Consider the following 72,089-nt stretch of genomic DNA (forward strand, 5'->3'; position numbering starts at 1 on the left):
ACCGAATTCGAATTTTATTTTCGGTTTTCGAATCGAATTTCAAACCAATTCGAATTCAAATACGGTTTTTGAATTGATTTTCGAGTTTGGGTTTCAACTCGAAAACCAAACCGAAAACCGAATTCATTTTTTATTATTTATTCTTCCAAACTTAACTTAAGAATAAGTTCAAAATAATCAAACTAGAATATTTTGAATTAAGATTTATAATAAAAGAAAAAATGAAACAAAAACACTAGTGGTCTAGTGGTAGAATAATACTCTACCATGGTATAGACCTCGGGTTCAATTCTTGGTTGGTACATTTTATTTTGAGTTTAAAATAAAAGAAAATTGAATTCGGTTTGAATTCGAATTATTCGAAGTTCAAACCGAATATAAAATTCGAATTCGGTTCGGTTTAATTAGAATTTATTCGAATTTGGTTTGGTTTTCGAATTGACAAAAAAAAACAAAAAATTCGATGAAACCGAATTGAGGAACTCGAATAACCCGAAACCGAACCGATGAACACCCCTAATCTAGATTGCCTCAATCCAAGCTAGTTAGCCTCTTAAAAGATGCAAGAAGATAGAATACTTGAGAGAGAGAAAGAGTTTGGAGAATATCTTGTTTATTGCTTACAAGAGTGAGGTATTACAAATGCTGAGTGTTTTTTAACATTGTTGAGTGTCTTAGTTTATGGCCAAGACTTATTTATATACAAGTGGGAAGATCATTCTAAATCTTCCTTGTCCTAGAGATTTCTAGACTCTTCTATTACTTGTGGGCTTGACATGTGCACCACATACCAGTGAGCAGTGAGATTTTGGAGAGTTAAAAATGATATAATAAAATTAAAAAAATAAACCTTTTATCGGTGACAAAAAACGATTTATTGTTAGTTTCAGCGGAATATAATTGTTTATTTCTAAGATCAAAACAACTATCATACCATACTAAAATTTTAAAAAAAAGTGAGGCGAAACTATATTATCGTTAAAGTCGAAACAATATTATCGTTGAAGTTGTTATTCAAATAATTATATATAATTATATTTCTTCTTTATAGAGGAGATTCACTACAAATTAAGTATTAAAATTAATTAGTTAACAGTTTTTTAAATTAACTATTAATACTTTATTAAATTATATTTATTATTATTATAAAAAGATAAATCGGGAAAGATTTTTTTGACAACTTGAAAATAGTTTTTTGAACCGAATTTAAACTTGAAAACGTATATAAATTTATCAGTACAATATCTATATAAATAAATAGTTGGACAACTAACAAAAAAAAAATTGACATTCTCATTTAACCTTGCATTTTCAAATAAACAAGGTGTCTTAAATGGATATTTAAACATCATCATCCTTGTCCACCTCATAATGATTCAACCATTATTTGTCTATTCTTAAAATATTGTTCCCCAAGACACACGCTAATCAACTTAATTATTACTCAAAATTCCTATTATGTCATTAGCATTAATCCCAAATTATAAATAATAAGTAGAGGACAATTAAGGTTTTTTTTTGGCTACGTAAACACAATCTCAATACAAAACATTAGCTAATTAAACATGACATAATATTATTAATATTAATTTCATGCATTAGTCAATCTCTATGCGTAAGGGTTAGTCGTTAATGACTACTTAATCAACCTAATTTTTTGTTTGTTAGCTAGTTGTTATCAAACTATTCACGAATCTTATATTTTAATTATGCCAATGTGATGATCATGAATATTCATGAGTATTATATTATAGAAAGGGTCAATAATTGAGGTGATTTTTGGAGCTTTCACATACCCATCATAGTAAAGTTTGGTGGTAATTAATATATTTTAACTGTTACAATTATTGGTCAAAACAATACACTGTTGATCATTATTTTGAGGTCCAAAATAATGAGCCTATCTAAACCCATTGTTTCTTGTTCATTCCCTTATTTTTTTATGGTATAATTATTTTTATTTTGTAAGTTGTCTAGATAAAAAAAAATGAAAAGTAAGAAGATTGATGAAAATTTGTAAGGAGAAAACATTTAAGTAAATATATTATGATTATATATATAACCCTTACCATATAATAGTCAGCTCCTAATTTTTTTTAGTTTGTTTATCCTAAAAGAAATAGTCTCATCCATTTTCTCCTATACATCTGTAAGCATGCTTGATTTTATTTTTCAAATGATAAAATTTGTTGATTCATTTAATAACAAAATTTATAATCAATTATTAAAACTCAATAAAAAAAAAGAGTTCTACAAAAGTATAACATTATTTATGATAAGTTATTTAAAATTAAACAAATAATTATTATTATTATTATATATATATATATATATATATATATGAAGAGATTAATGTAATTATAACGAGATGTCTTATCTAATAAAAACATTCGTTAATGGTTTAAATTTTATTTAAAACGTTTTAAATTGAAGTATGTATCATATTTTTGGAGTTATACTAACATCTTACATAAATAAATAAATAAATAAATAAATAAAACCTTATTGAGTAGAAACTAAGAAATTTTGCGTGATCATCTTGTGATTTGTATTTTAGAATTTGTTCGTATCGTTGTGAATTTTATATGTGTAATTTATAAAATAGTAATATTTCTCTGTTAATTGACAATGTGTTAATTAATTTTAACCTTATATTTTGAAACACATTAACAAATTATATAACTTGGTCAAATCTTTCCATGAAATATTTTCTCAATTCTACATATTTACATTGAATTTTACTTTATTGAGTTGAAACTATATTATTATATTTTGATGTTTTATTTTTATTTTTACATTTTGTAGATGTTTTAAAAAAAATGTTGAAAGTAATTGTGTGAATTGGTTTAATAAATAATATTATTTGTTTTTATAACAGGGTAAACTTAACTTTAACTCACAAAATTAATTTAAGTAAAAAAATAAAGTTATATATATAACAAATCAAATTAGTTTTAATTGGATTCTCAACAAAAAATAATAAATTTATTGAAAGTGGAGGGTATCTTTTTTCTAAAGAGGAAACCTTGCATTGATTGAAACACAGTTTGTTATAAGATTTGTACTTAAATTTGGGACTAATTAATTTATATGTTATTCAAATTAACTTCAATTGCAGATTTCCTTAATTAAGTTATTATGTCTGAATCAACACATTAAATGTATAAAATCAAATGTATTATTCCTTAATTAAGTTATTATGTCTGAATCAAATATCAGTATAAAATCAAATGTATTATTTGATGACTATTTTATTAGAGAAACGATTGGGAAATAATGACGTTGTGCAGGCTTTTCTATTTCTTTCAACTTTTTTATTTTTTTTAACCAAGGTAATATTCCCTCTCCCGTTCTTTTCTAAAAATTCTCTTCACTTTCCCTTATCATTTTATTATCATATAGAATAATTCAGTAGATAAGATTAAAATCTAACTAATTAATAAATAAATTTTTTATTTTTTTAAATTATAACAAACTACGTAAATTTGGGAAATTTGACAAAATAACCCTGATAATAGGGTTATTTCCAAATTTAACATAGGATATATAAATTTTGCAAATGCAACTTTTTGCACATAGAAAAAGTCCATTTTGCCCCTAAATAAAAAAAATAAAAAATGATACTTTCACTTTATTTGGGACCCTTTCTTTTATCATTTTCCCTCCCTCTCCCAACCTCCTCGTCCCTTTCAGTTTTCCTCTTCTCTCTCATGATCGCAGCAACAAAACCAGGAACTGGGAGCCAAGGCAACGCCGTCTTCAACAGTTCAGGTTAGTTTTTCTGTGTTTCTGTCGTTTCATGCTTAAATGGAAGAATGGTTAGGTGTTTTCGTCTTCAACATTTAGGGTTTTAGCGTTTAAAGTTTAGGGTTTTAGCGTTTAAAGTTTAGGGTTTAGGTTAGGTGGTGACTGAATGGTTTTAGAGCGTGGTTTAATGGTTTTACGGTGGAATATAATCTGACGAAGGCGAAGATGCATCTGTCGCAGGAGGAAAATGCATCTGTCGCAGGCGAATAAGCATTATTCGTCTACGACATATGCATTTTCCGCCTGCTATAGATTCAATTCCCGCCCGCGACAGATGCATCTTCGTATGCGACAGATGCATCTTCGCCTGCGACAGATGCATTTTGCACAATTAACATTAACTTCTGTGAATTTTTATCAATTGCAGATCACATGTATGTGAGTGTTTTTCTCCTCTTTGATGGAGACGGGAAAACTGATGATGGTGGTATTAGTTCTTTTGTCTCAAGTTCATGTCGTGGTGTGAATGTACCCCGAAATGCTACATATGATGATTAGTTGACATTGTCTATGATGCTATTAGTGTGAACAAACTAAGATGTGACTTAGTGTTCAAAGTGAAGTATAATATGTTTATGATGAATTATCCCCCTACAACAATCATTCGAGATAATGATGTGGCATTTTCCAAGAACTTTCGTCTTCACTACCCAATCATCGTGCTCCATTATGTGTCTCTTTAGTAGAGAAGTCAATACCTCCAACTCAAGAAAGCAAAAGACCAAAAAATGACATATTTGAGCAGCAAGATATCTTCCCAAGGCAGCGAGATATACGTGATCAGCAAGATGTCTTCCGAAGGCAACAAGATGTGTCTGAGCAGCAAGATGTTTTTGAGCAGCGAGATGTTTTTGAGCAGCGAGATGTTTTTGATCAGTAAGATGTATCTAAGCAGCAAAATGTTTTCCCAAGTCAAAACCATGTAGAAGAAGTGCCCCGGGAACCAAGCATTTCCCATGCTAGGAAAACATTCAACCATACTAAGGGAACCAAGCACTACTTTTCATATGAACCACTCGAGATCGAAACACCTGCTCAATTAATTGAAAACAGATTGGAAGTGGGTACATTTTTTTATAACAAAAAAGAAACACAATTGAGGTTGCATAGACATGTGATGTCTAATTATTTTATCCTCAAAGTGGCGAAGTCAACAAAAAATCTTTGGTTTGTAAAATGTATGGCTGAGAACTGCAAGTGGAAATTGCGTGCTAAGAAAGGAAAATCCTCGTAGATGTTTGAGATCAGAAATTTTTTAAAAGAACACACATGCTCAATTTTGACGAGACAAGACAATGTAAGGCAAACACCATCTTGGGTAATTGGGGAGTGCATCAAATGTAAATAATGGACCATCACCATGACCACATGCCTAAGAAAATAATGGAAGGCATGCATACAAGCTATGGGTTAACTCTGACATATAATAAGACTTTGAGGTCTAGGGAAAAGACCTTACTGGCGGTACGAGGAACTGTGGAGGATTCCTATGGTAAATTGTCATCATACATATTCATGTTGCAGAAGAAGAACCCAGGTACCATAACTGACATCTAGACGGATGAGCAAGGCCACTTCAGGCATATGTTCATGTCCCTAGGGGTCTCAATTAGGGGTTTCATAAGTTGTTGTCGTCATGTATTGTGTGTCGATGCCAGCTTCCTTAAGAACAAGGTTGGAGGTCAACTACTGGTTGCGATAGCATTGGATGCGAATGAACAACTATATCTCGTTGCTTTTGTTGTCGTTGATTCGGAAAATAATAACTCTTGAACATATTTCATGCAACAACTAAGGTTGATAATTGGATCAGTCCCGGATCTCGTCTTCGTATCCGATAGACACCCAAGTATTGTCAACGTCTTGTCCGCGGTTTTTCTAGAAGCACATCATGTTGCATGCACATACCACATCAAAATGAATATTATGGACAAATTTAAAACTGATAACTGCCATGTTGAGTTTGATTTGGCTTTTCGCGCATACCACCGAGTCCACGTTTCATCATCATTTTGACAGGATCAGAACTAAAGACCCTCAGATTGCTGAATATTTGGAACAAATTGGAGTGGAGAGATGGAGTCGTGCTTTTTTCCCCGGTTCGCGATACAATCAAATGACAAGCAATTACGTGGAGAGTTTTAATAGTCAGAGCAGGGAAGCTAGGAAATATCCCATAACAACATTAGCTGACTATTTAAGATTTGCAATACAAGATTGATTTAATCATAGAAGAGAAAAATCAACCAACTACAATGAACATTTATCTCCATATTATGAAATGTTTTTACGTGAGTAAGGCGAAAATGCTAGATCCATGTGCATGACGGTGAATTTGATTTTCAAGTTGACTTCAAGGGCCGAACTTGTACTTGTAGGGTATTTGATGTATCCGGTCTTCCTTGTACGCATGACCTGGCGGCTGCCCTATTCCAAAAATTGGTTCCCTGTGAGTTTTGTGCAAGGTTAGAGAATTTAAACAATTGCATGTTCAATTTTTGTTATGTTCAGTTTATGTTGAATTTATGTTCAATTTATGTTGAATTTATGTTGAATTTATGTATAATTTTCCAGACTTTACTCAACTGAATCGTGGTGCATGGCATATGCGGAGACATGTTATTTAGTTTTTAATCATAATGAAGTTTGGGACATTCCCGAACATATCAAGAAACGAGTCTGCCTAAAACCCCTATGAAGATTAAGAAAGGACGATCAACAAAAAAACGTAGATCATCACAAGGTGAGCCTCGTAAGGAACAAGTCGGCTACTTTATTTTCATTCTCAACAACAACAACATCATCAACATCTTTGTTTTCATTCTCAACAACAACATCATCATTAGCTACTTTGTTTTCATTCTCAAAAACAACATCATCATCATCATCATTGTTTTCATTCTCAACAACAACATCAATATCTTCTTTCTTATCCAACCCATCAACAACATCAACAGAAGCAATATCTTTTTTCTTATCCAACCCATCAACAACATCAACATAAGCAATATCTTCTTTCTCATTCAACCCATCAACAACATCAACACCAACAATATCTTCTTTTTCATTCAACCCATCATCATTTAACTCATCATCATTCAATCCATCATGAACATCAACAGCATCTTTGTTCATCTCCAACCCATCATCATTCAACCCATCATCAACATCAACAGCAACAACATATTTTTTCTTCTCCAACCCATCATCAACAACAACAACAACTTTGTTCATTTCCAACCCTTCATCATTCAACCCATCCGAAGCAACATCTTTGTTGAACTCTAACTCCTTCTCCACTAAATTTGAATCAACATTCTTCTGTTGTTTTATTTCACCCAATAATTTGATTATGTGATTGAACATAAAACGTTGATCCTCTTTGATGACCTTCATTTCAGTTTTAAGCTCATTCACATCCCTTGTCAGCTCCTTTATATCATTTCTCAGCTCATCAAACTTGACATCATGATGGGCTTGAGTCACTCGATTGTCTTGGCTAGTTGAAGAATTGTCTTCGTTATTTTGAGGAGTCGTCGCTGAAGGGACATGGCTAGATTCATAAGTAGTAGACCGAGAGGTGTCTTGGATAGATTCATCACTAAATGACTTCTCGGTCCTCTTGGTTAGTGTGATTTTAAGTGGTCTTCTCCTCTTGGGCGTCGGTTTGGGAGTACTACCATCTTCATTCTTTCTCTTCCTACCATCCACTTCAAATAATTCATCATAAATGTAGCATCCCATTTTTTCAAAGTCTTCCCCACAGTAGTTCCTCTTCTCCTCCTCAGACTCATCAATCTTGTTAAACACATTGCACTTCAAGAGGGCAGTGGATACCTCTTGGACAGTGTTGATGTTACTTCTGGAGGCTATAAAGAGTAATATCCTTGGGCATATAAGTTGTTCCTCAGTCATATCCGCAAATTTGGAGACAAATGTCTTCATAACCAAATATGTCCAAATTTGGAAGGCTATTGCGAAACCACTAATAGTATAAGTGACATCACAGTTCCCCTTGCAGGTTTCCTTCTTGTCCAGATATAGCTCCCGGAGATGTTTCATGTCTTTGTCAATACCCTTTAAGGTTGAACTGAAGGACACATTTCCCCATGTAAATTGAAGGAACATCTCCATGTCCTCCACCATGCTGAAGATTTTTCAAATTTACCCTCCTCTTATTATGAGATCCAAAAAGACACTAATAAATAAGGTTTATGAGCCCAAGCTTCCATGCATCCTCCTTATCAGAGCATCGGAGGAAAATTGTTTAAACCTCATTCACTCTAACAATTGTTTTGCCCCAAAATTATTTATGGACTAGGGGTGGACATTCTTCAACGTGCCAGTTTTCGATCATAGGAAATCTTCCAAAATTTAGGCTTGTCACCAAGGCATATTCCTTCATGCCCTAGTATAGCTCCTGACCATTGACCAGGAAACTTATTCCCTTTGAATTGGAGCTGCCTTTCCTCATCAACATCTGATGGATTATTGTTCTTGAGAAAATTACAGTCGGGACTTTCAATAGATGCTGGAATTGAGTCTGCAATGCCCTATCCATAAGACCAAATTGATTAAACTTGTGCTTCATCTTTAACAAGCAAGTACAAGTGGACTTCCATGAAACACGACCAGGAAAGTTCTCAATAACGGATTTGGTTTTGCTTTTGCTTTTGGTTGGTGCCATCTGCAAAAAAATATTATGTCAGACTAATGAAAGCAAATATCACTTCTTTAAAGAAGCAAATAAGACATATGTCTCCTGCGACAGATGCATTGTCGTCTGCGACTGATGCATTTTCGTCTGCAACGCTTGCAACAGATGCATTTTAAACCCAAAACGATTTAGTCAGCCCATAAATCCATAAACTAACCTAAACTCTATATACTAAAATCCTAAATCATTCTTCCATTTCAGCATGCATGGAAGGTAAACAACATAAAACGGGAAAAACTCACCTTCAATGGTGCGGCGTTGCCTCGGGAGTTCGTTGCCTCGGAGAAAACTCACCCTCAACCTTCGTTCGTTTGGCTTGGATCATCGTCGGGGGCTTGGATCGTCGTTGGGGGCTTGGATCGTCGTCGGGGGATTGGATCATCGTCGGGGGAGAGGAGAAGAAGAAGAGAGGGGGTTTCGGAAATATGAAAAGAGGAGAGGGAGGGAAAACGGAAAGGGAAGGAAAGGGAGGGGAATGGGGGAAAGATTATTTTTTTTATTTAGGGACAAAATGAACTTTTTCCATAGACAAAAGGTTATATTTGCAAAATTTATATATCATATGCTAAATTTGAAAATAACTCTGTTATTCGTCAAATTCCTCCATAAATTTAAAGTGAGTTTCTTTAATTTAAAGTTTTTTTAAATCAAATTTAATATATTTATTTTTTCGTCAATTTTGGAACTTGACTATCTTACTCCTTTAATTTTCTTTTATAAACTTTTTTTTTTAAATAATAAAAGGAAGATTCGTATGAACTAGACAAATGTTTCCACGGTGAGAGATAAAGTTTGGCTTCCATTGGTCCAAGTAAGCATAAGCGTGAACCTCGATTTTCAAATAGATTAATCAGATCCACGTATCATATATAGACAAGACGAAACAATTAACTTGGATATTTTTTTCTTTCAAATAAAAAAACATAACGTGTATTGACTTTACCTTTTTTACCATTCACCGCCCATCAAAATTCAATCTTTTATGCCTACCATATTTATTATTTTTTTTAATTAATAAAAAATTGTTTTTCTTTTAAATTTGTAAATCTTAACAAAAATATTGACTTTAAATATTTACTATTAGATAATAAATACAAATAATATATATATTGGGATGATTCAAAAGTTCAAAACTCACTATAAATGCTAGTCCAACTTGTTTTTTTGATGATTATAATTTTTAACATTTATAATATTATTAAAAATATAATAAATTTGAAGTAAAAAATTATAATAATTTATTTTATAAAATAAATTATAATAAAAAAACATTTATAATATTGGAACTTATGTTATAAAATCTTTATATACTAAGTATCTTTTGTTAATTATTTATACAATTATAAAACTATTATACATTTTTAGTTTCACTTAATATATATAAAATGAAATAAATACAAATAATTAATGAATTAAGATAAATCTTGTTAGTTGATAATTTTTAAATAATTTTAACCTAATTCAACATTATTTTTCTCTTACTTTTATCAATCACATAATTTTTTTAGCGTAAAAAACTAGTATTATATCTTAATGTCATTACTTCTAGTTTCATTTATGTCGTTTTAATCCCTTTTCTATCCTATCGACAACAATGATGGATATCACAGCTGCTTGAGAGGTGCTGGGTTCGAACCCATAAGACGACAAGTTCTGCTCGTGGTTAAATGTGTTTACGGGTGCTTAACTCTTTGTGCCTATATTTTTTTTATGTCGTTCTAGGTGATAATCTAATATGTGAAATTTGGTCTAATAGGAACAACTCTGGTTTGAGCTACGCGTCTTTTTCAAATTACTTTATATTCATTATATATTGATATTTAAAAAAAAAACAAATTTGTAAAGTTTAATAACTATTTACTTTCTAAATAAATGAGATAAAAATATGAAAGTTAATATATTAAATATATGATATTTTGATAAATAAAATGATTAATAAGATAGATGGAGTGATAGTTAGAAAAAAAAAGTTTTAGATAAGATAAAAAAACACAATATCAAAATGTTTTATATAAGTTTTATATAAATGATATATACATGATTGGTGGTGTAGTGTGGGTGTTATATTTATGAAATTTAAAAAAAAAATAATAATAATAATATAAGGAAAATAAGAAAGCAATTGATCCAAAGAAACTGTCGAATAATCAAATCAATCATCAATCATCTCTCTTGTAATAAATTAATAGCGTTATACAAATCTTATCCATTACGTATTCAACTGATCTCTCTATAAAGGTAAGAAAGACAAACCATAAACAAGACTTGAGAAACATGAGTTATCACTACCATTCTCCCGACACCCAATTCGACTTTGACGATTCCGATAATGTCTGGATTAATCCGACACACACTTATACCACATCATCGGATCAGGCCAAGAAATCAACTCCGCCCACCTCAAGTACTCGTCGTCCGGCGATCAAGAAACCATTTCAAAAGAAGACTTCGACGTCGGATACTGCAGGAAGATCTTTGCCGGTGAACATTCCGGCGAGAGACTGGGGAAAGACGAAGAAAACGGCAGAAGAAAACTTCGACGATGACGATGAAGATGAAGGGATCATGGGTCTTGCTCCTCACGAGTACTTGGCGAGAACGAGAGTGGCGTCTTTGTCCGTTCACGAAGGAATCGGAAGGACTCTCAAAGGAAGAGACTTGAGTAGGGTTAGAGATGCCATTTGGAAACACACTGGTTTTGAAGATTAAATTAAAATCATCTTTTAACTATAATTTATAACCCTTCCTTAATCAATTAATTAATTAATTAATCTAGATTAATTATTATTTATAATATTTCGATTGATTGATCGATCCTCTAGTTTCTGAATTTTGTAAAGGATTGATTGTTCATAAGTTTGTGTGTTGGTGGCATTCTGGTAATTTCGTCTCGTTATGTAATTCCTTGTATTATTGTTTTGTCTTTATCTTGTTTGGGATTTGGAGAAAGCTTAAAGTTTAATTGTTGAATGAACTCTTGTTGAATTATGGGTTACTTTTGTTCTAAAGTTAGGTGAGAAAATAACATACTAACTCATTACAACTTTCTCTCTCTCTCTCTATATATATATATATATATATATATATATATATATATATATATATATATTTTTATTTTTTTTAATGTAGGTCTATAAATTAAATTGTTTTAAATAAAAATGACTTATGTGGGTTCAAAATTATTCTTAACTAACTTAGTGTGTTTTTATATTTATTTATTTTAGTAATTTAAAAATATTTACTTTTTAAAAATTGTCAATGAAAAAAAATAAAAAATAAAATAGGAATGGTTTAAACACAACAAAACAAATTATTACTTCAAAAAAAAAATTAAAAAACAATAAGATAGAAAAAAAATACCGTATAAAAAATTAACGTGCACGAAGGTCTTCAAGAAAGGAGATGAGCTCCCCAACCGACTCACGGATTTTACCGAACGAATTTCAGATAATGTCATAATAATGTCATGGATTATACGAGTTGGTTGAATACAATCACTGAAAATACGATGATTTCTTTTAAACTAAATAGTTCACCAAAAGATAATAGAAATAATAATCTAAAAATTTAGACCCACCATATATGTTGCATTAATCTAGACTTTTCAACAACTATCGAGAGACTCAAGCATCACCAACTAAATTCTATTAATGCTTAAAAAAGACTATAAATATTCGTCACCCCACGACAATGCAGAAGAATGTGAGATGGTGATTCAACATAGATAAGGTACATTCGACAATGATTAATCATAATATAACATTTTTCATACTATGTCGTCCGTCAAAATCCTACCATGAATAACACTCTAACCAAAAAATAATATTTTAGAAGGAATCTTGGATTTCAACATTTTCTCCCAACGGTAATCGTACGGAGACAACTCAACGTACAAACTATAACAATATTTCACATGAAAAAAATCAATTTCTTGTCATCGCATAATATTACTATGGTCGTTTTAACCTCCTTATGCACCACCATGAGATGAGCTCTCCATGGTGTTCAACCTCATTTGTGCATCTTATACGATTAGCAAAAGCGCTAGTCCAAGGATCAAACATATCCTTAATAGTGGTATTCCTATAAATGACAATGGAGGCAAGCTTATGAAATGTCACATCAAAACACTTAACTCCACACCAGACATCATCCTAGAAGTTAATCGAGGCCCCGTCCCCCACAATGAATCTGGATTGCTCGTAGTAATTCTTCCACAAAGAATATATTCCACTCCAAATGTTACAGACCGCATAGTGATTTGATTTTTTTGTGAACCATCCAGACCAATCCCGACCATATTACTTCTTATCAACGATACCCAAAGACTATCTGGTTTATATGCAAATCTACTACACCATTTGAGAGAATGACTATATTAAGAGAAACAAGATCTTAGATACCCAAACTCCCCTAATCCTTGTACCGCTTGACATTATCTCAACTGACCAAATTACTGAATGAGGAATTATACGATCCTTTAAGGAATTTACACATAATTATCTTCATTTTCACTGTCACACTCTTGGAAAAAACAAATATAGACATTATATAGGTGGACATAGAGGCCAAAACACTCTTGATGATAATCAAACGACCCCCTTTCGAGATAATTTTTCTTTTCCAAATTGATAATTTACTTTACATTTTAATGATGATCGAGTCTTGTGAGACTTTAAAACGAGTTTTAGTACCCAATGATATATTGTTAGGATTAATGTTAACTATAGAGACGGGAGTCTGAGAATATTTGACAACTTTTTACTTTCAATTCGATATTAATGCTGTGAGAGATTAAAATATGTTTTTATTCTTTACAAATCTTCACAAGCTCTTGAACGGAACAACTTGCTGGATTTGAAGCTACAGATGAATGAATGCAAAGAGTGGAAATGAAATAACACAGCGAGTTAAATTCATTTAAATTTATTTTTAATTAAACAATATTTAAAAATAAACTCACTAAAAGTATAAAATAATTCAACATAAAAAAGATAGAAAGAATTTAGAGTCAAATAATTCATAATCTCTTAGTATATCTCTTTATTATTTAAATTAATCAAAAATATATATTTTTTATTTACTAATATTAATATTTTTATCAAATAAGTTAGTAAAACTTTATAAACATTAGAAAAAGATTGTGAAGTATAATATGATAAAGACTATTTCCGTGTAGGACAAAAAGAAAGAAAAAAAAAATTTTAAGAGTTGAAGAAACTAGGGGCCGCTGGTTGGTTGATTGATTGAGTTAAATTAATTACATTTAAATTTAAATTGTATTGCTCATATCTTTTTCATAATCTCACGTGATCCCAATAATCAAAGCTATAATATGTGGGGTCCATTGTACCTCATTTGGATGACGCGTTTTTGTTTTGGTCTCAACTTTTATCTTTTTTTTTAATATAATAGATTGTATTTATCCATTAGGTTAAAACATTTTTTAATGATATCATATTTATCCAAACGAAATAACAAAAATGAATAAAAAAAAAATAACAATGGTACATTGGTTTGGAAGTTTGATCTCCTCTGATATTTTGGATTAAAACTTTTTTTACTTGTCTAGATGACACGTGGCTATTTAGATAAATATGACACAACAATATAATACTTTTTTTCTAATATATATATATATATATATATATATATATATATATATATATATATATATATTAAATTTAAGTGGGTCTTTATCACTGGCTATGTTTTCTTTGTATTTTAGAATTATTGATAAGATTATAGTTTAAGTGATAATAGATAAGGATATCTAAAATTCGGTAATGACTTTATTTTTGTTTGGTATGATTTTTGTGGTTCAGATAAAATAAATATTATTTATAATAGAACAATTCTTTCTTTACACTTAATCTTTGGTAAAAAAAAAATATTTAAGTTTTAAATTTATGTTTTATATAGATATACCGGTGGCTCTAGTAAACTTAACAAGTTTACGAAATAGGACAACCCACGTTTTAAGGCAGTATATTTAATAAAAAATATATATATAATTAGTTAAATTTATAAAAAAAAATAAAACGATATAATAAAGTGGTTGAAGATGCAAACTAAAATTTTTTATTTGATGATATGTCCAAATCTTAAATTTAAATATAAAATTTACTTAAAGTTAGGAATGATATCATGGTTCAAATCTAAAAATAATAAAATTTAAGTTAGGGATGATGTTTTGGATTCAAATAATATAAAGAGATTATTTGAAATAAAATATTAATAATAATAATTTTAATAAAATCATTTTTTAATAATAATATAAATTATATATATAATTAATTATAATATTATATATTAATAATAAAATAAAATATAAAAACTCATAAATAAAAAAGTTAATAATAATTTTATATAAAAAAATTATAAGGGTTAAATATAAAATATTTTATTAGAGAGGTTATAGGAAAATTATATCTCTTATAATATGTGGGGTAGAATTTTATATTTAAAAGATAAATATAATTAGTTTGTAGTGTATTTGGTCTATTATTAATATATAATATTTTATAATTTTTATTTCATATATTTTATATAATATTTAATATTTTTAATTAAATAAGATAAGGTATTAATACTATTTTATAAATTAATAACAATTATTTCTAATCAGTTAAACACTATTAATGATTATCATGCTAACAAAAACATCTCACTTTTATATATATATATTCTCATTCTCTACCTTTATCATTTGCATTTCTTTTAATCAAGTAACCCCTAAATTATCTTTATAAACAAATATTAATTTGAAAGAAAAGTGATACCCAATTTACAAAATAAATAAATTAGATTAACATGTGAATAATTTTGAGAGATAGAAGAGAGAATGAAAAGGAATTAAGTGGCAAAAAAAAAAAAAAGTGAAAAGAAATTGGAAGTGAGAATGAAAAGGAAAATAAATTGGAATAGAGGAGATATATTTTTATTTTATATTTTTTCAGTCAATTGTTTACCCTATTTTTTTTCTTATTTCTTCTTTTAAATTCTCTTTTTCTTCTATCATCTCTATAATTTTATTTCATCATAACAAACATAGCCACATAAATTCTTTTCAAAAATAAATTCTGATTTAAAAAATAAAATAAAATAAAATAAAATAAATGAGATACATGTTTCATCATTAATGGTTCAAACTCCAAACATGTTTCATAAATTATATTTGGTTTACATTGAATTGTCCCCAAATTAAATTTGTAAGGATCAAGAGAGGGAATTTGGTGTAGAAAGAGGGAGGAAATCACTGGAAAAAAAAAAGAAAAAGACAGTAACGACCCTATAAGACGTTATCATTCGTTACTGAAATTGTCCTCACGTAATAGATATTTTTCATTTTTTTTGTTTCGTAATATTATTTATTCCTTAATGAATAACCGTTTTATAAAAAAAACATAAAAAAATAAATACACTAATTCCAACAATTTTCATAAACAATATACAAAATACAATAATCTCAAATTTTACTAAACATATCCTTACACAAAGAAACAAAGAGTAGTCTTTCAAACATCCTTCCTTCAAACAAACACATTATTATTCTTGCCACCATATTCAGTCATCCAATCTCCATAAACAAATTCACCGACTCCTCTAGTTAAGATACATACTCTAAACATTTTAAGGCAATAATTATAGTTGTACTCTCGAAATACTTGCAAAAACAATTGAATAATATGAGACGAAGATTTCAATGCTAAAAAGTATAGACAATGCAGTTCCAACCCAAATTGTATGCCGACTGCATACCTACCTTTGGCATCTATATATCCTTAATGGATAATCTAGTTGAATTAGTTGAATATATTTACCGTTTACATGTTTAACCCGCGAATATTAGTCCTTACTCCAAATTAAAAACGAAATCAAACATTTTAAAATAAATAAAAATATAAGATTAGTCTCAAAATAAATTATTATTTTTCTCATCTACAATTCATAGGAAGGTCTTGTGGAATGGTTTTGGGCCCAATGTTCTAATCAGACAATGAAGGCTCAATTTAAAAAGAATAAACAAGATCTTTTATTATCATGTTCTTAAGCCCAAGTATTTCAGTTTACTTACCAGCGTCAATTACGGCCGGCCCAGCCCCAAAACTATATTTCTATTATTCTTGTTAGATTAATTAAAAAAAATGCATTACTTAACACTAATTGCTTTTGCCTTTGAGGATTAAAAGAATGAACTAAGTTATTCTCATCTCCAATTCTATATACATAACATATAACATGACTCCCACAATCATGATTTTTTTTTTGCGTTTGAAATCGAAACAATTTAATTATATTTCACATCTATAATTGCTCATCTTTCATTTCAGGTCAATCAACAAAATGCTTATTTTCTTTTATATGTGTTATTTAAATTTTAAGTACATAAAATCCGTAAAATAATCGAGTCTAATTCTCCAAAACTACCAAAATAAATAAAATCTTATACTTCAATTTTTTTTTATAAATAGAATAAACAAATTTAGCATTGACTTAAGGAATTAGTTATAATTATAAGTTGTCATTTACATAGAAATAGCAATTTAAAAAAATATTGATTATAGTTTTTATTTTTTTGACAATTAAAATTTTTATTATTAAATCACATCCCAATGAAGGTGACAGCTATTGTGGGCCAACATAGCAATGAAGATTAAGTTAGGACAAATGTTATCACAAGTTAATCAAAACAAAACTATATTACAAAGTGTAAAAACATCAAAATTTGAATTAATTATAAGCACTAAATCAATATTCATTATAGATTTTTCTTTCTTTTTTTGGGTCTCTTTATTTTGCATGTTCCTCAATAAGAGATTTGTTTAGGATTAAATTGTTTGAATTATTTGGGTTTGTGGTATAGAAAAAGCTAATAAATGATATGATGAATGTGATGCCGCGCGGACAATGCCCCCTTTAACGTGTGTGTGACTTTGGATCACTCAAAATAAATTATTTAATAACAAAACACAACATATGCAACACGCTAATCAAGACTTTCCCTTTCGCAACTTTCTTTTTCGAATAAATAAATATGTTCAATTTCAAACACCGACCTAACAACATATTCACGGTCCGAGACAATCCATTCATTCATCCATCATCTTCACACAATTTCTACGAGTGCGATGTAAGCAAGTTAGGTCATACATTTGACTTTGAGCGTCATGCCCATGAACATACTTATTAGTTTATTGTATTATAAGTTATTGACTTTGAAAACAGGTTTTGCGAGATAAGATGTATATATGTGTAGGTGAAAACAATGGTGCACCGCAACGCACGTATTGTGTTTGTGGGGATTACTGAAAACAATGAAACTTAATTAAGAAGAAAAACTGTCTTTTTGAACAACCAATTAGCTAGCTTTGGGAAAGGGTTGTTCTTATTGTGTGACAAATTCATTGCTTGTGTTGACTGTCTGGTGGTGGTGGTAGTAGTGTTTTATGTGATAATTTTTAAATATTAAAGTACATAATTTGATTAAATTCATTTTTTTAACATCATCAAATACAAAATGTTCACTTCTTATACTTCAAATTAAAACTATATTTTATCATCTATATAAACAAATCAAATGAGATCATCATCCTACATGTCCTTAGTTTTAAATTGGTTTATTATTGAGTTTGTTTCAATATAATGTTATATAAACAATTTGCATGTTGTTAAAAATATAAAATTATATTATTTCCATGATCAATAAAATTAAAGAATATATTTTATTGAGATTTGTTTTAAGGAAGTATATGAATTCTATTGAGTAGCTATGGCTTTTGAGAAACTTTACATTTGTTAATATGTGTTTCATTGATTTTTTTTGTTTTTGCATGCTTAATTTAGTTGTGATTAAATTACTATCAACTTTATTTTTTTATAATATATTGGTTGTTTTAGAAAAATGTGCATTAAATAAATTTAAAGAGGATAATTAGGGTGACGGTGGATTAAAATTGATTTTTTTAATAAATTAAAATCTAACTAATAGCAAGATTTATATTTAGATGATAAGTTTTAGATATCTAATTCTATATATTAAATAATTAATATTTTCATTTAAATATGAATATAAGAAATTCTATATATAAATATTTAAATAATTCTATATATAAATATGACTAGAGTATATTTTTAATTATTATAAATATATAATTGAATGATTATTATATATGTGGAGAAATAAATATTAATTAAGAAATTGGTATATATCGCGAGACGACGATACGAGATAATGAACTGGGTTGTGATGTGTGTGTGTGAGTGTGTGAGAGAGAAAGAGAGAAAGCGTGGATGAAACGGCGACAGCTTCCCACTTCACGTGATCCAACTCACCCAACCGTTGGCACTAATTAATTTGCTGTTTGTTTTGGGGCATGTTTTCCTCTCTTTCTCTCTCCCTTCCAAACCTTAATATTTTTTTATTTTCAAATTTAAAAAATCATTAACAAATTCAAGATTAAACAATATCTTGTTTGAGAGAATGGTTTTAAAAAAATATTTCAGATTATTTTTCTTAAAATACTTTGTTTAATTTTTTAGGTTAAAATATTAAAATATAATTATATTTTAATATAGAGAAATGATTGAAAGAAGAATTTGAGAAAAAATGACATTTACTTAATAGTTTTTTAAAAAAATAATATATTTTCTACCTCTCTCATATTTTATCCTTTTTTCACCCAGTGATGTGGTAACATATAATTCACTCTCCTTCTTCTTCTTTTTCTTCCTAAATTTGTTCCTCTTATCACTCTTTTTTAATTTAATAAAGTATAATTTTAATATTTTAATAAATAAAAAAATTGAATAAATGATAGATAAAAGGGTGGTTGGAAAAAAAATCTAAGGCCTTTTTTGTTTGAATTATTTAAATAACCTAAATTTAAAAAATATTTTTAATTTTTCAAATTTATTACCTCACTCAATCCATTAAATAAAATATTAAAATACTATATTTTTAAATTATTATTTTTTATTTTATCATTATAACCTTTTGATTATTTTTATCAAAATATTTTATATATCCTCAAAATCACTAACAATTATTATTTTTAAATAACTCAGGTTATAACAATAACTCCATCCGAACAAGCCCTTCCGGATAAGTGTTATTTAAAAAATTTGAGATTATTTAAAAAATAATTATTGTCAGTGATTTTGAGTATTGGGGATATTTTTAGGTAATAAGACTTGAAGACTATTAATAATAATGAAAAAATAAATAATAATAATTTAAAATAAATAATATTTTAATATTTTTATTAATAAATTGAGTGATGTGAAGTAAAAAATAAGAGTAAGAAGATATTTTTTAAATTTGTGTTATTCAAATAATTTAAACTGAACGAGATCAAAAATAAAAATAAAAAACAATTCTTCCAACAAGGCATAAGGTAAATTAAATTAACATCGATGAAAACGGCGCAATAGAAGCATCGTTTTGCAATGCTGACGAACACCGCACGTGAAGTCGGCATTATTGTGTTTGACCGTTCCGTAGGGCCGTTGGTCCCCTATCTCCTACCCTATGTATGTATAGCCCCCTCTATCACTTTCACCGTAATCAACCTTAAATATATGCTTGCCAAATGGTCTAACTAATTTTAATTAATTAGGGTTCATACCTTTATTAATAATTAAAAGATCAATGTTTAACATAGTTAAGGACTAATAAGATTAAAGTTTTTTTGGGTTGTATATTTTTACAATGTCTCATCATGAGCTCTATTCTTATCTCCTTAGTTGATAGCTTGATTGATTTTTTCATGACATCTCTTCAAGGACATTTTGGACCATCTTGATGTCACATTTGTGGTGTTTTAATTGATATGTTCTTGTCGCAATGTTATAATATTTTTATTTTTTTGTCATTGTGTTTTCACACCCTTCAACCTTTGGTGAAACTCATTAAGTAGGTGTCTAAATTTTGACCGGTTTCAAATACAAAGGGGCCACACTATTGACAACCTTTTATTAAACAATCCACAATAGAAGAAAAAAAATATAAGTAATAAGTGTGTGATGGATAATATCAAGACTACTCATCTAATATATGGAAGGAATGTCCAATAAGAGAATATTGAAATGAAATTTATCTCAACTGACATTTAAATTTAAATGTTAATTTACTTTCTCATAATAATCTTTATAATGCCAACTCCATGTGCAAAGCAATTAATGTTGTGCGAAGCGATTAATGTAATTGTGTGAATTTGATCTCTTTATCTTGAAACCACGGGAATGCGAGAGGTTAAGGAAGAGCCGATTAAATCAAATAAAGATTACGACACAAATGTCAAAGGTAGGTGAGACATTTTCGACTCATGACATCGAATGAAAAATAAATCACATTTAAGAGAGATTTTTACTGAAGAGTCAGAACTGTGGACCGAATTCCTAGAATCTCCTATTTGACAAACAATGATCAAAGTAGTCAGATGAAAAAGATAGACGACCTTCTTTCTAGGGTTCTAAAGTTAGGAAAACGTACATCAAAGACGAATCGAATATACTCCGCTTAAAATTTAGATTATTGGGAAAATATTAATATAGAATATTTGTGGGATCAATGATAGCGTAAAAACGTGACTCCTTATATCTATTGCAGAATTTATGTGTAGTGGGTGGGATCTATTAATTTTGTGAGACGGAAATTTGTCATATGGATTAGTGAATTGTTATGGATATATGTAACCGTAAATTGTGTGATTGTGAGGCTATTGACTCTATCAGGGTGTCAGACATAATTTTGGTTGTTTGAACGACGATTTGTTCGATAAGTTGGATGTTAAGTGGGAAGATTTTCTATTAGTGTGCAACTAGTGAATATGTGTGACAATTTTCGTTGAGTGATATCAACTGTATATGAGTTGGTGCTCCAAAATCAGAAATCAGAGTTTTTAAACAAATTGTCAAGAGTGGTAAGTTTATGGGACAAGTCAATCATTTTTTGGGTGATATGAACGAGGTGAGGGATATGTCTCAAAGAACTAGAGTTAGAAGACTTACTAGCATAATAAGTGATTTGTTCGAGACTATCGATAATCTCAAGTTTGTTGATTCGACACTAGAATGAGGACAATATACGTTTAAAAAAGCAATGGAAGAGGCATGTTGGTTTAGTCCTACATTGACATATTTCTCATTAGTGAACCGATTTTTCAAGGAGTGACGAGTATTTTACAGAATGTCATTCCTTGGAGTTGTTCAGATCATCGGTCTATCATGCTTGAACTTAGATAGGTGGCAATGGTGTATCGTCCCTTCATGTTTGAGACACAATCAACTTTTTATCGCGAATGTAAGAGTGGTGGGGAAATCGGGAGCCCTCATGTTCACAATCGTTGAATCTTTTTGCAAATTAGAGAAACTTGAGAAAGCTCTTGAAAAGTTGGCACATGGGAGAGCGTGCAATTTTTTGTGCAAAGGTCGATAAATTATGTAGTAGGATTAATGATATTGATGGGGCGGAAGAGATTCGAGATCTTTCGACTTTGAAAGTCAATTCTTGTATTTATTTGGTGACTAACCTTCTTGATATTTGTAAGGAAGAGGAGATCGGATCGAGACAACGTTGTATGGCTATTTGGTTGAGAGTGGGGATAGGAATTCAAAAATAATTCCCAGAATATCAAAGATGCAAGCGAGAAACAATGCGATTAACTTGATTTTGGTTCAAGGTGTTCTTAACGACTGTGAACTAGTTGATTTCGGATAATACCGTGCAATTCCACAAGGATTTGTTCAAAAAATCATGCACGGTCATACCAAAATTGGATAGTGTGTCTTTTGATGGTATCAATGAGTAGCATAAGGGTGTTTTAGAAGCTTGTTTCACACTTGAGGAAGTAGAAGCAGTAACCATGAGATGTGGTAGTGATAAGGCTTTAGAGAAACGATGGTTTTATATTGGCATTTTTTTTAAAATGTGACAGTTCCTTAAATCTGATATCATGAAAAGCGTTTGAGTATTTTTTTTTTCTTATTCTCTTCTTTCGACAAAATTAGAACTCAGCGTTAGTTTATCTAATTTGCAAGGCTCCCGAAACCATTAATATAAAGAACTTTATACCGATTAGTCTTGTATCGTTGTTTTATAAGATTATGTCATATGACTAGAGAACAAGTTGTGTGGGATACTTAAACCAGTAATTCCGGCTAATCATATGACTTTTATCAAGAGTCGACAATATTTTTATGCAACACTTGTCACAAATAAATGCATTGACTTGACAAACTACAAGGAGGTTGTGTGTGCTTATTAAGTTAGATATCGAAAAAACATATGATCATGTGAATTAAGAAACTTTATTTGATGTCATGAGTAGAATGAAAATGGGGATAAGTGGATTGGTTGGATTAAATTCTATGTTTTGACAGTCAAGTTCTTTATGATTGTGAATGAAAATCCTAAAAGGATTTTTTGATAGTTTAAAGGGTATTAAACAAGGTGACTCGTTATCTCTATTATTGTTCGTCATTGCATAAAAGCACTTTCTAAAATATTAAAGTTCACGATTAAGTTGCTCTCAACAGAGGAGTAGATAGTGAGGCAAGGATGTCTCCTTTTTCCCTATCTAATTTGATCTTCATTGACGATACATTGTGCATTATACATGCCACACACAAAAATATCAAGCATATGTGTGATATTATATAGTTGTTAAAAGCATGCTCTAGACTATGGATCAATATTAGTAATTCTAATATTTTCTTCTCAGACATTATTTCACTTGAAGGAAAACATCTTTTGCAAATATTATGAGCTTCAGTATTTGAATATTTGTCTACTTATCTTGGTATGGCTAGTGTTAAAGTCCATTCCAAAGCCTCTTAAGACTCGATAATCTCTAAAATGAAGAGGAATTTACTTATTTGGAAAAATAATATGATTTTAAAACATGGAGTCGATTGGTATTCATCAAGAGTGCATTGGCTTCTTTACCCACTTTTGTGATATTTTGTTTTTTTATTCCTAAGAGTGTTGCCGTAAAAATGGAAAAAAAATGGAAAAATTATGTGAAATTTTTGTTGGGATCCTTCGACTCCTCCTTTTGTCAATTGATGAGTTGGTCTAAGGTTGAGAGATTCATGCTTGTGAATTAAGGATTATTCAATTAATAACACTCTTTGTCAAAATGGTGCAATAAATTATTTTCGGAGCTTAACTGTTTGTGGACTAATATGATCCGATGCAAGTATGGAAATAAGGTCTTAATGGTTCACCAAAACTAGACCTGACCAGCTAGTTTTAATGTTTGGAGAGACATCTATATTATGTAGAAGTATTTTTGTGGGTAATGTAAGTTTTCGATATGCGACTCATTCATCAACTTTGGGACGATATTTGATATAGTGTCAGAACGTTTAGTTTAGCTCTAGATTTTATACCATTTAATCTTCTCATTGATCAACTTTTGGGACGATATTTGATATAGTGTCAGAACATTTAGCTTAGCTCTAGATTTTATACCATTTAATCTTCTTTTTATTTTTATTTCATGTGAGAAATTTATTTTTTAAGGTGATATCGAAAAAGTAAGGCGATAAAAGATATACTCTAACATTCCATTTGAATCAAATCTGAGATTGGGAATTGACATAGGTCTTTTAATTCTTTTTTAATTAAGAATAAACCTCATGACTAGAGAGTCACCACCTAATTATTTAAAATTAGGAAATTAATTTTGGCGTATGCACGCCATAATTAGATATTTCTTTATGAGTTTGTGCTTTGTTACATGTGGAAAAAGGGTTAAAAGTGTTATGTCTCAGTCCCAAAGATTTTTACAACAATAATTTTAGACTTTAGAAATTTATTTGTACACTTTATATTTTAGTTTTTCAATTTTTTCTTATTTAATAGGTGAATCATTTGATTTTTGTTTACAAAGTATATACAAGCATACAAATAAACATATAAAAGCAAAGAAAATATAAGAATGAATATATACAAGTAAATAATACCCTACAAAAGAGAGAAAATATTAGACAAAACCTCACATTCATTACATCTCAAAATAATCATTAATTCTAAGTGTTTTAGAAAATTTATAAAAATTGATGGTTATATGTAAAATATCTCCATGATTTCAACTTTCAAGTATATCGATTTTAAATTTTTTAGTCAAGTGGTTTGAAAGATATTATCATGCAAACTGGAGGAAAAGTTATTTTTATTTTTATGTTTTGGTGTTTTTTAGAAATTAGTTAGAGCATGAAACACAAACTAACACAAAGCAAACAAAAACAAATAAGCCACAAAAAATAAACTAAATTGGATTGGTTTGGCCGAGTCTAAACCAAGGCTAGAAAGTGGCTCAAATCCTCGGTCGTAGGCGTATGAGCTCTCAGTCGGGTACAAAAGAGGCCATCGGTCGTATGCAGAAAAAACATGGTCGAGCTCTCAATCGGTGGCCAACAAAATGCGGTCGGACGTCGATCGACAACATGGAGGGACGACCCAATTTCTCGGTCGGCCATGAGGCTGGCTAGGAATTTTCTTGGTCATACGCACGGTCGACTAGGGTGTTGATTGATTTTCTCAGTAGGCTCCTCGATCGATCCTCAAAACACGATCAGAAAGTTAGTTATTCGGTCACCTCCTAGCCAAGAACACTCAACCATAATAGCGAAGAACAAACCGAAAGAAATTATTTTTGGACTCAAACTTCTATTTTATTTCTACACCAACAATAATATAGTTAAATATTAAATAACAACATTAATCAATCATAATCATTGAAGAGAATCATCCAATCCTTTAAAAAAAATCATATTTATTTTTTAATCAAACCAAAAGATGCTAAAAATATTACAATTATTTTAGTCATACAACATTAAACATCTTTATAGAATTTTTCTTTAAATTACAAATCAAGAACACAATTTATTAAATTCAATCCTTTCATGCGAATTTGTGAGTGTTTGATCTACATTGAATTTAATAATTGAAAAAGATAGAAATCTAAATATACTTAATTCAACAATATTATAACAATTCAACAATTAAACAACATACAATCCAAGAAATCCAAACAATTACAGTTTTATTAAAAAAAATGAAATTCAATGGATGAATTACAAAATAAGGATCATTACAGTAATTAAAGGTAACCTTTAGAGAATACGGTAGAGTTTTCAAGCAAAGTGACCTAATTAAGGTACAATGAAGACAATTCTTGGGTTTTGGCTTAGAAAAATAAAAAATAGAGAAGAATGAAGTTTGAGAGGTCGTTTTATTGTAAAAAATAGGTTAAAACTCCAACATCAGCACATGAAATTTTGATTTTACTCATTTTTTACCTGATTGCGTTTGATCCTTACTGGCGAATTATGAGTTGGTGATTGGTTAAATTCGTTGGTAAATTCAAATAGAGGGATGATACAAGAAGCGAATGTGGGGGAACGAAATGGGGAGCGAAGCCACCTGGCATGCCAGGTAGGTCAAATTTTAATTAATTTATTTTCTTTTTCCACGTAGGATAATACCTCTCATTTCCTCTCAACCATTCTCTTTCTTCAATCTGAAAACGCTCAAAATTCTCTAAATAACCCTCTCTTCAAAAACTCACTCCGATTTCTGATCAATCTTCAATCTATCTTCCTCCGCTAAAAATCACTCTCATTTCTAATTAACAACCTTCTCTTCAATCTTCATTCTATCTCCGCTAAACTCACTACCATTTCCGCTCAAACCCACTCTCAAATCCGTTTAAAACCCTAGCCTAAGTGTCCGCTCAAACTCTAACCCTAAATATCCGCTCAAATGGAATCCGCTCAAACAATGACAGAGAAGAACAAAAACAATTTAGGTAAAAGGAAAAAGCCAGATAGAGATGCAGTGTTAACTTCAGATAGAGATGAAAGGTAAGTTATCATTGTTGCACTATTTTCATTTACTGTGTCCCCTGTTCATTGTGGATCTATTGCAGCGTTAACTGTCTCCTCTTGTTTAATCTTTATTGAATCAGTTCTTTATTTTATGGTATATGATTAACTGTCGATATATCTATATCATTTTATGAAGCAGAGGTATTAGGAAATGATTAACTGTTTGTTTGTGAAGTAGAGGTATATGATTAAATCTTTGAAATTTAGGTGAGTGATATTAGAAAATGGAGAAGATAATAGAGTTTATGATTAAAGCAGCTGTTATGAAATAAGACAGGAAGAAAGACAGTTGATAAATATTAAACTTAAATTGTTAATATTGTGTTGTCTTGTGTGTTAGACTATGTTGTCCTGTGTGTTAGACTATGTTGTCCTGTGTGTTAGACTATGTTGTCATGTGTTTTTAGGCTATTGAAAATGACATGGCAAGACGCAGGGAACTATAAGGATTGTGGAGTATTCTGTATGCTGCACATGGAGACATACAAGGGAGATCCTAAGTGGACTTGTGGCATAACCCGAGCAAATGCGAGCAAGAATATTCATTGTCTACGAATCCAATACCTATCGAGGATTCTACAATCCGATTCTAACATTTATCGGATGAACTTAAAATACAAGACCAGAAAGTTGTACAAAACCAAATTATCCGAAACAGTAATGTATGGTTTTATGTTAGTATAATTAAAATATTTACTTTTGAATAGTATTGTTAGTTGATCACCATCTTTCTCTTCAATCCAAAACTATTATTATATTATCTAAGAAGGGTTAATTCAATTCAATGTAATGGTTTATATTTATAATTGAATAGTATTGTTAGCTGATCTCTTAAGAATGGTATGTCAAAGTTGATGATCCTAGTTGTTGTCGTTATTGTGCTCTTGAGCCAGACACGGACAGAGGCAGCAAGAGTCCTACCGGAGTTCAGTTTTATTATTATTATGATTAAAAGTAGTAGTTAAATGGTGAATGAATACATACATGATGATTTTGGACATATTTTGCAGTATATCATTTCATTTCAAAATAAGAAACATTTCATTTCAAAGTAGCAGTATATGTTGTAGAAATATAACATTTATGTACTCAGGACAACATAATAATAAACACAGGACACCATAGTACAAAATACAGGACAACATAGTATAAGACACAGGACAACACCGTTATGAATATGAGACAACATAACAACATAGTATTGGTTTCTAGAACCGTTATAATTTTTTTACACTAACGCTATTTCTAGAACCTGGTTTCTTCTTTTCTTTCTAAATGTAAAATAATGATTTATTAAATTTCATTCATAAAGTAATGAATATAACATTTCTGTAATCGTTTTATTTTTCAATTAAATCGAAGTTAAAAAACAATTAAAACGATAAATATATTATCCAAAACAAAGTTATCATTGGGAAACATATTATTAAGCAAAGTTATCTTCTGATGTTGTCCCCACATGAATTATCTTTGGGAAACATATAATCAGATACATGATGTAATTGACCCGACAACAATGAAGTAAATGATAGTTGAGTCGAGACTGGATGGGCGGTGAAGTGTTGATTCCATTCCTCTTGCGTTGATATTAGAGAAGGATTACTTGTTGCGGTAGTATCCTAAAACAAAATAACAAATGAAGTATTAAAACATGTGTAAAAAATATGACAAGATATGTAATACATAAGACAGATAGTGTAATACATAGGATAACATAGTGTAATACATGGGACAACATGATGTAATACACGGGACAACATGGTATTGGACATAGGACGAAATAATTGTTGACACTAACCTTATTTCTAGGGTTACATAAGATAAAAAGAGAAATCAGCACAAAGAATACATGACAACACATGAACAACATATTACAGTAATACATGACAACATATTTAATAAAATGCAGGAAAACATATTGGATAAACGCATTAAAAACGAAAAAAAATATAGTTTAAAATACAGAACAACATATTACAATAACACAAATGACATCAGAATATTAACATTTAGAGCAACTTCAATATTTACACGGGACAACATAGTTTAAAGACACGGGACATCATAGTTTAAGACACGAGACAACATAGAAAAAAACAGAGGACAACACAAGCCAACAAAAATAATAACAGTTTATACAGGTTCTGGAAAATAACAAAAATATTAACAATTTTATACAGGTTCGAGCTACATATTGGTTCCTACACATAACAATCACATAACGACAGAAAAACGTGAATCCAAGAAACAAACAGAAGAACAATACAACAAAGAAAAAAGTAAGCTATGATGGCAGAGAAGATATACCATTAGAAGAAGAAGCTAATCGGACAGTCGGACAGTGACGAAGACGAATCTAAACAAAACGCAAGGAGAAGACGACGAGGATGAAGGCGAAACTAAAGAACGGAAGGACGACGAGGATGAAGACGCAAGAACAGTAAGAATTAAACGACGAGGATAAAGACGCAAAGAACAGTAAGAAGTTAAACGACGAGGATGAGACGAATCTAAAGAATATAAGGAGAAGAAGCTAAACGGCGCGGATGAAGACGAATCTAAAGAATGGAAGGAGAAGATGATAAACAGCGTGCCGAGGGTGAAGAAAATGGAAGAAGAAGAATAAGGAGGGTTTTGTTTGATTAGCGGGAAATGATATGAGAGTTTGCTAAAGAGGAGATGTAATTTTTTTCTCTTTCCTCCGTGGCATGCCAGGTGGCTTCGCTCCCCATTTCGTTCCTCCAATTCGTTCCCTATATCATTTCCCATTCAAATAATACATTCTTATAGGTTTTCATAGTCCTTGACCGCGTCGAATTTAGAGTAAAAACAAGAAAGAAAATTTCGCTTTTACTAAATCAAAATTTTCAAACTGCTCTGATCGAATTGTTAGGAAGTTTGTTGAAGAACTTGAGCACTTCTTTTCTTCGTCGGGTCAATTTATTATTTTTTTTTAATATTTTTTTTCGAACTATGATCAATACAGAAATTTCTCCAAAACAATAGTTTGATGTATAGACTCAAAATATATTAATATAGATTAAATTTTTAAATTTTAATATATTATCAATTTAAAAATTAAAATTAAATATTTTGAGTCAAATTGACATGACAATGATTCCTTAAATAATTACTTGTCTAATTTAATAATCAGTGCAATGAGGTCGTGTTTGAATATTTTTATAACAATAGGTTCGGGATTTATTAAAATATATAAAAAAAACTATATAATTGGAGAGTGAAAATGAATGTCTACAACTATTATTATGAACGTAGGTGATATCTCTTGTGGAAAACTAGTGGATGTGGTTGTTCAACTTCTTCTTAAGGATATCTGAACTCGTTAACGCTAAATTTATGTTAAGTTTGTTAGTTCGTTGTTGAACATTTTTGCTTATGTTTTCATTGTTGTTCTGAAATTGTTAATCTTGTTCTATTCGAGTTCTGTTTGGTGACAATGTGAACACTCGTATTTTATTATTTTTGTTGTTGTACTTAAACTATTATCATTTATATTTTATTTTATAAATATTTAAAAAAAAAAACAATTTTTATATTAACTTACTTACATTATTTGTAATATATATTTTCGATGATTAAATACCTGCAAGAACAATAGAAAAAGTACATAAATAATAGTATATTTACTGATAATTGTACTGGTACTACAAGAGCATAATACAATAATATCATTAAGGTCTGGCATGAGTACAAATCATCATGTGACAACTACTAGTTTGATTTTGTGTTTAGATGTTTGATTGTAATTTTAAAATTTATAATTATTTGGTATTTTTAAATTTAATTATAATCAAATATTATTTTATTAATTTTTATCAATCTTATCTTTAAATTTATTAATTAAATATTTTATTTAAAAAATAATAATTTATTATAGTAATATATTTTAAATCATTTTATTAAAAAAATATTTAACTCGTCAAAATCACCATCACTAAACATTTTTTAAATAAATAAAGTTTATTTATATAACTTCACCAAACAAACTATAATAATATTTATTTAAGATAAATTATTAAAATATTTTATAAATTTTAAATTTAATAAAAAAAATATAATAATATAATTAATAAATAAAGTTATTTTATAATTAAATAAAAAAATAAAAATATATGTAACTACTTATTATATTCCTTAATACCAACCAATAATAATCTGACACTCTTATTATGCCATTTCTTTTTGTCCCCTTCAATCTTAGTACAATCATGAATACCTCTACTTTTTCATTTTTCTTTTTTCTTTCAATTCTTATTTACATAATAATAATAATAGTTATAACTCATTGAAGAACAAATACCTTATATCAAACAAAATAAATATTATTAATAAACCCATAAGGTTGGATATCAGTTCAAACAAGAAAGTAAATTGAAAATAATAAACTCAAACTTAGTTAGGCACCAAACTTCCTTTTAGGCCAATTTAGACTATCTAAATAGTAAACAAGAAAGAAGAGACATGACAAATTAAATATGGCCTTAAGATTAAAGATTGCCACTCTCATTTCTAGGTTGTTGTTGATGGTGCTTCTTCTTGGGTCTCAATTGTAAGTCGTTTTGCTGTTTTCACAAATTCACTAAAATAACAACAACAACAAAAGCATGATTAAATTATTATCAAGTTTGATGTATAGGAAATAAATTGTTACATAAATTACCTAAAGATTGATCACCAATACGTTTGACAGAAACCCGCGATGTCATTGTAAAGAACAGGTCAATTATCTTCGAACTTTTCATACCAAACATAATCTCTAGCTCTCGGTATAATTCATCGTAAGACACAAACAACGATAGATCTAGATTCCGACCCAAATCTTCCGATTTCGATTCCAAAAACACCTTACAACAAAAATCCGTTTCCAATCCATCTTTTTTGGTAGTTTTGATTGGCAATTGATGTCCGGTGAGTATTGGCTTACCAAAGAGAACTATATGAGCTGGTTTAGGAGTATGAGTAGGATTAGGGTTCCCCATGGTTAGCAAGCATGAAACTTTTTCGGTGTTGCTTGGATTAGATACGGCTAGAGATTCATGATTTGGTTTGGTGGTGGGTTAATTGAAACATTAAGAAAAGGGTTGTGAAAGTTAGATGGAGGATTAGGATAAGGATAGAAAGTAGATATTTTTTGAAATTTTTGATGGAGATGATATGATCCGTTAAGGAAGATAAACCATATGAAGTTTGCCTGGCTCCCTGCATGCCAGCAGGAGCATTGTCTGGAAGAAGACAATTAAACGGGAGGGAGAACGAAGAAGAGGAGGAGGATGATAATGATCTTGATTTCATGAGTTAATGTTTAACCCTTACTTCTTCCTAGGATTTGCAAAGGTATAACGGGAATGTTTGAAACTAATTCTATTAACCAAGAAACTTACATTCTTACATTTGTAGCAAATCAAGTTCATCCCATGTAACCTACAACCCACAACACAAAATCATTTGAATTCATAACCATTTTCAAATAATTCAAACCTTGAACAAGATGGAGATTGATTATCTATACCTTCAAGATGTCTCCATGGTGAATTTGGCCAACGAGTTGGATCAACTGGATGAACAGAAGAAATTGTACCCATAAACCAACTTGTTCTTGAAGAATCCTCTGTTTCAAACGCCATTTGAATCGGCAAACCAGAACACCAATGAATACGAAGAGCAGCTTTAACTCTCGACGCTTTAACGCAGAACTCCGGCGTACTTGCTCGTGGATAATAAACAACTTCAAACGCCTCACCATTAGCAGCAAAGATTCGCAGCTTCAATCACTGATTCAGATTTCACTTTTCCTCTAAAACCATTGCCATCTTCTCTGAAATAGGTAGAAAACATTCCATAAGGAGTTGGATAATTCCCACCAGCCGGATTCCAACCAGAAGACGATTCTGGGTCGACCCAATTCCCTCTTGTTCCTACGAATACCGACGCAGAGTTTCCCCGTCGTCGGTTCTCAAGAACACGATTGAATCTCCGGCCATGAGTTTCTTCTGGTTAACAAAAGTGCTCCTCCATCCAGTCGTCAAAAGATGTCGTCTTGCGTACCTCTGTAAATATGACGGAATTTCCAGATCTCACCATGAACATCTTTCGCAAGAATCGTTTGAACAGGTGGATTGACTGAGAAATTCAGCTTTGTGGAAAATTGTTCAGCACAATAACGTGGAACAGAAAACCCACCTCCATTATTTGCATCAGATTGGGTCAAAGTTTAGCAAAGAATTGGGTTTATCATTATCATTATCATCATCATCTTCTCGGTTCATCATAATCATCATCATTATCACCATTATATAAATACTGATAAACATTCAAATTGAGAGGAATCAATTTGATTTTCGAATAAACTTCATGCAGTATCTGGATCAGCCATATACTAATCCTTGATATTCTACAAGGAATCAAAGGTGGAATTGAAGGTAAGCTTCTGAAATCAACTTTTCCAGAAGCATGTTCAGCATGTCCTTGTGGAAAATAGAACACTTTTGAATTTACACTAGGCATTTTAACCATAGTTCCAGCACAAGCATTCCAAAACTCTGGATCTAAACATTTATCATTTTTCCTCCTCCTCCTCCATCTTCCAGAAATTAATCATTTCAGCTATAACCCAGATGGATTTCAGACCTTGTTCATCAAAAATCTGCAAAATTTACCTAAATTTTCAGTAAGAATCTGAAAGAATCACGCTCAACCTTACACTACCCATGCCAAGAAAACCATTAAACATCCGAACCACCATCATCACCGAGACTCGCCGAGAAGAAGAAGAGAGATAGATATTACAAGTAAAGGCAGTACAAAAAGTGGGATTTGATGATGATATAGTAAATTTGTATTTTTTCTCAGCCTTTTTCTTCGGATCTGAAGAAGCTTATGTCTACTTATACATACAAACGCCAGCTAGACAACAAAGATCTTAACAAGCAGTCTTAATTTCGTCTAAATTTTATAACCGTTAATATTTTAATAATGGCATATTAATTCTCCTGTTTTCATCGATTTGGGTCCTACGTACTTATCGCGATGATTATTATTGTTATTATTAAAATATCGATGTGAGAGAAAATTTGGAAGAATTCCCAAGTCTGATGTAGTAATATTATTAATTTTAAAAATAAAAAAAAAATGGGGAAGAATGGGCAGATTAAGCTAGGGTTTGACTTGTGTAAGTTAAATTAATCATACTTAGCTCGCCACCCACGAGTCTCTTGCTATATTCATCTGAATAATAAAGCTGGTCAAACCATTGTGACTAGGTTACTTTCAAACATAGATCATGGTTAATTTTAGATTAATGTTTACTAGGTTATTAACTTACCTTGGGAAATAGTATTTTCCATGCCCCTTCAATGACCCTGATGACCCGGGGACACAACAACAATTTAAGTAGATATTATGGATAGAAGTAGTCATCTTGACTTCTTTGGTTTTGGATATGATTAAATGTCAGCTTTATAGGTCGAAAAATGAGTAGTGAAAATATGAGAGAGTTGGAACCAAAAGTTACTTATTCGATTTTTACTTTTAATGTCTTACTTTGAGTGAATATTATGATTATGTGAAAATCATGTTAGATTTTAAACTTTAAAAAAAATGAGATGTGAATATTAAAGATTTTTAATGTTTGGATACATCGTCTCGAGCTTTGTTCCTCAGTATCGTTGAGACACTATAGGTTGGTTGATTTGGTATTTGGGAGCCAAAATGAATTGCATTATAATCCAGGATATGAAGGGGAACACCGCAACTTACAATGGTTGAGAATCAAGGTGTGACATTATGACTTGTTATATTGGTCACGAGGTAAAGATAGACTCCATTCACCATTCGGTGGAGAACGCCAATTAGGTTAACTAAGGGAGTGGACGAGGGGTCTTGCACACTTTGTTGTTAGGGGCCAACTCCGATGGCGACAGATGATATCGATTATGGGGTTTCCTCAGGAACGAATCCATAATTTTAAGTTAAATGGCGTTGAAAAAATATTAGGAGATTTACAAAATATAAAATAAAACTAAGTATATTTTATCGAATAAATTAAATTGAAAAATAAGATAAAATTAGAGAATAATTTACCTTAGTTTATTAAAAAAATATTAATTAATAGCTTTATTGGGTGGACTTGAGCCTAAGAAAACCCTAACATAGATTCGTCTGCTTGTTCCGATGATGAGGTCCAATTTACTCTTTGATAAAAAAACTTTGGCCTTGGTGGAGAGGATCCTCAAGACCTCTACAAAATATAATATATATGAAAATATGAATGTTATAGGTTGATAGATAAAGTGATAATTAATTGTATCAAGTTTACTAGGTTATATATCTTAGATTTACTTATCACGGGAGTATGATCTTCTTAATGTCATTCTAAGATTCAATTGGGCATAACTTTTGATAACATTTTGTGTGTTTTTGTATTGGTTACGATTTATTCACACGTTATAAACAGTTTCGTAATAACATAATAAATAAAAACTTAATTCTTGTTTGCTTACTGTTAAACATTGAAAGCCGTGTTTATTTGGGCTTAGTTGAAATTATCAATCACACATTCAGTGGTTTAGATTATAGGATAATTGTACTTTTACTTTTAGCTTTGCTTCCATTTGTTTATGACATGCTTTCTTAATACATATTTTATTCGTTTTTATTTTGATGTTTGATATATATATATATATATATATATATATATATATATATATATATATATATATATATATATATATATAGATATATATATATTATATATATATATAATTTATTTATTATATTTTATGAATTATTTGATGTTTTAAAATGTTAAGAAAATAAATTCTAAATTCATATCACCTACTAATTAATTAAATAAATCGGTGCACATATATTAAAGGCAGAATTTATTGATGTTTTAAAAATATATAGAAAATAGAATACATAAAAATAATAAATAATGTAATATATATTCAATTATTAAAATAAAAATAATTATTTCTATAATTCTATGAAATATTTTAAATAGTCAATAAATTATAATAGTATTATAGTTATACATTTTTTAAAAAATAAAAATAATAATAAAACATTAATTCTTACTTTTTAAAAATATTATTAATAAAAAATATGAAAATAAAACAATGAAATAAGAAAAAGTTTAATAAAAATAAATTAAAAAGGTAAAAAGTAAAACAGTAAAAAATATTTAAATCAAAAAATTAAAAATATATTTAATTAATTATTTTAACTTTTAAATTAGATTTATTTATTAGTTTATTCATCTAAATTAGATAATATTACTTTTAAAAAATAATTTGTGAATTTATATAAAATTTAAAAAGAAAACATATCAATTATTTATTGAATTATTAACTAAAAAAATAAATTATTAAATTTTCTCTTATAGTAATTTTTTTATTAAAAACTCAAATCACTTCTAGTTTAATAATTAAAAAAAAAAAAATAACTAATAATGACTTAGAAAACCTATTCATTAATTATTTGACCAATAAATAATATTATAATTAAGTTAGGTAGGTGTAAAAAGTCTTTTTTATTCATAATAAAAAAATTAACTAAATATTTCAAATGTTTTCAATAAAACTAATGTCTTATTACTCATGTCACTAAATTGCTAAATCAAATAACTTTGATGCGGAGAAAAGAAACAGTACTAAAATGCAAAATTAACTTCTATAAAGACTTATTCTAACATTAAAAAACATAAAGGGCTAATTTGATTTTATATATAAAAATAAAAAGGAAAATGAAGTTTTGCTAGATGGGTCCCATATTATGGGAATCTAATAGAGAGAAAAGGGTAATAATCGTCCAAACATATTATTATGTCGTGTATGTGTCGAGAGATAGGGGCAGAATAGTAATCAACAGTGACTTGTTCCATGCGCATTGCAAAAATGGAAACCACCCGAAAACGCCTTTGAACCGTATCCGACCCATGACAATCATCATTTATATGTTTTATTTTGTTTTTTTATTTTATTTTATTAACAATAAGTAAAGAAGAAGAATTACATAAATAATCAAATGAGTAAAAGAAAAAACACAAAAGAAAAACATAATAACATATTTCTTCACTTCCCTATAATTAAGATATCTCAAATGCAAATCCAAACAAATTGGATAATTTGTATTTTTGTGATATATATGAGTTTATTCCTTGAATGTCTAGCACCAACCTCTTTAAAGGGGGAGTTTGTGGTTAGGTTCAATTCAATTTTTAAAAATTGATATTTAGTTAAATCTATAACATAAATTATTTAAATGTTGGAATATAATGATGCATGAGTGAAATTATTTGAAGTAAATGTTTGGTTATCATGTTCTCTTGTTGAAAATGATATGGGTTTAGTTTTCAAATTTCAATAATTTTTTTTTTTTTGCATGCTTTTATGATATAATTTCAATTGTTTATCTAACTTCAATTAATAATGAATAATTGAAGAGTAATTAGGTAATTAAACATATTTGAAAACGATTTTACAAAATAAATTAAATCTTTAATTTTCAAAATAATCGACCGTCATGATTTGGCCGACAATTTTAAACTTGACACGAAAACAGAATCGAACACAAAAATATAATGTTAGGTTATGTATTTTGAGGTTCGGGTCAAAATTAGGTTGACCCGTTTAACCTGATTAAATAAACAGGTTAAAAATCGGGTCGACTTGAAATTACTCAGAGTAGATTCGTCAACTCGTTTACAATTTTTTTTATTTTCCTACTCATTACCGTCTTTTTGTATGCTTTTTTTAAATGAATGTATGATTAACTTTATTTTGTTTTGTATTGATGTCATTTTAATTTAGAAATAGAGATAGATAAATTAATTACGTCAGGTTAATCGAGTTGAGCTTGAGTGGTAGGTAAATCAAGTCATTGGTTTAAGTTAATTACAAATAAACAAATTAGGTTCATGAGGTTTAGACCTGAATTATTAAACAAATCAGTTCAAGTTTAATATCGCTCAATTGAATAACTTGCTATCCTATCCCGATCCCAATCCCAATCCCGCCAACCTGAACATGATCCGAGTTATCACCCCTAGTTATGATTTCACTTAAATTTAAGGCGTTGTAAGTGTAATCAAATTCGTGAATTTTGATCTTAATAACCACTTTTGTCACTTTAAATATATATATATATATATATATATATATATATATATATATATATATATTCTTAAAAAAAATGTGAATATTTAAAAATGAATCAGAGATATTTTATTAATTTAGATGGATAATGTATAGTAATAATTTTTAATCTTATGAAAAAAACAAATAAATAATTATATAGTGGATAAAATTGAGAACAAAGATAGAGATATATAGGTGGGGGTAATATATATAAAATCCAGAATTGGTGTTGTCACAAGTGTACTAGAAACACTCATTCTCAAAGAACAAACGTACATGAATTATCTATGAATAGACACATTACACTACTATATATAAACTTATCATGCTTTTCAAAGACAAATTAATTCAATTGTCCGGGGGCCCAACTTTTAATTATCTTGTTGTTGGTTGCTTTAATCTTGTCCCTTTTCTTCTCATTCTTCTTTTTTATTATTGACTAATGAGACTCGAAGTTGTTAATAAGTACGACAATTTATTCTCATTAATTAATCACACTCTTGTAAATTTATTTTTTCAAGTCGTGTTCATCTAACTATCTACTAATACGCATGCCTATCATTATTGTCTGTCTAGGGGTATATACGAATATTTGAATTTGTTATTATTTATTTTTTCGGAATATATGAATTTGATTTATTAATAGTATTATAGCTTGAAGATTGAGAAAAAAAATGTTATTCTAAAGATTTAGACGTAAAATTTTTAAAATTTACGTCAAAATCGTTGTTAATGGTAAGTTCTTAAAATCTTTAATTTACTTGAAATCGGAACGTAGGAGTTTAATTGAAAAAGATATTAATTATATATTTATTATTATTTATATATATAATTAAGTATATACTTAATCAATTTTAAAAATGTATATATTTAAATATAAAATTATAATAAGTAAATAAGACTATAATATATTTACAAAATGAATTATATTATTTATTTATTTGAATAAATACTAACTTTTTTTATTTATAAATATAAATTATTATTTTTTAATTAAAAATTGTATAAAATCATAAAATTGGAAATTATTTATAACCTAGTAAATAGTAAAATTTTATTATCGTAAACTTAAAATCGTAAAAATTTATCAATTTAAGAGTTTAATTAAAATTAGATTAGTTAACCTAATCTAAAATCGTAACATCATACCGTTTTAAAATTTCAATTGGACAATATGAGCACTTTCTTATTTTTGATTTATTTTTTCTAAATATTTTAGAGACAAATTTAACCTAGGATCCAAGGCCGGCCCATTGGATTAAAGAAGCCACAAATGAATCACGGATTTCTTGAGCTAACGGGCCCTCTTCTTTTAACCACATCTGATATTTGGCCCATATCACTCAACCATTGTATTTATTTTTTAAGTAGAAGACAATTATATGTAAAAGATATTTTATAGTATAGCTTGTTTGATGTTGGTTATTTGTGAATTTAATTGTTTTTTTATTTTATTGATTGAAAAGTAAGAGATTGAAAAAAAAGAATAAATATATTTTGATTGATGAATTCAAATTGAATTATTAAAAACTAAATATTATGTGATAAATTATTTTTTTATAAAAAAAAAACATGCTCTACAATTTTATTGTAAAACTATCCAATCACTCAAAATCATCTAAAAAGTAATTTATTTGATATTTATAAATAAATAATTTATTATTTAAATTTTTAAGTTTATATACTAGGAATAATTTTTAAAACTCTACCCATATGTCATATGTGTTTATTTAATTTACAATCATCCAAACAACAAAAAGTGCACTAATGAAAATGGAATGTTTAAGCTTTTATTGATATAGAACCTTAAAACAATCGAAGATTCTATGTACAAGCCTACCCCCGGCTTTACAAATAAACAATATCAATATGTCCCTTGCAAGATCCCATTAATTTCGAGTTTATAATTGAACAACGTAAATCCTCAATTTTGCAAGGATTTAAAGATCGTGTTTACAATTTGGATCGTTTGATATTGATAATGGGAGATCGATAATCTTTGTTAACAAAGTGGGAGGTCCGCCGGAGGAGGTAGAACCGATTCATCGTCTGATTTCCCATTTTCTACGACAAAAAGCCATCTTTAATCCCCACATTGTATGAAGTTCTAAATGACCAATGCATGAACCATACTCCTACATTCATTAAATATGTCACAATCATAATCCAACATTAATTATTAGTAAAACCTTATTAAAATATTCCATTTGTTCCTATCCTTCGATAAAAAGATTCATTCTCTTCATAAAAAAAAAATATTTACCTGGAGTGTCGGCTCTGAATCTTATAGCAGTCCACCCGCCAGTTGGAACTCCAACCGTAGTCCTTTCGGGAGGATCAACTAAATTAAACTTAGCCGGATCATTTGTTGGATCAAAGTTTCCAACGCCCGAACCAACCACGAAAAAATTGAACCCGTGAAGGTGAAAAGGATGAGATTCGACCGTTAGAAGGATTTGTATCTTGCAAAACAAGTTCAACATTAGAATTGAACCTCAATTTACTCACCTCGTCCCGAGTGATGTCCCTAGGTTCGGACGTAAGTGGTGCACCCGTATAGTTAAACGTTGTTGAGGCTTGTCGGGGAAATCAGTTCGAAAAACTCCCGCTATGTTAAAGTAATGTGATTGCAATAAGCCAATTTTCGGCATTACAAACGTCACGTTGTTTATCGAAGCCGTGAGTTGAGTTCCATTTTGGCAACTCGGGCAAGGATTAATCCCCAAACCATCGTGTAGAAGAGATGACGATTAATCGTGAGTGGTACATTTGCGGGAAATAAGGAGTATTAGGCTCTTGAGTTTTTGATTGTAGGTTAAAGCGAAGTTGGAATTGTTTTGAGCCGGAAGTTGAGGTAAACTAGGCAATACCGTGTTTGAGACACCTTTGTATTGTAGAATAGCGGTAGCGGTTTTATTATCAACTACAACGGTGCGTCCATGAAAGCCCTAGCTGCCATGAAGTAACGGTTCGGTTTTGGTCAGCTTTGACGAGACATTGGTGGTTTGACCGGGGCAATCAATATGGCATCGGTAGTGAAGGGTTTGGGGTAGACCGCGTCTATTTCTACCACGGTTAGGTTATGATTCGATATTGCGAAAAAATAGTTCATCATTGAGTGCAGCGTTGATAAATCCTCATAGGTACGTTTTTCCTTGCTCAACCCGAAGGCAAAAGTGTCTATCATAAAAGAATTATGTTAAATTAGTATAAAGTTTGTTAATTATATGGATTAAGAATAATTTGTTTGTAATTATATTCTTACGCTTTTCGGAACATGGAAAGAAGTGGGACCAGGTTTTCCGTTGATGGTGTGAGCGTCGGAGGTTGGCGGCGGCAAGCCAAGCTTGTTAGCCGTGTTAACAAGTGTCTCGACATCTTGATTCCACCATTCTCCTACAAATGCGATAAAAGGTAAAGCAATATGCGTTAAAAACAATTAAAGTGGAGTCGTATTAACTTTATTTATGTAATATTTCAAATTATTAAACAAAATCAACAACTATAGTCACCTATTATTTGTTAGTAGAAAATTATTGGTTTTTATATATAAAGCTCAATTTAGACTTGTAACATCAAATTCAAATAATTCAATATACCTAGGACAAGGGTAGTTTCGAGGTCGGGTGAGGGAAAGGAAAAGGAGTTGCGATTTTAGGCAGATACAATGGCGCCATAAACGGTAGCCCTTAGCCATAGAATATGTGCATGCCACCATAAAGTTCCTCTTTGACCCGTAATCGTAATATTATAAACATAGCTATGCCCATTCTTGATAGGACATTGAGTTATACGCCGGTCCATCTGCCCATCCATTTCGGAATTGTTTCAACCCGTGCCTATCAATAAAATAGATTATAAAAATCGCGCTAAACAATATTTAAAAAAATTTATAAATGGTACCAATGATGGATTATATTGTATGAGCATGATTTGTGACATTGATAAGAAGTTGATCTCCTTCTCTAGCATAAACAGTGGGTCCTGGAAATAACCCATTAACCGTGACAATAGGCTTAGCATGACACAACCTGCTCACGTTCTTCACTTGTATCTGCATGCATGCAAATAATTATATATACATAATTATAGATCAATTAGGTAAAATGTGTTAAAAAATGTATTATTACATCAAATTGGTATGTCTTTATTGCGGCGAAAGTTGGATGGTTGAGGAAGAGGATTATAATGGAGCAGGAAAGGATATATCCTTGTAGACATGTGTAGATGTAATTGGTCGCCATTGATGACTTAGGTTAGGGCTAAGGTAGAGAAAGCTAGAGATGATGAGGAAGATGATAGAAATGAAGAAATTAAAATGGGATTTTATAAGGTTGTTGTTAGGTTAAGGATTTTGGAGAAAACTTTGAAGCAAATACTGTTTATTGAAGGGAAGTTGAGACCATCCAAATAAGGTTTGTTACTATAGGACAGGTATAACCTTACCTTTGTTATTAAAGGAAACATAAATCAAATGGTCCACGGGCTAGTTTCATTCACCTTATAATTGACGGTCGTTCATTCACCTTATAATTGTTTAGGGTCTTTAATAGTATGGTCGTAATTTGTCATTATGTGCTACTATTTCCCTATAAAAAGAAAAAAAAAGAAAAAAACTTCATTTTATTCGAGAAATAGTCAATATGTTTGGTTTTGTTTATTTGTGTAAACATTTAAAATGAAATGTTGAAATAAGCAAAACTCGAATAGATACAATAAGTTATGGTCTTTTCTTTATTTCGTGTCCATAGTATTATGAAAATTCAATCGGTTTAAAAAAAAGTAAGCCAATTACAAATCAAATTGTAATATAATACGTTGTCAAAAATTTAATTGAAATAAAACAATCAGAAAAACAAACATAAAATATTAAATATATCATCAATAAAATACATACTTACTTAATATGGGTCCTCGATGCCCTGATCTTGTTTCGAAACTTTTCAATTGACGATAATAATTTTTTATGTTATCTTTAATATTGAGAATTAACTACTATAATATATATTCTTTATCTTAAAATTACTACACTATAAAATATTTTATGTTTAAAAGATTTGGATAAATAAAGGTTTAATATGTATATTTTTTTATAGGTTACATAGATCCTTTTATGATCATTTTAAACCGCGAATTAAAAAAAATGAAGGTTTGAATGGTTTTAAATTTAATCTAATGAAATGGGTTAATTTTAGAATTAATTATTGTAAGTTAAATAAGATAATATTTGAATTTTGAATGGACATAGAATTTGAGGAAATTGATGAAAATTGAAGGACCTGTTTGGTTAATTAGTAAAAGTAGTTGGTGAAATGCAGTTCTTGCAACGGTTAGAACGGCGACATTGTGTGCTAGCTTATTAGACCATACAGGCTGGTGCTCTCTCATGTAAACGACGTGCCTTATAATAAATATGGACTTTACTTTTAAGAACCCAATATTCAAAGTAATTGATTTTATCAGAAAAAATAGAGCTCAATTAGACTTTCTTGATCTTTATCGGAGCTTATATGTGACGTTGGTTAATTAATCAAACTGAAAATAGTTCAAGACTAACGAAGAATCAAGAAAAAAAAGTACCAAAAAACATATATTAAAGAGTACTCCAATAATATCGTAGAGGGTCCCAAAAAGGTGATGTAGTAGAGTTTTAAGTGAAATGAGGTTTTCATAACCACTTAGAAAAGTGGTGCCAACTATTATAAAACTATATTGAAGTAAAAATATATACTTTAGGATAATTTCTTCGATCTCATATGATCGCCTCAATATGTTCAGTGATAAAAGTCGGCTTAAAAGATCAAAATGTCACGAGTTCGATTTCATCTAAAAGTATTTGAGTATGCGAAGTGTTCATACTAGTTCTTCTTTAATACTAAAAAAAAAAATCTCGAATATATGACTTTTATAACATGACTTTATGAACTCTACCACAGAATTATGAATTAATTTTCTGTCTTAATAGGTTAATATTGAAAATGCAAATTAGAGGGGTTCTAGGCATAGAATCTTGATAACTAAATGGTCCCCTCTGATAATAAAAAGGAAGGCAAAAAGAGGCCCTCTTTAATTCATTTGTAACTACATTTGAGAAACCCTAGGGCCCTCCTTCCCTCAAAGATGTGTTGTTTCTTTGTCTGTTCATCCTCAAAGATGATAGAAACCTTAAACAGAAGCAAATGTTGCCTGTCTCCAACATTAGAACCAAACCAAGCAACACATTGGCCAATTTCAATTAGACTAATCATAAGATGAAACATTAAATAAATAAAAACAGAGACAGAACAAAAGGGGATTTGATATTTGATATGCAAGGATGATGATCATCTAATAGTAGTAGGTACTTACACATCAAAATGAAAAAAACCTAATAAGTTGGGGAAGAGGAACACAAAAACGCTTCAAATGCTCTGGTTTGTTCTGGTCTGGTTCTTTAGCAGCCAGTGAGTGATTTACAAAGAAGAATATCATCCCTCCCTCCATACCAAAATTATAAAATCATTTTTTTTCTATCTTTCAAAGTTAGTAGTAGTAGCAAGGCACCCAAAAGCCCATTTTCATCACCTAGATATGTCGAATTTCGATGAGTAGCCAAGCTGCTCATCTCCCAGTTCAACTTCGACGCAACTCCTTCATGACGAGGAACATATTCCTGAAACAACAAATTTTTCATTTTTACTTCTATTAATTGAAACATCAAGAAGATTTTAATTTATATATAACTACCTCCAGCTTCTTAACTAACTCCCTAGCTGTAGGAGCAGATACAATAATATGCCTTGCATTTGGACTGATGAATCCTTCTTCCACAGCTTTGTCTATGAATGACAACAGAGAGTTATAGTACCCATCCACATTCAGCAATCCAAACCTGTAACAAGAAGATCAAGCTCGAACTTTAATTTGGTAGTACTAATAATAATATATATAGATCACAAGAAGAAGAACATATATATTACAGGTTGTCATGTATGCCAAGCTGAGCCCAAGTTATCACTTCCAGTAGCTCTTCAAGTGTCCCATATCCACCTGCACATGTTATATCTATTAAATTCCATATGCACAATCACTTCACAAGGAAGGTTCTATATAAAAAATGAATGTATTAAGAAGAAAACAGAGGGTATTTTAGTAATTTGATTGATGAAAACATGGTAAGTTATTTGAGGATTATTCAAATAACCCAACAAGGCCTAACATTTCCATATCATTGTGGGTTCTTGTTAAGTGGAAAATAGAATAAGTATTGCATTCATGTTATAATGGCCATTTGTTTATTTACTTATGGAGGAGAGTACAAGGACAGTGGGGGAAGAAAGAGTATAACACATCAATTGGAGCAGGAAAATAAAGTGAAATGACCATTTAGCCCCCAAAGTGAAATACAATCATAAGGTATTTGGGTTTTTTATTACCAAATTGCCCTTTCAAATATAGTTTTACAAAAATTGATTGGTAATATCAAGTAAGAGACCATCAAACAAGGCCTAATTTGGAGGACAAAAAAGTTAGAAAGCATTTGGGAGCCAGACTCCTGTTTGGTTGCACAGTTTCTGCTACTAGACAAAAACACTTGAATATAAAGTATGTTTGGCAGTGTCTCATTCTCTTCCCTGGTTCTTTTAGCACTAATTGGCAGTAGTTGAAAATATTGTCATTGAGAGACCCAAACAAACAGGTCCTAAGTATTCAGTGAAGGATGTGATGGGTCAACAAACAAGGGTTTTGAAAACATGCCATCTAATCATGTGCTTTGGGGTCTGTGAGAGGAAAGTTCAGTCCAATCCAGGCAAAGGCAGAGGGATGTGTCTGTGATCATCATCATCATTTATAATTTAAAGCCAAACACAGGTGCTTTCACATATCACAGATGCTAAATGTAGTAAACTTGTCACAACTATTTCAAATTAATTATATACCTCTATTCTTCTTTTTATTCTTTATTTGTAATAATAATCATTGTAATAGTAGACAAGACAATTTAACTAAACAAATTATATAAATAAAATCATCTTTTGAGGACTTTTTATCAAAAAAAAAAAAAAAAGTGAAGAACAGCATGTCCATGCTTGTTAGGTAAAAGGGAAAACAAACAAAACAAAACAAAACATATAATTAGAACACAATAAGCCAAATGAAGTTATAACAAAGAAGAAAACTGACCCGGTAAAGCAATGAAAGCATCAGAATGCCTAGCCATCTCTGCTTTCCTTGATGCATAATCTGCAACTGCCTTCACTTCCCCTACTGTCTCACCATTAACTGCACCAAAATTTACACCAAACCCCAGTAAAATCTCTGAAGCTTTTTTGTTTTGTTTTGGATTAATAATAGTCTATATGCACTTGTTTCTTGTAACAGTGAAAGCAATGATGAGAGCCTGCCAAGATTCTGCAAATCCTTGAGCAAGGTGGAGAGAAAGAGCCAATTTATACTTCAATCCTATTCCAAAGTCGGAATAGAACAGTAAAAGGCAAAACAATGATCTGAAATCTTGAGAAAAAGGCCAAGGAAAAAGAAAAAGGACCAAGGGCCAAGGACAGGAAGGAGACTGCCCATAGCTGTCTCTTTGGGGATTTTGATTATTTAATAAAAAATCAAAAGAGAAAAAAGATGTGACCATATTTTGAACCCATATATGTATAAGAATAATAATGAATGAGATGTCAGCCATCAAAATATACTGCAGTAGTTCAGTGCTATGGATAAGGCACAACATTAATCATGTGTACAGATTATACATAATCAGATTAGAAGATGAAAACCTCTCTAGGCATCAGAGTCTTGGGAATCACTCTGCAGATAAAAGAAAGATCATTAACCATCTACTAATCAATAAATGATGGATAGTCCAAGAAGGTAAAAAAAAAACAAAAAAAAACTCACCCATAACATGACGACCACCATTATGAACTGCCTGAGAACTAAACCCATTAGACCTATGCTTCCACCTCCATAAACCAGATCAATGTTCCTTGAAACCTTCAAATGGGTTAAAAACAATGATTTAAATAAATAATAAAAAACCTCTTTTCAAGGAAGATATTGCTCTTTACAACAACCCTTTTTAGTTTTTGGGTTTCATTTATTATTGCAAAGTCTTAGCATGCAAAGTTTTAGCTTTTGTGAGGAACCCGTGACAGAGATATGATATGAGAAACAACCATTGTCCCCATTTTGAAGAGGGTATTTGTGAAAGAAGATGGGAAGGAGAAATAAATACCAATTCCATTCCTAGCTCAACGGCAGCATCTTGGTAGCTGCTTTTCTTCCCCTGGCTACTACCCACAGAAGACACAAATTCTCTTGAACCTGGACTGTATAACTTCAGTTTCTCTCTCCATTTTGAATCTCTTTGGGGACAGGGAAGAGGGGTATTTGTCTGTCTGTTGTTGTTGTTTATTTGATGATATCCCTTATTATGAAATGAAATGAAATCAGAAATGGATTGAGGGGATAAAAGTGAAGAAAGGAAGGAAGAATCAGACTTCTTTGCTCTTCTCTAATAGGGACCCTGAACTGTGACCCCTTTCTTCTTCTCCTCCTCTTTCTTATATGTAGATGGCTCTCTCTCTTCTCTCTCTCTAAATAGGAATCCCAAGGAATTTAATTTATTATATTCTTTCTTTTTCTTCTTTAGAACTGTTTGATATTGGAGATTTTTATAGTTAAAAAAAGAAAAAAAAAGAAAAAAAAAAGACAATATTTGATTAAAAAATGTGGGTTATTTCACTTTTTTTTAAATAATTATTAAAATGTTTTTTATATTAAAATTTAATTAAAAATAGATAAATATTTTTGTATTTTAAAATATGAAACAAGTTTTGATTATAGTTAGAATAATATTAATATTTGGCTTTTAAAACATTTTTATTTAAAATATAACTATTATTTTATTTATTAAAATATATAATTATCTTTTATTAAATTTAAAAAATATATATAATATAATGGTGATTTGGTATATTAATCTAAATCAATAAGTTCTAAAAAGAAGATAAAACTTAAAAAAATATATCCTTAAAAGGGAAATCTTAAAATTTATGTATTAATTAGAAAATTTTTTATTTAAGAGAACTAGCATGACACTCTATCGTTATGGTACTCACTTCTCCGCTTAAACTTAAAGCACCTCAGATAAGATAAAATTAAGATAGTTATTTTTTATAAAAATTGTATTTGATAAAAGAATAGTTTTTTATATTTGAACTAGATAAATTATTATAATATTATTTTATATTTAAAATTTATAAAAATAAAATAAATATATTTAATTAATAAATTAATTATTCAATAACTAAACATATGACATGAGATAATTGAATTTAAATAATAAAAAATAAATCAAATTAACTCAGATATTTCTTATGCAATATAAGTTTATTATAATAAATCCAAATTATTTGAATACTGTTAATTAGGTTAATTTTGATAAAGATAAGTATTTAAAAAAAAATAAAAAAAATATTAATGTATAATAATAAATTTTATTTTATTTTATTTAAATAGAGAATATTTAATTATTTTGATTAATAAATTCAGTTATGTAATTAATGAGAGAGGATGAAATAATGTTAGATTATTATTAAAATTTTATAAATAATAAAATTAATCATTTTAATTTTAATAAAAATTTGTTGAATTCTTTTTAAAACGTATAAAATTAGAATGGAAGTTATTAATATGAGATTAAGTTTTTTATATTAAAAAGTTGATAATAAATTATTATAAATTAATTAATTAAAAAAATCAAAATAAAAAATAAGGCCCCTAGTCTATGGAAGAATATAGTATATACTCCTTATCCTTTACTCTCTCTCTACACATTCATTATATTCATTCCTCTTCATAAGTGTACCACTCAAATTGTGTGAATTTTTGTGGATCGTTGTCACGTGACTCTCCCTTTAGCCTACACGTGCCTACCATATTATTACAACTCTTAAATATAACATATATTGTACAAATTTTTGTATATGTCAAGAAATTTAAACATTTAAATAAGAGTAATAATATATGCATTAACATATATTCCCAATTGTTTTAGACATTTTACTTTTAAACTAAATTAAATATATATTTTTAAAATTCAAACCTATTTATTTATATCATTCAACTTATTAAAAACAAAAATAACTAATTTAATTTTAAAAAAATTACATAGTTGCCTCCTAACTCTATGGGCTAACACTACTAGCCACTAAAAACTTGTTTGATATATATATATTTTAATTTTGATGGGTTTGTTAGAAAAATATAGTTTGACAAAATTAATAAATTTAATTAATAAAATAATATTTACCTTATATAAAAATTGAAAGAAAAAAAATTAAAGAAAATCTAAATAAAACTAAAGCACTTATATCAAGATCTTGTTGATCTTGATTTTTTAACTTTTTTTAGGATTTTTAAGAAAATTTTGTTTGATAAAATGGTAGATTATTTAGACTTTTACTTAGTTTAATTATTAAAATATTTATATATAAAATTAACAAAAATAAAGTAACATTTTTTAGTTTATGAAATTAATAATTTAATGGTTAAAATAATACTAATATAAAACTGAAAAAATTTATAAAAAAACAAATCTTAAAAAATAATAGCTCAATATTTTGTAATCTAGTCAACAATTTAATAAAACATATATTTTTTATCTCCTTTATATATTAAAAAACGTTTCATTTATTTCATCATAATTTCGATACAAAATATAAATATAATAATTTTTAAAATAATATATATATATATATATATATATATATATATATATATATATATATATATAAAATAAAGATAACTTTAATACAAGAGCTCTCCATAATTATAAAAAAAAAATTTATAAATCATTAATTTTCATTCATATATATAAATAATTAGTAGATATAAAAAATTAAATATATATATATATATAATAGAATATATAATATATTGTAACACCGAAAAAATACTTACATATATAATTGTATTTTAAAATATAATTAGAAAAAAAAAAAATTATAATTATAGGATAGATAAATTAATGATTGAAGAGATATTTGATGATTATGGAGAACACAGGTACTAAATTTCCAAAATTTTACATTAAACGTTATATTATATATAATGTTATATTATATTATATATAACTTGTAAAATTTTGAAGGTTTAATACACCTTCTCTATAATCATTTAATACACTTGGAATTTTAATATTAGAATTTCATAATTATCGAATATCACTTTAAATCATTAAAGTATTTTTTTTATGATTATAATTATAATTATAATTAATTTTTTTTCTTAACTATATTTAAAAATACAATATTATATATATATATATTAAATATATTCTACCTATATATATATTATATACTCTCTCTCAATTATATATATTCTCTTTTATTATATTCTCTTTTATTATTAATTTGATAAGAATATAATTAATCTTATTAATAATTATTTTATATAAATAATAACACTATAATATATAAAGTTGTTATAAAATGTATATATACTTATAAAGTCAATAATAATAATTAATTATTAATTTCTCATTATCATTTTTTTCTTCTATACAGTAATTTTCTATATAAATAATAATACTATAATATATATATATATAATTAATTGTATAAATTTCCTTATAATAATAATAATAATAATAAGAGAAGAAAATAACGTGATAGAATTTGAATAAAAAAATAATGTGGCATAATTTATTATCTGAAAAAATAATTTTTTTTATTCTCTCTTTCTTATTTTTCAAACAAAATGGTTGATGTCACTCTATTTTTTCTTCTTTCTCAAATTCTCATCCCTTACACTAATTTTTTTAAAAAAAATCTTAAATCATTAATTTCTTTCACCTATATTTATAATTAATATATATTTTCTTATTAATAAATTTTATATATAAATAATAAGACTGTAATATATATATATTACATATAAAGTTTTTATAAATTTATATATCCTCATCAAGTCAATAATAATAATTAATTTATTTTTTATAAATCATTAATTTATTTCTTCTATGATTATAATTAATTTCTATTTTCCTAATTATATTTATAAATACAATACTATATATATATATATATATATTATATATATTATATTATATTATATTATATTATATTATATTATATTATATTATATATATATATATATATAATTTATATATATATATATAATTTATATATATATATAAATTATATTTATATATATAATTTTTAACCTTCATATATAATAAAAGAATATATCTATTATCCTAATTAATAAAATATCTAATTTATTTTCTCTATATTATACAAATAAATATATCTCTACCATAAATATATTTTATCATTAATTTTATAAAACAAAATATATTCTTGAAGATAAAAAATAAAATTATAGTCATTAGAGAATATAATAATAATATATATATAATCAGCCTAATAAATAATAGTACAAGAATTAATAAATTTTAAAAATTAAAATAAAAAATAGTTTTTTTTAAAAGTATGAGATATTCATTAGTGCAAAATTTAATAAATTTATAAATTAAATTAAAATATACTAAAATAATAAATATTTATTATATATATATATTTTTTAAATTATTAGTCATATAAATTATATCTTTTTTCTATTTTTTTATTTTATTTTCTCTTTACAAATATATATAATATTCTAACCATTTACCATTCCTAACTCTCTAATTATATATATATATATATATATAATCAACATATACAAAATTAATTTATTTAAAAATTAATTTAAAATATACTAAAATAATAAATATTTATAATATATATAGAGAATAAAATTTTTAATTATTAATCATATAAATTATATATATAAACAAAATTATAATTATAAATCAACAATCTTAAATGTAGTTAAAATATATTAGTAGATGAGTTGTTTGATTAAAATTAATGTAAGACAATGAGATGAAATATCGATTTGGTGGATTGGTAGGCCAAAGTGGATAGTCGGTACGAAATGGGTTAATTTGACCGAAGTAAAATGGAAGGTCACGAGATTAAAAATATTGATTTCGATAGTATTGGTGGGTCAAAATGAGAATTAAATTTTCTTTTGATAATGTTAGAGATGATCGTAAAATTTGTTTGTTTATTATTCTCTTCTCTATCCATATCCATGAGAATTTACGACAATTAATATAACAAAATTTACATTTCAAAAAATACCAAAATTTATTTCTTCTAAATAAGTTAGTACAATCACAAAATAATAACTTCCAACTTGAATTTAAAGTTTTTTTATACCAATCAAACATGATACTTTTATTCTTTTAAAAAAAAATATATTTTTTTAGTGAATTACTTGTAACATTTTTATTCATTAGTTAATATATAATATATAATGTAAAGAATGGAATTGAAGAACTTAGACATCTAACAAATTTAGAATGTTGTTAATTATACATACTCAAAACAAAGTTTCCAATATTTATAAATATAAAATAGTTACAAAATTTATTTTTAACAATTTACTTGTTTTCCTTAATGTACTAATTAACCTAGATAACAAAACTTAAATATTACTAGAGTGTTTAAAACTCGAACCTTATAATATCAGTTTTGGATAGAAATTGACGCAACAACACCAATAAAAACATCTAACCAAAATCAATAAATGATACCAAGTAATATTCATGATTTGTAAAATAGGTTGTATAGGGAATAAAATGAGAAAGGAACATGTGGGCATTGAGGATGAGAATTGGTAGACACTCATCACTCACTAAACACAAACACACATGAATAGGATAGAAGTTTGTTGTATGAAGAGGAAACATCATTTTTTTTTTATTCCACGCTCTCCCCCATTCCCTTTCTCCCATGTCCCCAAATTCTCTCCCATTTCTCCAAAGCATGTTGTCCCACCCTTTTCTATATTAATTTTTCAAAAAAACTAAAAAAATACTAAACCCATCACGAGGTAGTTCAAGTAAAAATTGGGTTCAATGTTACTTAATAGATCAAAAAGTTACAAATTCGATCCATACTTTAAACCCTAATTAAGTGATTAAACTCGAATCCAAACAAAACTAAACAATATTGTCAGTACAATTATGGGTTTTCTATTTCTTACAATATTTTATATATAATATGGGTTAGCTGTTTTTAGTTCCCAAGATTGCAGGAATGAACTCATTCCTTAGAAACTATAATTAAATAAGGTTTTAAGACAAATTAAACCAAACATTCTCAATCCCCAAACAGTGCCTTTTATCTCTTGACCCAATCAAAGAAGACTGTAAGTTATTGAAAATGTAATAATTAGGCCCACCATAGAGTAATTAACAAGGGGATTAAGGTTAAGCATGTACTTTGGGTTGTATGCTATCTATGTATCCTATTGCATGCGCAATTTATATTTATAATATTTTTTGTCTTTAGTTTCTTAGTAGGGATGACTAGCTAGTTAGTGAGCACCACATTTGACTAATACATACACTAGGTTTCATGGATTATATAAATAATGGAAAATTATAAGCATGCCATATTGCCATTAACTTACAAATATTTTATATAATATTAAATCACTACAACATTTTTTCATTTTCTTATATTTAATATCATAGTAACCCAATACTAAGAGAACAAAGTATGGAGTTTAATGCATACTAACCACTTAAGTTGAAACGAAGGATCATGACAATTTCGTATTAACTTTTAAATTTAGACGTAAATTTATAAACGATTTAACAATTATGGGTTCCAAATGAACCCTAATAATTCTTAACCAACCATTCATTCACCACTTACTTTCCAATACCATCTCCATTCCCCACCTTCATCTGTTTCTTTTTAGCTTTTACTTCATTTTTACTCTGCAGTAAAATTTTGGGGTAAAGTATATCAATTCTAATATATAAATTGCAATCTTGTGGGATATCTTTATGATAATGAGTTATGGTAATAAAAAAAAAATAGGAATTAATGAATTCATTATGAAGCAAACTAGAAAATGTGAGTTAGTATGTGGTGGCCACTTATGTAATGTAAACAGTCAGATGGCACTTATAGAATGAATTACAGTTTAAAAATTATAAATTTTGCTGACGTGGCAGCTAAAGATAGGTGGCTGTAAAATTATAGGTTATGAAGACAAGAACAAAAAAGAAACAGTAAAAACAAGACAACATTGAAGAAGAAGAGGAAAAAAGAAAAAAGGTTAATCACTTTCAGAAAATGCAATATATATTATCATAAGAGTGCAGCAACTTTGTGGTAAAGGTTGGGACAGTGTCCAGTGCCTTTTTTGTCCAGTTTGTCAAAAATGGCTTAAACACCCTTGGGTGACACTTGGCCCCAGGGGGCATATACCCTCCCATACTATTTCTCTCTCACACACTGTGACTGACCTTTCTTAGGGTTCCACCATGTAATCTTGCCCCTAACAGTGTCTGTCCTAGAAAAAAAATCATGTTTTTCAAAATATTTGAACCTTTCTTCTTATTTATTGTCATCTTGATGGTCTCAGAAAGTTGGAACATTTAAAATCACCATACTATATATAATAAATTCAGAAAGGTGGCAGAATTCACATTTAAAATGAACAAATATATATATATATATATATATATATATATATATATATATATATATAAATTCATCTATATCTAATCTCAATTAAGCTAGCTTGTTGGTTTAGCCCTGTGCAACTGGTCCTTATATCTTTCCTCTACATGAATGAAAAACACATGTATGTAATAATAAACACATAAAACAGTGGCAAAAGATGGTCCCAAAGGGATCTTTAAGTCAATTGGCAGAGAGTGAATAGAATTTTGTGGATACAAATATAGTGATTGATGCTTAGCTATAGCAGATGATATAGGACAATACCAAACATGTGATACCAAATGATGCAAAGATAAAAACATGAAATGACATTTGGAGAAAAAAAAAAGATATTGTGATGTGTGACGGTGAAGGCACTAATACAAATTCAGCTTAGAAGAGGATATCTTGTTATAAGACAGAGCAAACAAATGCTATAATGAAGAGCAGTGAAAATTTAAGCCTAAAAAAAATATGACTGGAATGAATACTAATGAAAATGGCATGTGAGTGTAAAAGCATAAGGGTGATTGGAGACTTTTAATCATCTTCTTTCTACCTAGCATGGAGTTATGAACTAGCTTTTTGGCTTAGATTAAGGGGAACAGGAACTTTCTTGGGTCTGCCGCATCCTATCCTCTATGAATGTTAATATGTTGTATTCATCACTTGTGTCTTCTCTACTTAGAACAGTATTGATCCAATTCAAGATGTAATTTTTCAAATTCACTCAAATTAAAGTGATGACCTGTTTGTCATAGATAGGGAGTTCAATGATTTAGTTTTATTCTCTCTTTTGTGCTGTTGGTCAAAGTCATGATTCCACTACTTTGTAGGACTCTAAATTCTAGCCAGACAACCAACTCCCTCCATTACTTCTCTAGAATTCATAGTCATGAATACCAGACCATTTTTGGCTGTTTTTAATTACCTCCAAGAATACTAACAATATAAAAAAGGGAGGAGAATGAAGAGGCCCAACAGTTGCAGGGCATGGGGAGTGTTCACGGAGATCTAGGCCAAATAACTACATATTTTATTGTCATTCACCAAGTAACTATAATTTATTTATAACCATGAGCTGCATAGAATAGTTAATTAAGTCTTGTGAGGTACACAAACACCTATTTCAAAACACTAATTGTTTTTGTATTTGTTTCTTTCTTCTTAAAAAAAAGAGACTGAAGGGAAATATATGTAATGAAAACAGAGTATATGTTAGCAATAGAAATATGCAATGAAAAGATATTTTTTTCAAGAAGAAAGGATTGATGATTGGAGGCTTTGCTTGGATTCGGGTCATTTAAATAGCACATGAGATTATTTAAATAAACTTGTTCATTGGGTTATTTGGGTAAAAAGTACTAATATATATAACAAAAGGATAATTTTTTTAGAAAGAGATGGAGGGTATTTGTTTGTTGATTCAAATAACCCAATCATAACAAGGCTATTTGGATAAAATGACTAAAATGTCCTTATTATTTAATATTTTATTAAAAATAAAGTAAGGGTAATTTGATATTTTGGTAAATGATTTGATTAATGAAATTATTATAATGGGATATGGTGTTACTTCATCAAACAAGGCCTATTTTTATTTTAAATGGGACATTAATGTACACCAATATCCCACCAACTGATCTATTTGGGATGTATTCCAACATGACATGAAATATTTGTTGGAAACATTTTCAGTTGCCATTAAGAAGAAGGGGAGAAAGAAACGTTTCATTCCTAAGAAAATCATACATGTTTTTAGGCCTTGTTCGAATTTGAGTTATTTAAATAATCTTGTTTGGTATGTGGTTATTAAAAATTTGATTATAGGTGAAAACCTTTTAATGAAAAAATATTTTTTTTAAAAAGAAATAATTAAGGATATTTTGGTTGATAAATTGATTGATGAAGAGATATGTGAGATATTTAAATAACCCTTACAAACAAGGCCTTATTGATGTGGTTGTCTATTTGGGTAATTTTCTTCTTTTCTGTAAGCATGCAGAAAGTGAGAAAAAATTACCTTAGTATAATAGGAAGCTTTGTGTATCTAATTTGAATGAAGTCAAAGCGCATGCTTTGTCAAAATGACCTTAAAACTGAATAAGGACAAAAAGTGAATTCATAAGACTCAATTCCATAGCACAAAAACGACATGATTTGCTCTAACAGTATATTTTTACCAAATTGATTCCAGTGCTTTAATGGGATAATAAATATTCTAATCTTGATCCCTTTATCTTCAAGTCAAAGATTAGTTAAAAAGATGAGATTGTTCTTAAAGAATCATTCATACTTTTCATTTATTTAACATAACCCACCACTTACAAGTTGCAAACACAAACTTTAACCCAACCAAAAAGAAGATTTTGAACCAAGGTCTTGAAATGTCACCAACTTTACTGCAGATTCATCATTTGTCAATGATGATGCAAGCAGTTGTGAACTTTTCTTGGTCAAAATATTTCAAAACCATTTATTCTTGCACTTTAACTTGTTTTTTAATCAAGGAACCGCTATCAGAGCATATGGTATGTACAAAGAGAATGGAACATCTCACTTTTCATTCAAAAATAGCAGTAACTGATAACTAATTAAGGAAGGAATATCAAACCAACCAAAAAGCTAAAGCAAACAATAAAAGCATAAGAGAGAGATGAAACTTTACCTTGTACAAGTCACATGGTATATACGATGAAGATGTTAGACTTAGTTTCTGTCGCTTGATTCCTTTGATCAGGGAAGAATCAGAGTGATTTAAGGAAGACTTTGGTTGTTTGCAGTTGATGCCTGTGAAAAAAGCAACCAAAAGTAAAAGTTCCTTGAAAACTAACAAAAATAGAACATCGATACTAAAGCCTGGTAAATCTTTTCTCTATCTCTTTCAGGAGTAAGACTGTAGTAATTAACCCAAACTTTGTATTTAACATTGTAGCAGAGCATTATAGAACACAAGTGTCTAGATCATTCTGGATATGATCTAGTACAAAGGAAAGTCATTCAATCAAAAACAGTTAATTTGCACCATAAATTCCACAATGAGAACTTAGACAGCAAATTGTAAGTAATTGAATCAGTTAAATAACTGTTTTACAAGTCAAAGAACAGTCTACCAACAAAGAAATGAATACATAGATCTGGACCTTTGAACCCAAGCGCTTTAAGGACCTGGGCCCAAAGGTAATTTCATGCATATCAGTATAACATTACACTGAATTCCTCTATATTATTCTGCTGAAAAATAGAAGCCTCAAAACTGGCATCCTATGTAGTGTTTCATGTTTAGAGGAAAAAAGTTAACGAAAAATAACAAGATTTACTATGCCACAGACGTTTTCTTTCGGCCTTTCCTGCTCCCAGTAGCCTTATCTTTTCCCACGAGCATTCTAGAGAGTACATCTGCCTGTTCTATATTCCCTTCCTCATTGAGGATTTTGATAAGACCTTCACAGCTACTCAGATCAGTAACTCCTCCTCTTTTCTCCATTATTTTACATAAAATCGAGAATGCATTAAGGGTTTTCCCAGCAGTTAAAAGCACATCCAGCACTTTATCGTAACTTGAGAAGTCAACACTCCATTCCTTCTCTAAAGCAAAATCCAATAGTTTAAGGGCAGTTATCGCTTTCCCTTTCTCGCAAAGAACAGACAAAAGACTATCAATATTGGGCGTGTATCCATTTTGCATAACTAGGTCAACTTGTCCAATTGCTTCCTCAACATGACCCCTCATGAGAAGGGCTTCCAAGATTGATTCAACCATATCCATATTCTCCTTCACCCCTTTCTCTAGCATAATCTTCATTACCCTGCTTGCAGTTTGCACTCGTCCATCTTCAAACAAACTGCTCATAACCGATCTATAAACAGACGGATCTGGGAGATGCCCTTGTTCAATCATGCTTTCCAAAACGGTTTTGGCATCGGAAGGCTCTCCTTTCTTCAAGTAGCTTTCAATCACCAACTTGTATGCGTTGTCTTCCGAAGGAACCTCTTTTTGGATCATGATCTTCAGAATATCGAAAGCTGAATCAGGAGCCCCTTCGGCTGAATACCCACAGATGAGATTATTGAATGCAGTTGGATCCTTAACGCCTTTCTTAATCAATTGTCTGAAAAATACTTCAGCTTTTGATGTCTGACCATTGTTGCAAAGATACCAGATTACTGGATTATATGCACTAGGCTCCATCTCCAATTTGCTCTGCGGACACTGAACGATTTCCTTCTCCACAACCTTATCCAATAATTTAACAGCCTGATCATAAGCACCAGTCTTGCAGAAATTATCAATTAGGATACCATAATGACCAGCTTCTGTTGGAACACTCAAACTAATCATGGATTCAAGAACATCCATAGCTGAATCCAAATCACCAGCCTTGCACTGAGCAGAAATCACTCTCATGAAGATTGAATTGTCCTTTGGAGCTATAGAATTGTTAATCATCTCCTTCATAACATTATTAGCTTCAAGCAACTTTTCTGAATCACAGAGGCCAGGCAATATAGAAGAATAGGTAAAAGCATTAGGTTTAATACCAGAGGATTTCATCTCCTCAAACAGTTTTAAAGCGTCGTCAATTTGCCCAACTGAAACATACCCTTTAATCATAGACGTATAGGTTATCACGTTAGGAGCAATATTTCTTCCCTTCATTTCCACAAAGATCTTCTCTGCCTCGTCCATCTTCTTAAACTGATAGCGACCGTTGATCATGGTGTTGTATGTAACCACATTAGGAGACATTCCCTTGGTTTTCATTTCTTCATAAAATTTATTAGCCGTGTCTTCCTTAAGTGAAAGAAAAGAACCCCGAATCATCAGATTGTAGGTATCAAGATTTGGAACTATCCCTTCACTAACCATCTTTTCAAAGTACCTATTACGCATAGTGTGTTTCCATTGTCTCATAAACACCTTGAGCAAAACGTTATACGACTTAATCGTCCTCTCAACTCCTAATTCTTCCATTTTAAGGAAAAGATTTACACTCTCCTTCACATTCCCAACATTTCCGTAACTCTCAATCAACATTCCAAACATATCCTCATCCCACTCCAAACCCTTATTCGGCATATCAAACAAAATACTCTGAGCATGATCAAGCTTCCTTGCTCGCCCAAGAATTTCCATAACTTTACGGTGGTTTTCTTTATCATGTCGGATCAAACCAGCCTGTTCAGACCAACGGAAGAACTGGAGTCCATGGTCCGCATTTCGAGTGGAATGTAAAACATTATTAACCAGAGAATGATCAAATTCAGGCACTAAATTTCTAATGGATTTCTGCAAACGAGTAGTCCATGGCCTACTATTCATCATCCTACAAATAAGATCCTCTATTTTTTCTGGGTTTCGTTGCTTACCTCCTCGGATCGTCCGAATCGCCGTATCCTCCTCCGGCAAGGGAGAAACAGGTGATTCTGCATCTGGAAGTTGCGAGACTGGATGAACAGGGCTCTCAACTGAAGTGTCTGAGGAAGCAGGTGAAGAGAAAAGTTTGATGGACTGAAGAGAAGATGGAATTGAATCCTTGGTATTGAATCTGAGCTTCAAATTAGAAGTCTTTGATGCAGAAATGTAGGCCATTGTTGAATGAGCATGAATTGAAGGAGATAGAATTAAAGAAATGTGAAATAGCTTACGAAGAAGATCACGCGCATTGATAGTTCTCAATGGAACTCTTCACACAGGTTACAGTCTCGCGGAGGCGAAGCAAATGGTGGGTAAGTAGGGTTTAAGCGTTGAGAAACGGTATCTGTATTATCTCCAGATGACGCCACGTATTAAGCCTGTATGAGTAGTAACCTGCTCTCAATTGCAGCAAATCATTACCCAATTCAAATTTTTTTTTGGCAAATATGTCTGTCCCGGGACTTGCTTAAAGGTTATAAATACACCCTTGAAAATTAATTTCTACAAATACACCCTCAAACAATTTTTATTGTTAAAGGTGCACCACTATGAATTAGCTAGCGGTAAGCATGGGCTAGGCCAGACTATACTTTCCATTTTAAAATAACCCAAACAAAATTAATTTTTAAGTTATGTCTTCTCAATAATTACATTACTTATTTCATTAACTAAAATATTAAAATATTTTTTATTTCAAATTATTATTTTTTATTTTATTTATATATTAATATAAAAATAATCATCACTTAACGATCATTATTTTTTTTCTAACTTTAAGTTTTTAAAAAAACTTCAATCCGAACAAGGTTGATGATTTATGCCACACAAAAATAATTAGTAAATTTAATGTCAAAAATATTTTTTTAAAATTTATTATTTATAAAATTTTAATCATTTACAAATAAAAAAATTATTTATACAAAGTGAAATTAGTTTATAAATTTAAATATTTGTTAAATTAGATAGAAAAAAAAAATATTTGTCTAAAAAACAAATAGGGATTGTTCTCTTTGAGTTTTTTTAAAAACCCAACCCAAATCAATTTTCCAATCAATCACTTCTCAACAATCATATCACTCATTTCATTAATCAAAATATCAAAATACCCTCTATTTTAAATTATTATTTATTATTTTATTTATATATATCAATACCCTTTAAGTCTTTTTATCAAAAATAATCATCACTTCCTCAAAATCATCACCAATCATTATTTTTTTCTCCCTCTAGATTTAAAAAAAAAAAAACATCCGAACAAGGTCATAATAATTATAAGTGTAATATTGTATATGACATAATTTAACAATGGTACAATCAGGGTCAGTCTTAGATAAGTCTGAAGTCCTCGGCAGTGGCATTATTTATTTCAAATACTAATTGTTTAGTCAAAATTATTGTATTTTTAAATATAAAATATTGTAATTTATTGATTTAAGATAATAATTTAAAACTTTTATTTGATTCTATGTTTAAATCTCACTCAAAATTATTATTTTTTAACATTTTAAACTAAATTAAGACAAAAAAAAATATTGACATTTTTTTCTACTTGTCTATGAATGGTTTACTTATTCTGAAACTAATTTTTATTTGTTTCTTTTTTCTGTTTTAAATATGCAAAAAAAAAAATTTATTTTAATGTATATTATTTTAGAAAGATTGTATAATTTTATTTGTATCACATTTAGAAAGACAAAACTGGATTTGGGCAGCCAAAAGTTATGGATGGACACTAGGTAAGATTTTGTAAGACTCGTTTTCAACTTTTCAACCATGTATTCTAATTGTGATATTAATTAAATAAGATTGAGTGACCCTCAGAAATGGGCTACTGCATCCCATTTAAAAATGTGTGAAGAAAAAAAATTGTCCATTTTAATTTCAATTAAAAAAATTATTTTTAGTGTGATTATAGTTCATAACTAAATAAAAATTATAATTTTTTATCTTAAATCATCGGTGTCGGCCCCAACAATTAGGCTGCCCATCCCGTGTAAGAAAACTTATAAATTTTTTATTTAATGCCCTAATTTTAGTTTTAAAAAAAATATTAAAAAATATATTTTTGGTAAGATTTAAACCTATAACCATTAAGTAAAATGTTTTTTTCATCTTAAGACACTAGGCTACACACTATAATATTAAAATCTAATAAATTTAACTAAAATCTTATTTTTATTATTAAATTGGCTGCCCTAGCCCGTGGGCTTGTCGGGCTTACCCTTGGGGTGGCCCTGTAAACCACTAAACTACTCATTTTTATGTCAACCAATTTAATAAGTTTAACTAAAAATCATATTATTTTTATTAAATGGATTGCACTGGGGTGTGGGTTACCTTAGTCCGTCGGTTTGTCGGGCTTACACATAGCCGACTTTTAATAGGATATGACTCATCATTTAACGGATTAATTTGAAAATCAAACAATTCTGATGTGAAATATTAATTTAGATTGAGTTTGAATTATTAAATTTATATTGGTGTGTTTGGTAACCTTGAAATTGGAATTGGAATTGGAGGGTCCAATTCCAATTTTTATGTTTGGTAGACACTTTCATATTAAGAATTAGAATTCCAATGTATTTCAATATAGTGTAATTTTATAGTTCGCAATTCCAACCTTTTTAGGTCGGAATTGTAATTCCAATTTTTTTACTTATTCAACACGTTTTTAACTTATTTAACAAATATTTTATTCATTTAATATGTTTTGACTCGCTCAATACGTTTTTAGTTTAATAAGTATGTAACTCGTTTTAATTCGTTTCACACGTTTTTGATACGTTTAATACGTTTTAACATGCTTAACACGTTTATTCCTATTTAGCATGTTTTTAACATATTGAACACATTTATAGCACGTTTAACATGTTTTTCGCACGTTTAACATGTTTTTCACACGTTTAACATGTTTTTCACACGTTGAACACGTTTTTGATACGTTTTGGATACGTTTAACAAGTTTTCACATTTAACACGTTTTTGATACGTTTAACATGTTTTCACGTTTTTGACACGTTTAACACGTTTTTCATGTTTTTGGCACGTTTAGCACGTTTTTGACACGTTTAACACATTTTTGACATATTTAACATGTTTTCACACATTAACCACATTTAACATGTTTTTAACACGTTTAATACGTTTTAACACGCTTAACACGTTTAATACGTTTTAACATGCTTAACATGTTTAGGCCCGTTTAACACATTCTTGATACGTTTTTGACATGTTTAACATGTTTTGACATGTTTTTGGCACGTTTATGACACGTTTAACACGTTTTTGACATGTTTAACACGTTTTCACTCATTAAACACGTTTAACATATTTTTAACACGTTTAATACGTTTTTCACATGCTTAACACGTTTAGGCCCGTTTAACTTGTTTTTGACATGTTGAGCACGTTTAACACGTTTTTCACACGTTTAACACGTTTTTGGCACGTTTAACATGATATCACGTTTTTTACACGTTTAACACGTTGAACACGTGTTTGACATGTTGAGCACGTTTTGATATGTTTTTGACACGTTTAACACGTTTTTTTATGTTTTTAACATGTTTTACACATTTTCACACATTAAATATGTTTAACATGTTTTTAACACGTTTAACACGTTTTTCACACGTTTAACATGTTTTCACGTTTTTGCACGTTTAACATGTTTAACACATTTTTGACATGTTTAACACATTTTTCATGTTTTTGACATGTTTAACACGATTTTGATACGTTTAACACGTTTTTCACACATTAAATACGTTTGACATTTTTTAATACGTTTAACACATTTTTCACATGTTTAACATGTTTTTACATTTTTGACACGTTTAATATGTTTTTTACCTGTTTAACACATTTAACACGTTTTTTATATATTTGACACGTTTAACACGATTTTGACATGCTTAACACATTTGTCACGTTTTGGCACATTTTTCATATTTTGGCACATTTACATTGTTTTTGATATTTAACACATTTTGACACATTTTTAGTGTGTTTAACATGTTTTCTCACATATTTGGCACATTTAACATGTTTTTGACATTCAACACGTTTTTGACATGTTTTTCACATTTTGACACATTTTTGGTGTGTTTAACACATTTCCCACATATTTGGCACATTTAACACGTTTATATGTGTGAAACATGTTAAAACGTGTTATATTGTCAAAAATGTGTTAAACGTGCTAAAAACGTGAAAAACATATTAAACGTGCCAAAAACGTGATAATCGTGTTAAATGTATCAAAATATGTTAAACGTGCCAAAATGTGTTAAACGTGCCAAAAACGTATTAAACATGTTTAAAACGTGTTAAACATGTTAAAAATGTGTTAAACGTGCAAAAAACGTGTTAAACATTCCAAAAACTTGAAAACATGTTAACGTGTGAAAAACGTGTTAAAGTGTCAAAAACGTGTCAAACGTCCCAAAAACGTGTTAAATGTGTCAAAACGTGTTAAATGTGTCAAAACGTGTTTAATATGCTAAAAATATGTTAATCGTGCCAAAAATGTGTTAAACGTGCCAAAAACGTATTAAACATGTTTAAAACGTGTTAAACATGTTAAAAATGTGTTAAATATGTTAAAAATGTGTTAAGCGTGCCAAAAATGTGCAAAATGTGTGAAAATCGTGTTAAACGTGTCAAAAACGTGTTAAACGTGTCAAAAACGTAAAAACATGTTAAACGTATGAAAAACATGTTAAACGTACTAAAAACGTGTTAAACGTGTTAAACATGTCAAAAACGTGTTAAACATGCCAAAAACGTGAAAAACGTGTTAAACTTGTCAAACGTTTGAAAAACATGTTAAACATATTAAAAATGTCAAAAACGTGTTAAACGTGTCAAAAACATGAAAAATATGTTAAACGTGTGAAAATGTATTTTAAGTGTGAAAATGTGTTAAACATGTTAAAAACGTGAAAACGCGTTAAACGTGTAAAAAACGTATTGAACGTGTTAAACATGTAAAAAATGTATTAAACGTGCAAAAAAAAAATGTAAAAACATATTTAAAAAGTTAACATTTTGAACCGATATTTTATTTTTGAATTTACGAAGTTAAAATATCGAACCGATATATTTTTAATGAAAATCGAAATTTAAAAAAATCTTTTTATTTTGAGATTGAATTACAATTTTATAATTTTTCCAAACATAGAAATTAAGATTGAATTACAATTATCTAAATTATCCCAACAAAATATATTCTCTAATTGTTTTTTTTACCTACTACATTATATTTCGTCAAAATAACTTTGTTTTTTTAGTTTTTGTAACAATCAAATTTCTATTTCTAAACTAGTCCATTAAAGAGTTTAAATTAAAAATATAATTAGAGCTATTATTTTTAACAAAAATAAATAAAATAAATTTAGTATAACTAAATAGACTTATTGATTTCATCGTCCTATAATTATTATAGATAAAAACAAAATTCTAACAAAAAGGAATTATTAAAAAAGAAATTAACAATGAATTTTTGTTTTAATGAAGTGGTTTAAATTATTTATAAAAAGAAGAAACATTTAAATAAACATATTAAATAATATTTAATAAAACAAAAAAAATTAACAAAAAAAAAAACACAATAAGAAAGAAAAAATATTAAATTATATTATTCAACTTATAAAAAAATTTAAATCAAATATGTATTAATCAAAATAATATTTTGACTACAGAAGAGATAAATTTAATTTATATTTAATATTGATTGATATGATTTATTCTTTTTCTCATCCTTGGAAGGGATAAACTCCAAATTTGTATCCTTATCATATAATTGATTTTGGTCTATCCATATCAGATGACTTCTATTTTGGCTTTTTATAAACTCAGGATCATATTGACATAAAATTGTTATCCCTCTGTCAAACACCCACAAGTATCTTAAAAAAAATGGTTGAATGAATGAAACATATATATTAGCATAAGCTTTTATCTATTTTATTTTATTTTTTTTAATTAGACAAACAAATAGTGAATAAAATTTTAAAAATATAAAAAATTAAAAGGTTACCTCACATTTTTAACGTAAAAAAAAACATGTGTCTTTTGGCCCATCTTAGTCTATATATATTATCAAATTTAATAATATTTGTCCGTTTAACTTTAAGACGTTTTCAAACAAATCATTATTTGATCCTTCAAAACCATTGTTTCCATAATGAAAGGCTTGGAATTCGTAAAATCCATTGTCAAGTATCAATCCTAGTTCAAACCACTTATCATCAATTCAATTGTTTTTCTTCTCAAATCTCCATTTAGTCTATAAGAGCAATTTTTGCATTGTCCCTAACTACTAACTAGCATTAGAGAACATCTAAAATGTGTGACAGGGACCCTCCACTAATAAAAAAAATTCAAAGTTCATACATATATAGATAGGATAGGCCCATGCTTATAGGTCTGGCCCAAAGGAAACATAGGTCTTGTCAAATATGTTATCTACTCCCTTTCACACCAAAAACCACTGCCAAAATATGCAATATAGATGAAAGAAAGATGCAATGTATTAGAGATAAAACCATGGAAAAAGATAAAAATTGTGTTACTCTATCTATATTGTGGTAATAAACCCAAGAAAGATATGAAAATCTAGTAAAAGAAGAACCAATTAGGACTAGATTCTTGGGGGAACATGGGAGAGATTATATGACTAATGACGGGATTTGTCTTGTTTAATAACGGTATGTTTAACTGTCGAAAGGTAGATGACCTGCCACAAATTTTAAAAATACAATTTGTTTTGTGATTTCGATGCTAATCACTTCAATATAACACTTGTTTAATGGTTAATTAAACTAAGTATATGTATCTGATTAATTAAGCCAGATTTATTTATGAGATTTTATAATCAATGTTCAGTGAACATGTTCAGATGTTGCTTAATTCTGTTTCTTTGAAGGGTGTACTTAGCATGTGCTTCTTAGATTTATTTATTTTTTTGTGAACATGACAACTAATTAAAATGTCTCTTCATGCATTGAACTGTTACTAACCAGCTAATAATATATATTAATTAATTAAGCATATAATTAGAGTATAGAGATCATTAGCTAGGAACAAATCTTAGGGAGCTAAGACTAAGAGCTTGTTTCATCTTGGGTTTTTAGGAATTTTTTCATAAAATATTTGTTTGATAAAAAAAATAATTTTAAGGTTATTTGGAAGCTTGTTTGATCATAGTTTTATTAGATTTTTTCTAAAAATAAAAGAAAGAAAGTAGGTTGTTTTGATTTTTAATTAATTTATTTATTTATTAAAATTTCATTTTAATAAAAATAAAGTAAATTATTTTATTTATGAATCCAGTGATTTAATAATTTGAATGATAACTATATAATATTGATAAAATTTATAAAAGATAATAAATATTCAAAAAATAAAATAAAATATATATATATTTACACCAAAGTAGCTCTCCTAGCTAGTAAGATATGGATTTTCTTTTTAAATTTTACAAAGTTTTTTAAAAAATATTTTTTTATCATCAAATAATTCATTTTATAACTAAAATATATTTATTTTATTTTTATTAAATTTTAATTTTAAATAAAAAAATACTTTAATAATTAAAGATTCAAATAACCCATTTTTTTTATTAAACAATGTATTTTGAACAAAATTTTAAAAAATCAAAAAAATATATCAAATAAGCTTTAAGACCTTTTTTGGATAAAGGTTTTTGAAAAAACTCAGGTTATTTAAAAAATAATGATTGAGGGTGATTTTATGTAGGTGGAGATATTTTTTTTTTTATAAAAATACTTAAAAAGTATTAATATATAATGATAAAATGAGAAGTAATAATTTAAAATTATGATATTTTATTAATTTAATTAATGAATTGAGTGATGTGATGAAAGACAGTGAGAATGAAAATATGTTTTTTGAATTTGGGTTATTCAAATGACCCGAACATAATCGGGCATAAAATATTTGGTTATTTATTTTATTGAGTTTATTTTAATAAAAATGTTTCATAAAATATAAGTTATTTAAAATTTTAACTAATTAATTAATTTAGTTTTGTTTTGTATTCTTAAAAGATTGATTTGAGATACAAATTCTACACTGCATTATTTGCATATCTAAGGAGGCTAGGATGAAGTGAAATATTTAACTAAAGAATTGAATAACTTCATACATGATTTCTTAATCTTACAAAAGAAGAAAAAAAATAGTACTTTGTATTATTTATATTTATATTTATAATATTAAAATACTTATAGTCAAGATATAAAGTATTATTAAGAAATAAAAAATTACAGGTTTATTAATTAAAAAAACAAAGAAAGAACAAGTTGAAGGAGTATTGTTTATATTGATTTATATTTATTTTCATGGAGCCCTTACAAAATCAAATGTGTGAGAACCATCATTGGACATTGTCACAAATCCCAAAGTGTCCATCTTTTGGGGATCCAAGATACTCAATTTGCAATAGACAAAATATCATATGTGATCCTACATCTTACAAAATCATTGAAATTTATTTTTAAGTTAAATGCCTTCAAGTTCTTTGATGTAGAAGATTTGTTTTGTTTTTAAATAAAAGCTTATGTATCTCATTATTATTATTCTAACTATATATAAAAATGAAGAGGTAAGTTTAAAGATGAACCACTTATAATTTATTTATTTAAATAAACTTACATTTATTAAAAAAATGTGAGGATTTTGAGAAAATGAGTATTTTTGATAAAAATAAAACTTAGAATGTATTAATATGATAAAAAAAATTAAATAGTATTTTAGTTATTGAATTTAGTGAAAGATGTAATATTTAATTATTGTTGAATTAAAAAAATCAACCGATCAAACTTAACTCTAAAAAAACAACTAAAAATTGAGGAGATAAAAGCAACTTCTCAAATGTTGAATCACAATACCGTCATTTAGAGTATGCATTAATCAAATGTCGTTTCGATAATGTATACAAGTGAGCATGATTAATAAACGCGTCAAACTTGGTATTCATCGATAACAAGTCTTGCCATATTTGGGTGTAACTAGTTCTTGTGGCTGATATATAATATAACTCTAAACACTATTATATCAAAATTCTCCAAGTTGGTGCAATCTTATAACAAATGGGGGGAGCCACATGTCCCTTTTGTATAAGCCATCTCTTGTCTTGTTGCAAAAGATTATCATTAGATGTATTAATCAAGGCCATCCATTTAAGGTGTATAAATCTTGAAAACTATTGTGTATCAATTGATGTTTATATATTTAAGTGATGAGACTATTTAAAAACATTATAGATTGATGGGACATGAATGATTATGCATATGATATTAAATTGTTAAAAGCAACCGCCCAAATAACTAATTATAATCAATTAAATGATTATGAGATTTCCATAACAAGTTAATTAAATGTCACTGATTAATTATATAGCTTGACTTAATTAGTTGTAGTGTAGTTACTAACTATTAGATTAATATAATTTAATTAATTGATTGCTTAACTTTTACTAATTAGAGGAAGAGTGGGTTGACCTCCTATATTATGTATATATTATGCTTACTTATAGGACACAATATATTAATGACTTTTTTTTTTAATTACATGTATATATATAATTTAATAGTGTTCTTAAAACTAAAATAAATTTATCTAAAGAAAATAAATTAATTACATGCATAATTAATCTTTGTATTGTTTAGGCTAATGGTATCTAGCTAGGTCTATCTTATTCCTATCCTATCTAGATATGTCCCACACACCCTTTTAATAAAATCGATCGAGGCATTATTGTGTTTTCTCATAAAATTAATTATACATTAATGTCACATAATTATAGCAATAATAGTTCTTTATTTTGTTTAACAAAATTAAATTCTATGAAAAAGGGCCTAAAACAAAATCTCACAAAGACAATTAAAATATTAACTATATCCCAATTATAAGAATAGTTATTAGAAGATCAAAGGTATAGGTATTATTGTTGGATTCTCAATAAATCAATTTTGAGTTAGAATTGTGCTAATTTAAGCCAATAATAAATTTTGATTTAAAAAAATGTGTATCCCAAAACAAATGTAAAAACTATCCCACAAGGATTTCTTAGCCATAGTCATCAAGATGGAGAGTTCATCCATAAGACTTATTCATCATGTTCTCGAAAAAACTTAAAATTGTACAAAAGATTGTTTATATTTTTAAGTAAAAAGTGACATTTATTTTCAATACCCAATCAAAGTTTTTTTTAAGAATATCGTAATAAACTAGAAAAAACTAAGTTAGAAGGATTTCTTCGAACAAATATATAATCTCTAACATACAAAGATCATACTACTATAGTAATTGAGATTTTATCAATAGACAAACACAAAAACTTTTTTTAAATTAGACGTTTTTAATGTAAACTAAATCAAAGATAATTAATATTTTAGATAAGACATTTTACTCTTAATTATTATAGTTCTCATAAAATCTAAAAGTTATGTTTGATCAAATATTTTACGAGGAGATCCTCTAAATAATTTTAAAAAAATAATAATTTTCAACTACATTTAGGAATCTTGTCATTATCATATAAAACATACAATCAACTTTCATATTAACCACTAATGAACAAAAGTATGTATAAGAGTTGGCCTCCACCCTTATTGTGGCATAATTTATATACTTAAATTCTTTTAAAAAATGATAATATTGACTTTTTTGTCAACCACAAAATGGAATGTTAAAATAAAAATAATAAAAATAACGTGGACATGGATATGACTAGTAACTCCATGGAATGAATTAATACTGCTTTTTAAAAAGTATTAGATGATGCTTTTGAGGATTTGGCATGAAAAATTGACACATTCCTGAATACTAACTTTTATTTTATTTTCCTTCCAATTATTATATTTTTATAGTAATATTCGAACCAAAATATCTCATTTTTTATTATTTAGATCTATGGGACACTACATCTCAATCATTAAATTAAGATTTAATTATAATGTCAGATGTATGTATGTATGCAATGAATATGATATTTTTACAAAGGGGTAATTAATTAATTATTTATTTTATCATCGATCTTGTTTATAATATTTTATTTATATATGTGTGATGAATAGTACATGCATCATCTTGGTATTCTCTTCAAAGACTTGACTATGGACATTGCAATATAGTAAATTAATTGTATTACATTGATCTTACTTTCTTTTTAAAAAAATATATTATATGATTTTGGAAGAATACTATTGAGTAAATTACATATTTGCCCTTCCCTAAAATTATTATTTTGCTTTTCTCATATTGTAACTCTTTGATCTAACCAATTTTGGATATTTTTTTAAATATTGTTTTTTTTAACTAGCTATTTGATCCCTTCATTTATTAATTAAAATAATAAAATAATTTTAGAATTTATTTGATATTGGGTTATTTAGAGTTTTTGTTAAAATTAAAAATAAATATTATTTTATAAGAAAAATAAGTTATTTGAATTTTAATTTATTAAATTATTATAATGTTAGATGTTGAAAAAAGATGTGTTAGGTTGGGGTTATCTATATATATATAATGATGCTTAATTTTTAAAGTGGTCGAGAGTTGTGGTTAATTTGGATATATGTGAGAGTAAATGGATACTTGAGTCGGATTGTGGGTTAACCCGCCCATAAAAATTTTATCGTAATATTTTTTTCACGGTTTTTTATATTATTATTACTCGTACAAATGCACGAGATACATGCTAGTTTAAATAACTCCACTCAAACATTTTTTCACTTCCCCTCTCATCAATCAAATCACTCAATTCATTACCCAAAATACTAAAATATCATATATTTTAAATTATTATTTATTATTTTATTATTATATATTAATATATTTAAATAATTTTACTAAAAATATTCTCAATCTCTTTAAAATCATCACCCATCATTATTTATTTTCACTCTCTAAGTTATTACAATCACTCCAATCTGAACTCAGTTAAGTTTTAGTAATATATAGATTGAGTTGTTATTTATTTTTATTAAAATTTAATTTTAAATATAAATATAAAAATAACATTTTAATAATTTGTTTTTTTTAATTCCTAAATTAATCTATTATTTTATTAAATATAAAAAAAAAACTATATCAACCAGCTCCAAGAGGTTGTTTGATCTAATGAGTTATAGATTTTTTATATTATTTAAAAAAACATCAAATAACTTAATTTATCTCCTAAAATATTTTTACTTTATTTTTAAAAATTTTAATATTAAATATAGAGTAACATTTTAGTTATTCATCTTAAAAAAATTCCAAATAATCAATTTTTTTATTTTCTTAAAACTAATAAATTAAAAAAAAAAAGAAAAAAAAAAGTCTTCCCTCAAGATGAAAAACCACGTTGGCAAGGGACAGCTGGCTCGACTATCGGACCATTACGACGTCGTATCCCGAGCGATCTACTTCTTGGAATCATAAATATTTTCCTGGGAAATACGTTCGCCACCTGGCATCATACATCATACATACACATTACACATCCATCCATACAGCTTTGT

General features: G+C 28.6%; 4 protein-coding genes, 1 long non-coding RNA gene and 1 pseudogene across 5 annotated transcripts; 1 reads left to right on the top strand and 5 right to left on the bottom strand.

Moving 5' to 3' along the window:
• The first annotated feature begins 10,785 nt into the window (after positions 1–10,785).
• Positions 10,786–11,233, top strand: LOC124915205. The gene has a single exon (XM_047455884.1). The coding sequence runs from the start codon at positions 10,799–10,801 to the stop codon at positions 11,231–11,233; it is 435 nt and encodes a 144-aa protein (XP_047311840.1). The 5' UTR covers positions 10,786–10,798.
• A 19,515-nt stretch (positions 11,234–30,748) lies between these two features.
• LOC124920145 (auxin response factor 16-like) lies at positions 30,749–33,277 on the bottom strand. The gene is given in 8 exon segments (XM_047460562.1): positions 30,749–31,834; positions 31,837–31,863; positions 31,953–32,190; positions 32,192–32,336; positions 32,338–32,375; positions 32,377–32,480; positions 32,483–32,652; positions 32,654–33,277. Coding segments are annotated over 8 exon segments (912 nt in total). The 5' UTR covers positions 32,752–33,277; the 3' UTR covers positions 30,749–31,742.
• Positions 33,278–39,345: 6,068 nt separating this feature from the next.
• Positions 39,346–41,391, bottom strand: LOC124910991 (annotated as a pseudogene).
• A 2,466-nt stretch (positions 41,392–43,857) lies between these two features.
• LOC124911007 (cytokinin riboside 5'-monophosphate phosphoribohydrolase LOG1-like) lies at positions 43,858–44,525 on the bottom strand. The gene is made up of 3 exons (XM_047451532.1): positions 44,512–44,525; positions 44,302–44,446; positions 43,858–44,227 (listed from the first exon to the last, which is right to left on the bottom strand). The coding sequence occupies exons 1-3, from the start codon at positions 44,523–44,525 to the stop codon at positions 44,066–44,068; spliced, it is 321 nt and encodes a 106-aa protein (XP_047307488.1). The 3' UTR covers positions 43,858–44,065.
• A 6-nt stretch (positions 44,526–44,531) lies between these two features.
• Positions 44,532–47,151, bottom strand: LOC124920146. Its single transcript, XR_007097628.1, has 4 exons — positions 46,799–47,151; positions 46,462–46,557; positions 45,739–46,371; positions 44,532–44,604 (listed from the first exon to the last, which is right to left on the bottom strand). It is a non-coding gene; the product is annotated as an uncharacterized LOC124920146 (long non-coding RNA).
• Positions 47,152–57,168: 10,017 nt separating this feature from the next.
• On the bottom strand, positions 57,169–59,854 carry LOC124920147 (pentatricopeptide repeat-containing protein At2g37230-like). Its single transcript, XM_047460563.1, has one exon. The coding sequence runs from the start codon at positions 59,728–59,730 to the stop codon at positions 57,457–57,459; it is 2,274 nt and encodes a 757-aa protein (XP_047316519.1). The 5' UTR covers positions 59,731–59,854; the 3' UTR covers positions 57,169–57,456.
• Positions 59,855–72,089: the final 12,235 nt, after the last annotated feature.

The sequence above is a fragment of the Impatiens glandulifera genome, chromosome 1 (assembly GCF_907164915.1).
Source record: "Impatiens glandulifera chromosome 1, dImpGla2.1, whole genome shotgun sequence".
NCBI classification, from domain to species: Eukaryota; Viridiplantae; Streptophyta; class Magnoliopsida; order Ericales; family Balsaminaceae; genus Impatiens; species Impatiens glandulifera.

Bases quoted from the DNA above. Each gene is read 5' to 3' on its own strand.
- LOC124915205 (XM_047455884.1), top strand. From the start codon at position 10,799: ATGAGTTATCACTACCATTCTCCCGACACCCAATTCGACTTTGACGAT.
- LOC124911007 (XM_047451532.1), bottom strand. The intron at 44,228-44,301 runs GTAGTTATATAT...TTGTTGTTTCAG, and splicing joins AGTTAGTTAAGAAGCTGGAG to GAATATGTTCCTCGTCATGA.
- LOC124920147 (XM_047460563.1), bottom strand. From the start codon at position 59,730: ATGGCCTACATTTCTGCATCAAAGACTTCTAATTTGAAGCTCAGATTC.